Here is a 72,089-nt window from a genome sequence, read left to right on the forward strand (position 1 = left end):
AAGCACAAATTAAAAATCTTTGTGAAAAAAATATAAAATATTTTCCAACAATAAAACACAAATTAAAAATAATAGAGTTTAGGCTTCTGTGATCCATATCAAGTTAGAGAAAGATTTCGGCAAAAATCACATGGAATCTCATTTTTCGACGCGTTTCGAACCAACCAGTGTGGTTCATCGAGTCTTGACGATGAACCACACTGGTTGGTTCGAAACGCGTCGACAAATGAGATTCCATGTGATTTTCGCCGAAATCTTTCTTTAACAGATTAAAAATCCTTATGGAAAAAATATATTTCAACAAAAAAAAATATCTAAAATTATATAAAATATTAAAATATTAAACTTTACACACTTAATTTTATAAAATTATTTTTTTTTTGTAAACTGAGGCGGTATTCTATTACTGGAAAAGAGAAATTACATACAAAGGCAGGTCTCCAACCGCCCCGAAGGGAAACCAGGTGTCCATCGAAAGTTTTTAATAGCCATCCAGAAGAAGTATATTACCAATCGATCTAACCAAGCAAAAAACCCGTCTATTCCTACTACAAACAAACTGATCTTGACTGGAAGCATTACCATCTAAAAGTTCAAAAGGACTAAAGACAAAAAGCAGTATATAAAAACCTCCATGCAGCAACTACATATTCTACTGATTCATGGTATCCGGCTTGGGCTCATTTTCGATCTTGACCTCCATTCCACTCGCTTTGAACATCTGCAGCAACTTATCCATTTTCCTGTCTTGCATAAGAAGAGTTACTTGAATATTCTTCAGCTCCCTTTTGAGGGTAGGAATTCCTTGAGCCAGCTCCACCATTTCCATGGCCACTTGCTCCATGGCCTTGGCTAATAATCTCTTCATGCCCCAATATACATGTAATGACTACTTGTATAAGGACATTCTCCCTCTTGTGTGCCCCGGGTCAGGGAGATATGTTTCCCAATCTTCCATTTCAGGCTCAGAGAGTTCCTGCATAGCATCTTCCTCTATTTGGTCAATAATTCGTCTGATATTCGGGTTTGTTTCCTGTACATATGCTTCCTCTGCCTCCTGCAATTTTTTCCGCATATCCTTTTTCCCTCTTTTCCTGCCTTTGACCTCACTAGCTGAACCTTCCTCATAGTCGAATCTTGGAGCTCTACTGCCGCGATCGCCACATGCTCTAGGCCTCCCCCGACCCCTCTGTTTACCACGACCCCTCCTTCCTCTGCTTCGCCCGCGCCTACGCCCCATTTCCTCTTCATATTCTTCCGAACTCTCGTCCTTATCTCCCCTGTCTCCGATTTCCTTACCACACTGCTTCCACTTACCAACCTTACCACCCGATGTCGGGCGCTGCTCCTCCTCAGCCATATAATCGCGTATATCAAATTCTTCCTCTGAATCCTCTGAAACATCAAGGTAAATCTTCTGCAATGTTTCCTCAACAACGCTCTTCCCTTTCTTATCTAAATTCACCCCCTGGCTTCGCGTTCGCCTGCCTTCTTCCCTCTCTGTATTTCCTGTCATATTTCTTGGCAGCAAAATCGTAACTCTCCCCCTCGCCTTGCTTCTATCCACTCCCAACTTTGTCCTCGTCTCCACGCGACTGTTTACAAATAGTAAACTTTGTGCTCTCCCCCTCACTTTATTGCTATACTCCCCCAGATTAGTCTTTATCTGAAGTCGAATGTATGAAAACATCAATATAACCCTACTTGGCCACCTTTCCTCCTTGAGAATTCGTTGTTGCCGATCCTCATTAATACACGTCGCATTATCTGTAACATGATGTGAGACGTACACTGACCATCTGACGCTTCCACCTCTCCTCCTCGGAACCTTACCCTCTTTCCTTCTTGGGATAATCATTCCTCCCATGGTTCGATTATACTCGCCGTCCATGATTTTAATTTTGTATACCCACGTCTTCATACATCCTGAGCGAACATTAATTACCCTGTCTTTTCCCCTCCTATCCATAATGTGGAGGCAGCTAAGCAAGCCTTTCATGCGCCATCGCTTCATCATTATCCTGCCTTAATATGGATTGTAAATCATTCCACCGCGACTCCTCCTGAACTGATAACCAACTGCCATCCAGTACTCTGTTCGGCGCTCCACTTCCCCAATTGGCTAATAAATCGGCAGCTCTATTACCCTGCCTCAAAACATGATTTATCGTTATGTAATCGATCGTCCTCATCAACCCTTCTATGTCCTGTATAATCCCTGCTGTCCGCCAGCTCTTCACCACATGATCCCAGCTTTTGCCACCCCTCAATTTCCGTAACATCTCGATCGTGAGCTGGGAATCACCTTCAATTTCAAGGTTCCGATAGCCATTTCTTAATGCAATTCAAAGACCATTATAAACTGCCCATAATTTCGCTTCGTTGTTCGTCATGACTCCTCCCCCTTCAGCATATGTCCAGCGTGTAATCCTTCTACTGTCTCTAAAGATACCGCCCCATCCTGCCTGCCCAGGGTTACCCTTCGATGCCCCATCAAAGTTCAATCTGATCCGACTTTCACCTGGGAATCTAAAGTGATTTGGGCTGGTCATGCGATAATTATTTCTCCTATCTGTACTGGGATATATCATCGTAAAGTCAATACTTAATTTAGAGACTATTCGTTGTTCTTCCGAGTTTAATTTCCAATCATCCTCACTCCAGACTTCAGACAAAACCGTTTCCTTGATCGATCTGCAAACTTCGTCCCAAATTCTTGACTCTTGGCTTCATTTGTCTTTAAAGATTCTTCGATTTCACTCTTTCCACACCTCCCAGATTACAAAACCAACTGCTAAATTCCATAACCTCCTGACAACTTTACTTTGAAAATTCCCCGTTCCCCATAGAAGCAGGGTATTCCTAAGGCTATATGGATCCCTGTTGGATTTCCCAAAGAGTACCCGAAGCTCTTCCCACAGACTCTGAGTATATATACAACGATTCAGTAGGTGTTCCTGAGTTTCTATCTCTTTACTACACAGGTAACACCTTGATGGTCCACTCAATCCTCGTTTCTGAATATTGTCCCAAGTCAGTATCCGTCCCCTGCACACCAACCATTCAAGATATGTTACTTTAGGCCACCATTTTCCATCCCAAATCTTTTTCCAATCCGTTGGTTCATCCTCTCTTTCCTCTCTCGTTGCCCAGTAGTATGCTTCTTTAACTGTAAACATCCCCTGCGTTGCTTTACCCCATCTAAGGATATCATTACCTTCTCTAATCTTCATTTTCCTCGAGTCGATTTCTCTAACATACAGTTGCTCAGACTCCAGACTTATACTATTATCCCATTCCTGCGGTCTTTTCCATACTCTCCAAATATCAGTTGGTTCTGCTCTTCTCCAATAATCGCTGACATATTCCATTCCTGCTCTTTGAGCTTTTTCTTTGATTTCTTGCAGAGGTTGGTTTCTGTCCAGCTTATCACGCTGTTGCCATCCTTCCTCCCAAAACCTCGCTGAACTCCCTTCTCGGATTTCCCAAAAGGCTAGGTCCCTAACTAGATCCTTATTATTTCTTGCTAAATCCCATATTTGTGATCCTCGGGGAGTTTCTGCTATTCTTAGACGCCCTTCAATTGAACGCGGCATATCATATTTTTTATTCCATATCCTTTTCCACACATCAGTTCCACCCTGTACCCATCTCCACCATAATTTCGCCCCTAAAACCCTATTTACGATTTCCAGATCTCTTACTCCAAGACCTCCTTCCTCTTTCCTCTTGATTACATTCTTCCATGAAACCAAAGTCCATTTTTTCTGTTGCTTAGGGCCCCCCCAAAGAAATTTACCCAATATTTCTCTCAATTTAGAGAAAATACCTTTGGGAGCAGCCATAATGGACAGATGATATATGGGGATGGATAATAATACCGATTTTAAAAGAATAACTCGACTAGCTAGATTCAACAATCTGAACGACCAACTAGCTAATCTTTTCCTGATCTTTTCCAATAAGCTTTGCCAATTCTTTATTCGGTTTGAGTTTATATCCAGCTGAATGCCCAAATATTTTGTAGGTAATGCTCCCTGTCTAAAGCCTAATACTCTGGTTAAATGAGCCTTAACAACTTCAGGTGAATTAAATATAAAAGTACAAGATTTATCATTATTAACCGCCATACCTGAAGCGTTCATGAAAACTTCTAAGACATGTTTGAAACTTCTTACCTCTCTAAGTGACGCTTCTCCAAACAACATCAAATCATCTACAAACTGTTGATGTGTGATGATTAGATTATTTCCCCACAATCTAATGCCTTTGATTCTTCTTTCACTGACTTCTTTCTTAATTTTTCGACTTAATCCTTCCATAGCCAGTATAAATAAGAAGGGAGAAATTGGGTCTCCCTGCCTAATGCCCCTGGATGCATTAAACGTATCTGTAGGAATCCCATTAACCAAAATTGAGAAGTTCGGAGTCGAGATCATACTAATTATCCATGCTATCCACCTGTTCTCAAATCCAAAAGCTTCTAACACCGCTCTTAGATAGCTCCAGTTCAATCGATCATAGGCCTTGGACAAATCTAACTTCATAAGCATCCCTTTCTTTTTTCTCACCTTTAAAGAATGTATCACTTCCTGAGATACCACTATACCATCCAAGATTTGCCGACCTTCCACAAACCCAGTCTGTTCATGCGCAATTAAATTGGGTAGGAGAGGTTTCAACCTTTTCGCAATCAGGGTGGATATAATCTTATAAATAACATTACACAAGGCTATAGGTCTAAAGCCCTGTGGTTCTTCTGATGTATTACTTTTAGGAATCAGGGTGAAAAAGGTTGAATTAATACCTGGCCAGATTCGCTGTCTTATTCGTGATTCCTCCACTACCTCCATTATCTCTCTACCTATAAAATGCCAACTTGCCTGGAAGAATTCCACAGTATAACCATCCGGACCTGGAGCCTTATTCTTTCCCATATTCATCACTACTTCTTCGACCTCTTCCAAGGTTACTGCCCGCATTAGTGCTTTGTTTTGATCCTCTGTTACTAATCTTGGTATCTCCCGGCAGATATTATTAATGGCTTCCCCTCTATCCCTTTGATCTTCCGTTAGCACCCCCTTAAAGTAATCAACTAAAGTCTTTTCGATATCTGCCTGTTCTATCACTCTTTCTCCTTCCGCATTCTTAATTGAAAAAATCCTATTCCTCTGCCTATGTTGGATCATCGCTTGGTGAAAGAATTTTGTATTTCGTTCACCTTCCCTTAACCACCGTACCCTTGATTTTTGTCTCCACAAAATCTCCTCTTGTTTTCTTCTCTCCTCCAGCTGACTAATAATACGCCCTTCCACCCTACTCTTCTCCTCGTCCCTACCCTCCAATATTATTTTTTGCTGTAGGTCCTCCATTTCGCCATCTAATTTCAGCTTTGCCTCCATAATATTCCCAAATTCTTTCCTGTTCCATTCTTTGATTCTTTGTTTTAGCTCCTTAAGCTTCAATTGTAGAGTATGCATTTTCCCTCTGCCCCTGCTATTGCATTGATTCCACCAGTCTTCCAATTTCTTTATAAATTGTGGATCTCTAAGCCAAAATGATTCAAATCGAAAAGGTTTCTTCCCTTTGACCTGCTTGATGTCAATGTCTAACCGAATGGGCCAGTGATCAGACCCAAGGCTAGGTAGAATTTTAGCTTCAATGAACACATCACGGTTCAAAATTTGCTCCGAGAGTAGAAATCTATCCAGTCTGGAGGCTATTTGATGCTGTCCTCCCCGCCGATTGTTCCAGGTATGTACACCATTCACTGTATGTATATCAACTAATCTCAGGTCCCTGATCATATCGTTGAACTCCTCCATATTCTGATCCTCCCTCCTTATTCCCCCTCTCTTCTCTCCTAGATGCCTGATCATATTAAAATCCCCTCCCATCATCCATGGTATATTTGGGATTAAACTTCTTATAGTGTGGATGTGCTTCAAGAAATATTTTCGTTCGCAATGATTATGAGGTCCATATACCCTGGTGAACAAAATTCGTTCCCCCATCCCTACTAATCGAAACAGTCCTGAAAGTAATCTAGGTAAAGTAAACCAGTGTTCAAAACTTATCTCTTCGGGGTTCCACAAAATAGCCAATCCCCATGCTGTCCCTATTGCATATATGGCCATAACCTCATATCCTAATTTCAATTTCGTTACCGTGTCTGTCATCTGTTGGCTTTCCATTTTCGTTTCCTGAATTACCATAATACTTGGCTTGTCTTTCCTTATTCTTTCCTTCAGATATCTCTGCTTCCCTTGACTATTAAGTCCCCTAATATTCCAACTAAGAACAATCATTTATAACTTTTTAGGAGTTTGGAGAAATACCTCTGACAGAGGTATCACCCTTCCTGAGTTTACAAGAGTCTCTCCCACTGCTTGGATTGATTCATTTAACGTTCTTCTCCCTTTTTTCCTCCCACTCTTACCCTGACTATCACCTTCGATACTTTGGGAGTCCTGATTATCGTGATTAGACCTATTGTCTACAGATCCTGCCTTCTTCTCCTTATAACGTTGAAAGGTTTCCTTATACAACTGTTTCTCTTTTTCTGGAATGAATCTTTCATCCAATTTTTTCCAATCAGTGAGTAACTTCTTCATAATTTTCTCTTCCTCTGTTCCCACTTCTTTAACAATTTCCTTTCCCTTTATTGATTGCTCTGTAATAATATCAACTCGTACTCCCTCCTCCCCTTCCGGCTCTCTACTTGGGCTTCTACTTTTCCTCTTTCCATCCTTAATAATTTCCATTGGAGCTATCACACTGAACTCCTTTTCCGTTTCCATTAGATTCTTTTCATTACTCTCTTTATCCTGTTTTCCACCTTCAGACTCTTCTTCTTGCACTTGAAGGAAATTGAACTTATTTTGACTTTCTAGTGATGAATTCCCTTCCTTAGAAGACATTTTAGAAGCCCCAAGATTTGGTTTCCTTCTCCGCTGTACCTCTTTGAATTCAGGTGCTTCTCCTTCCATCCCTGCTTGCATCCCACTATCCTCCTTCTTGTCCTTTTCTACTTCCACTACTTGAATTTGTGGACAATCCCTTGCTAGATGACCATAGATATGACAACGTCTACACCGAAACGGTATATGTTCGTAATCAATAGGTTGCTGCCAAATTTCATCCTGATATTCAAGCTCAATAGATTCTGGTAAAGGGTCTGAGATATTCATGTATACACAAATCCGTGCGTAAGAATTATATTTGCCCCTTTTCGTGGATTCAGCCACCTTCACAAAAGTACCAATTGAATTGCCAATTCCTTCCAATATTTCAGGATCCCAAAATTCATCCGGTAGCCCAAATAATCGAACCCATATCGGGGCTGCCATAATTTTCTCTTCATCAGGGTTGTATCGATCTTCCCAATATCGTGTAAACAGCCCCGCATTATTCATAAAGTGTGGTCCCTCCTCAAAAACCTTTTCCTTATCCTCTAAGTTTGCGAAAATGACTGTAAAAAATCCCTTAGCACCCAGTTTGAGATCGATATGACCTCTTGGTTTCCATCGCTGCTGAATCCATCGGGTGAGGTCCCTTTCAGATGGCCAATACCCTATAAACTTATAGATTAACGCATGATCTCGCATGTAACAACGGTAATTTTCCAGCTTATTATTGGGAATCACATACCTGGGCTTTTTCTGAGCCCGGGGAAGGCCTTTGTTCACCAGTCGTGCCTGCCATTGGTTCCCCATTACTGGTATTTCCGTCGCCCTTCCGTTCCCACTATCACTTCCAGAGCTACCTGCCATTATATTCCTATAGGAGGGGATCTCTCCCCTCCCCTACCGTTCGTCCATTACACCCCGCAGACCTTCAGAAACCCTATTCTCAGACAATGTTGTACGGAAAATTACCTGTTCAGTTTTACCACCGTAAATTACTGACTTTACTCTGCTTCGTTCCGCTCACTCACCACGGCGTTGCTCCATTAACCCTTGTGCTAGATTGCTCCGTAAACCCTTGTGCAATATTACTCCGTAACCCTCGGTGGCCCATAGTATTACATGCCATAATTTTATAAGATTAAAGTGTATAGTATTATTAATTTTATAAAATTATTAATACTATACACTTTAATTTTATAAAATACAAATTTTATACCCTTTAATCTTATACAAATTCTTATCTCATGCAATTTCAAAAAAAATATGTAAACTTTTATGCACTTCAAAATATATTAATGATGTGCGGTCTAAACGGAAGAAAACAAATTGAATCATTCTAACATCCTTAGCCTTTATGTAAAATGGATTCATTTGAAACCTAGAGCTCTTCACGGAAACGTTTATAGTAAAAATTTGATGTGGGAATCTCGTGCGGATTATTTAAATTAGCTTAACAAGTAATTGATGCAGCGAAGCGTAATTGTATCTTTTCGAAATTCCGCGTGCACCTTTGGTTTATGGTTCCAGGTGTACATCTTTAATGAAGTGAAGTTGCACTGATTATTTAAATCCGGCAATTAAACAATTAAACCTATGTTTAATTAAAACTATTAGACTAGACCTCTTGCACGACTCCCAAATGAATTAAACTCTAATACAAACTTTATCATGTCCGAATTCTAAATTAAATCTCATGCATTTTCTGGAGCTATCGAATCTCGTCCCTTCATAATGAATGACTGATCGATCCAGAATTCAAGTGGATTAAATCACAATTCATAAAATATCGCGTCCGAAATCGGGATTAAATTGTGTGCATGTTCCGATGCAATTGTCGTCGAATCTGACCCTTTCAAACAGACGGTCACGATCAACTGAGCTATTAACTCAGTTTTATAAAATATCGCGTTCGTTTTTGGAATTAAGCTCCACACTTGTTGGCACGCGATGACCATCAGACCTGACAGATCTGATCGATCGGACGATTCAGATCTTCTTCTGGTTTCTTTGCGAATTTGTCAGGTTTCTTCGTTCCGCCAAGTTTACTTAGTCCTTGTCCGCTAAGTTTAGTCTGTCTCTAAACTATATTTTTGTGACCTTGAAGCATATCCAGACTATTAATGGTTCCCAATATACTTGCGGTCCAATTCTAAGGAGAAATATGGTGCAATAAGGTTTTAGTCTTCCACAGTGAATTTCCCAGAGTATTCCAATACTTCAAGCTCATTATACCAAAGAAAACCGAGCTTAAATTAACTTCAATTATTTCTAAGGGAGCATAGAACCATCTAGGGTTTGACCATCTGTGCGCATAAACTAGAGAGGTATAAAAAGATACCAAATTTTACATTCAATCCTTCAATAATTTGGAAATCTACATAAACACACATACAGGCTTTTCTTGACAAACTTTGCCAAATTTTAATTTATAACACAAGAAACTTACACAATTCACAGGCCTGATACGCAATCAAACGACCTTCATCATATCCCTCTTACATTCACCTTTACTCTCTAACCTCTAGCTCTCTCTAACCTTTAATTATTCAAAAGATCACAATTTATACAAATACGGATTCATGAATGAATTTAGTTTAGATCTAGCAATCTCTCACTTTCTCCTAAAGTATTTCTTTATCTCCACTCTAATCCCAAATTAATAATTTAAATCCCTCAAATCCTCACTCTTCCTAGGATTACTCAACTGTCTGTAAGATCTCTACATTCACGACATATTCTCCATAAATAAATTTACAATTAAAATTTCCTCAAACTCAACTAAACATAGGAAAATAAATAAAATGATTAAGGGAACCCACTCCCTTTAATAAATGTGAAATAAGACTCATGGGTCTTATAAGCTTTGACGGATGCTCCTGCATGAGACTCCCTGAGTTGAAATAACTCATGGAATCCTATTCATGAGTAACCCAACTCCTCCTCTTGAAAACTTCATCAGATTTCATCTTCCAACTGGTTGTCTGACTTATTTCAATTGTAGGTTCATTTATTGCCATCTCTCTTCCTCCTAGATGCCAAACCTTACTTTGTAACTTGCCATCTCTTTCATCATGCTACTGCTCGATTTTTTCTACCACTGTTTCTTTAGTCCTTCCAGGTTTCCAAATCTTATGTTGATGTTGTACTCTCTCTTTGCTGATGCAAATTTCTTTTGTTAATTTCCCTTCTTTACTGGTTCACTTCTTCATTGACTTCTTCATCCACAATTTCTCGATTTTCTCTTTACACCTTGCAACCTTTCTGAAACACATGGACCTTAGTTGAACTCCTCTATCAACCAATTGTTGTTCATTCTCTTTTGACACAGAAATTATGAAATTTCTATCCAATTTTACTTCACTTCTTTCATTTATGGCCTGTTGGTTACACTTTACAGCGTCCCCTTCATTGCTATGAAAGAAAATCGTTTTCTCGAATAACTTTTCCAGCAAATTAAATCTTCCTTCATATTCAATAAGCACGTCATTTACATATGGCTCTTCTTTCCTGTATAAAACATAATTTCCATCACAATTGTCAGATTTAAAATTACTATGCTTTCCATTCTCTACAGATAATTTTGTCATCAAGTCTTTATGCTGATTTTCTACAAAATTTATGAAACTGTCAGCAAATTTTATTTCAGCACTTTCCTCTGCATTACACAATGTTCATTGTTCTGATACAAGATTATCATTCAACAATTCAATAGCTACAATTTCTTGGAGCATATCATTATGAAGTATCCTTTCATCTTCTGTACTTATACCATTGCAACAAAATGATGTTGTTTCATATTCATATATAACAAAAACAAAACTCTATTTTTCTAAAGCTTCTTCATGGTTTACAGACTCATCAATTTCAAAATCACAGATTTCCTCAACTTTTGTGTCTGTCAACATCATCATACATTCTTTCACATTTTCCATAATAATTCTATCTTGATTCTCTACTGAAGATGCTTCATTCTGGTTACAAACGCTCATTCGCCTGTCTCCAGCTTCTTGAATTATGACAAATTCCCTGTCAATTCCATTATTCTCAAAGTTATTAAGTACATGCTCAAAATACTTTTCTAATCAGACACTTCTTCCGGTAATCTCACTTCTTCATTAGTATGCATAAGCACACTGTCCAATTGTTGTTCATTACTTGTCAAACTTGAAAACATACACAACATATCAGTTTCCAAAATATAAGGCTCTTCATTTGTAGCCTCAGTGTTGAGATCTTCATGCCTCTCTGAACTATTTTGATAGTTCACCAAGTTATTGAGAAATTCTTCCTCAACATCTCCAATTTCTTTTTCATCAAAGAATACTTCTTGGACAACAACTCCTTGACTATGCTTGGAAACTTCATCATAGGTTTGTAGAATACCTTTCTGTTCTACACAATTATCTCCATTACTTATTTTATCCAAGTAAGACAATAATGTATTTCTCTCTTCTATTATAAGACTTTGATCCTTCAAAGTTCTCCTTGACTTAACTTTTTGAGCTAAGTTCTTTGTGTCAGCTTCTCTTCTCTTCACTTCACAAATATGCAATGTATTTATTTCCTTTTCTCTGTCCATTTTCCATTGGATTTTTGTCCATGTTAATATTCTTTCAAACATGATCCAATAAGTTTTTAATAAGAGAAGACACAATCATTCACTTATACCTTCTAATTTTCTCCACCAATTGAAGTCATGAAATTATTTATGAATCTCCTTTTGTGTTTTTCTTCTCTCTGCCTCTTTCACTTTTTCATGCACAAGCTCAAATTCATTAAGTTTCATACCTGCAAATTTTCATTCACACAAATAATTAATTCCAAAAATATGAGACTCCCTTATCTGTGAAGATGCTACCAGTACATTTCTCTTATGTTGATCTGTATAGATCATCTCTTCATCACTGTCTCCTTCCCCAAGGAGAGGTCCTTTATCTGGCTCACGAATGGATCCTATTCTTTCATTCTTAACTATTCAGAGCATTAATTTCTCAGCAAATAATTCCTTGAAAAGCCACTTAACTCTTTTTCCCACATAAAATCTTTGTTTCCATTCTTCTCTTATTCATTTTTGTATCATCTTCTCCAAATGACTAAGTTCTTTCTTTATCTCAGCCACCTCTATGTCAATTTCTTCCTGACTCATTCCTTTGATTCCAACTGCTTTGGCACTCTTTTCTCTTTGTTGTAACTTTCCTTTGTACCCCTGTTATGACTAACAATAGTCAAATTCATTGTTTCCTTTGGTGAACTTTCCTTGTTCACTGGTGAGTTGCAACTATCCCTTCTCTCTTTTGTAACAAGTCTATTAGTTGTTACCCATACCAAATCATCCTTTTGGTATCCTTTCTTTTCCAGGTTCTCTGCACTAGAACCCTTTCTTCTCCTTGAGTACTCCGACTCAACTTCCAAAGATGTTGGATGCTGCATCTTCAATTGTTCACTTCCCTTTACCTTCAGTAGTTTCATTTCACTGTTGGGTACTACCACCTTTTATTCATTTGAGAGTTCTTCTTGCTTCATCTTCTTTAACATAACTCATGTGATACGATGCTGCTATAGCTCATTCTATCTTTCAACAATTTTACTGCTTCCCTTGGTCTGCATAATCGTACCTCAAGGTTCATCAAGTATCCTTCCAAACCTGTCAATTTTCTTCAAAGATATCTTAAAACTAATTCCCACCATATTGTTCATAATGAACACTTCAGTTTTTAAGATCCATTAAGATTCTATCTGAACTTCAACAATATTTATAAAATTCATGACAAACACTACAAATTTCTTCTGACAATGTTTTTGTAAGCAAATCTTGTCTTGCTTCAACAAATTTCAAATTTCAATCCTTGTACAGGTTGTTCTTTCAGATCTATGGAATCCAATCTTCAGTCTAACTGTTCCTTCAACCATCAATATCATTGTCTTTAACAATACTTAAACAATCTTCATTCATTCTTCAATTTCCCACAAAATTCTTCAAATCATTTAAATGAGTTCACTGCTACAACAAACCACTCTTCTATTTGAATTTAAATTCAAAACCACTAATTCAATCAACTTACATTTAAACATTACTAAGCACTAAATTCAAATATGGAAATTTCAACTCCCTATAAGGAAAACATCTTCTCCTCTGAAATTTCACTCCCATGTTGTTCTTCAGACATTCAAAAGAAGTCTCTTTAAAAATCATCAAAATAAATATTCTTACTAGACCTTCACTAGAGGATTCATTGTTTCCCCATTCTGATCTCAATATCCTTTGTGCTCTAATTTTGCTTTAATTATTCTAACATGCTAGTATCTAAAATGTATTTCTGGTCATTCCAAAGAATTTTTTGGCTCTGATACCACTTTGATGCAACGAAACTGTATATTTTCAAAATGCCGCGTGGACCTGTGGGTTATGGGCCCATGTATACATCTTTAATGAAGTGAAGTTGCACCAATTATTCAAATCCAACAATTAAACAATTAAACCCCTATTTAATTAAAACTATTAGACCTAACCTCTTGCACGGATCCCAAATGAATTAAACTCTAGTTCAAACCTTATCATGTCCGAATTCTAAATTAAATCTCGTGCATTTTCCGAAGCGATATCCATCTGATCTCGTCCCATCATAATGAATGACTTTGATCAATACGGAACTCAACTGGATTAAATCAAAATTCATAAAATATCGTGTTGGAAATCAGGATTAAACTGTGTGCATGTTCCGGCGCAATTATCGTCGGATCTGACCCTTTCAAACAGATAGTCATGATTAATTGATCTATTAACTCAGTTTTATAAAATATCGCGTCCGTTTTTTGAATTAACCTCCACACTTGTTGGCACGCGATGACCGTCAGATCTAATGGATCTGATCGATTAGATGATTCAGATCTTCTTCTCATTTCTTTGCGAATTCATCAGGTTTCTTCATTACTTCAATTTTATTTAGTCTTTGTCCGCTAAGTTTAGTCTGCCTATAAACTATATTTCTGTGACCTTGAAACATATCCAGACTATTAACAGTTCTCAATATACTTGCGGTCTAATTCTAACGAAAAATATGGTGCAGGAAGGTTTTAGTCTTACACAATTAATTGCCCAGAGTATTCCAATACTTCAAGCTCATTATACCAAAGAAAACTGATCTTTCAACTTGTAAATCAAATAACTTCAATTGTTTCGTGGGGAACATAGAACCATCAGGGGTTTGACCATCCATGTGCATAAACTAGAGAGGTAGAGAAAGATACCAAATTTTACATTCAATCCTCAATAATTCGGAAATCTACGTAAACACACATACAGGCTTTTTCTTGACAAACTCTGCCAAATTTTAATTTATAATAACACAAGAAACTTACAGAATTCACAGACCTGATATGCAATCAAACGACCTTCATCATATACCTCTTACATACACCTCTACCTCTCTCTAACCTTTAGTTATTCAAAAGATCACCACTTATACAAATACAGATTCATGAAACAATTGAGTTCAAATCTAGCAATCTCTCACTTTCTCCTAAAGTATTTCTTCAGCTCCACTCTTTTCTCAAACAAAATCCCAAATTATTCATTTAAATCCCTTAATTCCTCACTCTTCCTAGGATTACTCAACTATCTCTAAGATCTCTACATTCACGACATATTCTCCACAAATACATTTACAATTAAAATTTCCTCAAACTCAACTAAACTTAGGAAAATAAATAAAATGATTAAAGGAACTCACTCCCTTTAGTAAATGTGAAATAAGACTCATGGGTCTTATAAGCTTTCACAGATGCTCCTGCACCAATAACTCTACTAACAAATAACTAATATGTTCTATATCATTATTTTATAGTAAGAAATATATCAAATTCACTGAAATGATTTGATAAAGTAAATGAAATGATCAGATAAAGTAAATACAATTCTAGTGGAATATTCTATCCTATTAAATATGATTGATGTATCAATTATTTAAATTGATTAGTTTATTTGTTTAATTTATTATTATTATTTTTGTTTGTTAATTTGTTTAAGTTTTTTAAAGATTTTATTGTGACTCAAGAATTTGTGATTTAGGGATATCTAAATTGTTAAAATCATATCTAATTTGTTAAAATCACTCACAAATTTTACCTACGGCTTTGGCCGCAGTAACCCTTAACATGATTGGATTTCTGTCCACAAAATTTGGAACTCATGACCTTCACATCAAAGAATGACTTAATAACACACCTCATCATTGTCTATTCTATCCTTAGTAAAAAATCTATTACATATATTAAACTTATTAGTAATATATAAATTATTTATCAATATATTATATTAAATTAAATTTAAACTTTATAATTTTATTTTTAATTTACTATATATCAAATAACACTGTACACATTATTTTAATATATATAGTTAACAAAATAAACACATTTATTTAAAAAATTTGTATATAAATATATTAAAATTATAAAGTTAAATGGTAACATTATATTTATTAAAAGTTAAAAATATATTTATCAATTTGATAACGCATTGTAAAATAGTTATATGAAATTAAAAGTATTTAATTATTTATTGACATTTTATGAATATTTCGAAAATAACCAAACTCACTAATTGAAAAAAAAAAAATTCAATTCATAAATTCATTTTATATATAAATTAAAAAGAAAAAACAAACACAAGGTCCATGGATTGACATAAAATGCATATATGTTTACCTACACGAACGTGAATTAGTACTCAAAAGTCTTCAAGTATCTTAAAATCTAAATTTATTGTGGACTTCTCCATTAATACAATAACGAATGTCTATCCAAGAATCTTGAAAAAAAGAAACAAAACATCGCTTAATTAAACCACAGTCATGAAGTGTTCACTATTCTCTAATTTGATAGACACTTTTCTCTAATTTAGTACGATTTTTCTAGAATTTAGTACAAATTTACTCTAACATATAGAGAATTTCGTTACACATCCGCTACATTATTTTATTAGTTAATTTGAAGTCGTATCTAATTAGCTATTTATTTGAATATTTTTTAAATATATTGTTAGCTATTTATTTGAATATTTTTTAAATATACTGAAATATTTAATTAGCTTTTTTAATAATATTATCATGTTAATTAATTAAAGGAATTGTTATTTTAGCTATTTATTTGATTTTTTTTAAATATATTGAAATATTTAATTAGTTTTTTTAATAATATTATCATGTTAATTAATTAAAGCAATTTTTATTTTGTTATTTAATTGATTATTATTATAATTATTTTCAAATTATTAATATAATGATTAATGGATTGATTATTATTATAATTATTTTTAAATTCCTAGTATATTGATTAATGGATGATATATATATATGAGATTTAAATATAAAAGATATTTTCTAATTTAAATTAAAAATAAATATAACAAATTTATGAAATTGGATTTATATTTTTTTGTTTATATTGATAAGGTTTAATCTAAATAGAAATTATTGCACTATTAAATATGATGTAAATTGTGAGATTCAAGGTTTGAATTTTTTGAGTACTTTTGATGCAAGAGGATATATGACTTTACAGTGGAAAGAAATGTTGTAGCATTTTTTTGTTTTCATAAGATATAATATTTGAAAACATGTTAAGTTAGGATATGGACATAACAATAGTGAATACAATGTTTTTGAAAAAATATCTTGATGATGATGTCCATATCAAAGAAAATGTTAGGTTAGATGTCCTAAAAAATCAAGACAAAAAGAAAATGTTAGGTTAGAAAGAAAAGAAAACAAATAAACTCTGAAAGTGAGCAAGTCTAAATGCCTCTACTATTTTTCACAAAATAATGGTTGTGTGCAGCTTGTCATAAATGCCACAACCCATGACAGTTAAATAATTTAATCTTGACTGCTTCATGCTTTAAATTTGATGTTATAGTTAGAGAATAAAGATTTGGCCAAACTGTTTAATCTTGGCAGATCAGTAGTTAGGTAGATAATAATAAGGTGCTCATCAATTTAATCAGAGCCCTTGGATGTTATAAGGTTAGAATTAGATAGTTTGCTTTTGTAAAATAAACAGAAAGGAAAAAGGGTTTGCTAGCTTAAATGCACCCATTAAGAGAAGAAAAAAAGATAGGATAAGCAAAGGGTAAGTAGAAGAAAGGTTGCAGAAGTTTGATGATTCATTGGACAAATGTACATTTATCATGTTTTACCATATGTTTCTATGTCCATGATGCAATTACACAAAGCAAATGAAGGTCTACAAGATCAATTAACTAACTTCTCATTCATTCCCATTCATCCCTATATTCACTAATATACAATTCATATTCATTCATTTTCCATAAAAAAACCCCTTTTCCTAAGGTTAAAATCCTTTTTGCCTAGGAAAAGTGAAAACCCCATGTTAAATCCCCTTTTACCCAAAAAACCACAAAAATATGTTTACCCTAAGTATTGATGCATATATGAAAAGCAAATAACTCATAAAAATCATTATACTTAGTATATTTCCCTTTTCTGAGTATATTTCCCCTCTCCGCGTATATTTCCCATTTCCGCTCATATTTGATATTAACTCTAGCCTATATTATTAAACCACTAAAAATCCCTTTCCTCTATATTATTAATTCCCTTTATTAAATAACCCGAAACCTTTAGTTTTATTATAAAACTATGTATTTCCATAACATATCGCATATTGGCGGACTGCAAGCTTTTTAACTGCAGACACTCTCCTCCGATTGCGATATGTGATGCGCGACGGACCCGACGCAATATATATCATAGTTCAACGCCATATTGCATCCGCCTCCATCGCAACTCTTGGCTAAAAGCATTACCCTCCGCCATTGCAATCCTCGATTGCGATGGGAACTCGGACCTGACGCAAATATATTTCATGTTTGATTTCCATATCGCGTTCGGCCCTTATCACATTCCTTTGCGATGTGCCTTTCCTTTGGTAAAACTCCGATTGCGATATGCGATGAACCTAGACCCGATGACATTTAACCGCCAGAATTCATATTTTTTCAAGTCCATCATATTGTGTTTTACAAAGGTTTTCTTTGTTAAACTGTTTTTATGTTTTAAACGAAGAATCAACCTAAACCTTTATTTAAACATAAAACTTCATTAATCTCAGTATTTAACCCATAATAAAGTGCCATACCGCCATAATAGCTCCGTACTGCTCCTACACTCCATGACCGTCTGATCCAATGCATTCAAATCCAACGACCCTCAACAATTTTGGGTTGGCTCTCTATACGAGCATTACCCGCCTAAAAAGAGGTATTCCATAGACCTCCCCTTGCTATGTGTCAGGCTCGGACTATTTCGGGTGACCCCTCCCAAAACCGCCCGCGCCTCATAAAGCGGTGTGATGGAAACCAAAACCACCTCCCGCATAACGACAAAATGACCACTATTCACTTTTCCCCATATTTCAAAAAGAAAGCCGTTTTTCAGTTTAAATGCAAAAATCAACATTTTGCCTTTGTTTCACCTGTTTTCACAGTAAGCCCTCCATAAGCTGTTGCGACCAATAAAACCATCATTTTACCTTTTGATATGCTCTGGACTCCTTCTAATATACTTTCAAGCTCAATAAAGCCATTGACGACCTTCTCTGTGATCTATGTTTTTCTTAACAGTTTCTGTGTTCTACGGGTAAAGACTCCTGTTCCAGGCTTACAAAGAACAAGCCTGCATACATTTTGAAGACAAATATGAAGATCATACTAAAACATCCTTACCATGTAACATAAAATCTAAAGCGAGTTACTATTGAAAAACACAGTAAAAACCTGAAATGCACAGTAAAGGTAAAAATAACACAATAAAGGTTACTTAGCAGGGTCAAAGGAGATTCACAGAGTTTAAAGAGTATCAGATGAAAGATCAAATGAAGAAATCAACCAGCGTAAAAGATACAAACAATTTACCATCTTAAAGGGCAAAATATCAACCAACAAAGCCAGCACAACCTGAATAAAAGGGACATCAAGAAGTAGTTCAACAGTTGCCCCTACTTGTATGAAGATCTTTCCTTTCCTAGAATAAACCTTAAACAGTTTTAGCATATTTTCTTAGTTTTATTATTGTATAGATAACTCTCTTTTCAAGTTATTATGGGTTCGAAGTTCAAGGTTCATAGTTCACTTTTTGTTAAGTTGTGACTGTTTATTCTACTTTGAACCTGGAATCCACCTTTGGAGGAAGCTTTTGTAGACACTTGATGTACTCAGTCTTTTTTGAACCTTAATAGAAAGAAGAGGATTCTGAATTTGGTTTTACACAGTTTTTGTTATCTTGTAAGTTTTTCCAGTTATCAATCATTATGTTTTTCTTCATATGCTTATGACTTATAGAGATATCTAGGTAGGAATAATTGTGTCTCAATTATTCCTATAAGCTCTTGAAGTGATCATATATTAAGAGAATGGATTAATGAACTGTCTTTTTAGCTAATCCCCTCTAATCAATAAGTCATCAGAATCTTATGTAAGCTTAAGTATACTACCTTTAACATTTGGAATGTAGTTTAGAAGGTTTTCATACTTATGATTGTTCTGTTTTACAGTCTGAAACTGTGATAATCATATTATTTTATGTCTTCTTCTCACCACTATTTTGATCTATATGATTGTGTAAAGCTTTATAGAATTCCTTTGCTGAGATATTAATATAACCCAAAGGATTAAGTATTTCAATTATGCATCTGTCTTCATTCATTGGTCTTCTAAAACTAAAGTCAGAAACCCAACAATTATTTTAGATGCTCTGGCATTGGTAGCTAACCTACTACTATCTCAGAGGTACAACATGAGACTGGCGCCGTTGCCGGGGATTTGAATTTCTTTTAAGTTTACCTTGGGACAATGATATTCATTCATTATTTTCCTTTAAAGGTGATTAAAGGATTTAGAAATGTCAAAATCATTCACCTAGGCAACTCCACACTACCAAGTTGGCACCTTTTAAACATACTAGATCTCGTTAAGAAACTGACATAGATAGTTCTTTGTCAGATCCTAAAAGGCTTCTGAGAAAAGCCAGTTCTAAAAGGGGACACCAACCATCTTCTTCTTCTTCTTCAGTCCTACAGTATGAATAATTAGAATCATTTGACCCCTATAGTAGTATCCCATTTGTTCCTGATTACTCCCATTTATCACCTAGGGTTGCTGAATTTATAGATAAAGGAGTTGATTTTAAGTCAGCCTAACTTATTCATTTATTAGAATCTCATCCAACACCCACACTACCACTAGGATCACCTAAAACTAAATCTGATTTGGGTGTTAATCTACCAGAATATAAACCCACAGATTTGATATCCCCTACCACCTATCATTTTCCTTCCATTTTTAACTGACCCAAAGCTTCTTCTTTTAAACAATCTCAGCAGACCTTCTCTATATATTCCAATCCCCTTTTTGAAACAAAAGAAGGTATTCCTTTATAGGTCCCAAAGTTAGTTCTTAAGACTCCTTTGAAGTCTTTTAAGAGATTTCCTCCTCCTTCACCTCAGATTAGTTCATCAACCTCTGAATCACCATCTTCTTCCTCTACTTCTTTTTCATCCTCTACATCCACAAAAACACCTCATACTCCACCTGGACAACTTCATATACCTCAAGCACCTCATACACCACCTGCTTTCATGGCTTTCCGACCTATTGTACATGCTAGATATGCCCCCTTAGTCTTACCTAATAACCTTGATGCATTCCCAGATGGATACTTAAAATACCTTCCCAAGTACAATGGAGAAACTGGTCCCTCAGCTGAATACCATCTTCAAGCTTTCCTAGACTTTGCAGACAACATGAATATTGAACAAGAAAACATTTATATGAGATTATTTGTACAATCACTTGAAGGAAATGTGAGGATTTGGTTTAGACAGTTACCAGCAGCTTCCATTAGAAATTGGGAAGAGCTTACAAACATATTTAAAAATCAACGGGGTGTGAAAAATGATCCTCTTTACTTCCTTATAGAATTTGAAGAGCTTAAAAGGAACTTCGGTGAACCAGTATCAGACTTTATCAAAAGATTCAATAAACTCTATCACAAAATGCCTGCTGATTGTAAGCCCCCTGTAGCAGTAGCTAAGTCTAGATTTTCTAAAGCTTTTGATGATGACTTTGTTGTTATGCTATGAGAGAGAACTTCAAGAACTCTTGAAGATATGCAAACAAATGCTATAGAAGTAGAAGCAAATAGGGTAGCCTCAACTTCTTTAAAACTTAAGGAAGAAAAGGCCCAAAGAAAACTCAAATCTGTTCAAGAAGCCTCTAGTTCCTCTAAGACTAAATCAGAAGACTCAAAAATAGATGAAATAACATCTCTTCATAGAAACCTATCAAATAGGATTTCAAAGATCGATACCCAACCTAGGACAATACAACAAACAGTTACTAGACCCCAAAACCAAAATCAAGGTTAGTATAAAAGAAATTCACCACTACAAATTCTTCAGAGACCTAGCAATGATCAACAAGTTCCTACTCCTCTATTTATAGATGACCAACAACCTAATGATAATACTATGACAATTACAGAAGATATTAATAGTATGGATTCTTCTTCCAATCAAGAAACCATCATTCCTCTCTCACAACAAAATCAGGTTCAAGAAGATCGGGAAGCTTCACAGGTCTCTAAATATCATGCTTTCTATGAATTTTTAATTGCAGAGTTAAACAAGAGATATGAACTTAGGCCTAGGCCTGGTCCTGGGAGACCTCCAAAGGAAACTCCAATAATTGAACCACGTACCAAAACTATTGAAGCTCAAACAACTCTTATTCAGCCCTTAGATCAGTCAATTAATACTACCCAAACTAGTAAAAACATCTTGACTACATTTAATGTTGAAAATGAATTAGAGAGGGTTAAGATCCCAATTCCATTGTCAGAAATTTCTAAAAACCTTGGTTACAAAAGCCAAGTCACAAAATGGATACAAAATACCTCGGTTGATGCTGAAGGTGATGTCATAAGTCTGTAAGATGAAAAATCAGCAGTAGTTTTTGGCCCTAGTTTAGACATGATAGGTGAGATAATGCCTCCTTTCTATGTAACTCTTAAAACAAATGATTCCATGTTGTATAATTATATGCTTGATTCAGGACCATCACACAACCTTATGCCAAAAATCTATCATGGATCATTTGAAACTCGACATAACTAAATCCTACCATGATCTGTACACCTTTGATTCTAAAAGGGTGCCCTGTTTGGGATTGATTAAGGATCTAGTGGTTACCCTTGCCCAAATTGCAGTGAAAAGTGTAGTACTTGATATTGTTGTCATAGATATCCCTCCCAAGTTTGGAATGCTCCTTTCTAGGTCTTGTTGTGCCAAATTAGGGGGAACTCTATAGATGGATATGTCATATGCTACTATTCCTACTTATGGAGGAGAGAAATTAAGATTATATAGAGAGGTAAGATTTGTACATACTGTTTGTAAGACTGAACAGCCAAGGAACCATCCAATTTATGCAATAGATCAAGACTTTGGTTCTTTTCAACTTACTTCAAACCAACATAAAACTCAAGTCAAAATTGAAGAGGTAGTTGAAAGTCCTGAACCAAATCAAACTAATATTTTGAAGCTATTCTTTGATGGCACTTGCACGAAAGATGGGGCAACAGCTGGAGTAGTTTTAATTTCACCTAAAAAAGAAAATATAACCCAATCATGTAAATTAGATTTTGAAGTTACTAATAATGTGGCTGACTATGAAGCTTTCCTTTTAGGATTGAAATTAGCCAAAAGCTTAAAAGTTCAAAACTTTAGTGTCTTTACTGATTCAGAACTTATTGTTAAGCAAGTAAGGAATGCTTGCCATACCAAACACCCTAGACTTAAGTCCTACCAAAATGAAGTATGGGATTCAGTTGAAAACTTCTGTGATGCTTTTAATTTGACTCATATTCCCAGAGATCAGAATATTCATTCAGATGCCTTAGTTGTCTCTACTAGCTCTTTCAAACTTCTTGATCATACTGATGTACTCTATTAGATACAAGTCAAATATAGGCCATCTATCCCAGATAATCTAAACATTGGCAAATATTCGAAGATGATGAACATTTGAAATCATTTTTGCAGTAATAGATGATTTTTCATTTCTACAAATTGATGAACATAGAACTGAAATAAATGAAAATAAAAATGGAAATGAGACTTCAGATTTTAAAACCCAAATTGCTAATCATGATTATTCAATTATCTAATAATTTATTCCAAAAGGACTCATTCCTTTAGAAACATTGTTTGATCAAAATGATGTCCTTCGAAACCCTCAGTCCATTTCTTCAGAAGATCACATAGAAGAGATTAACATTGGAACTAATGAAGATATCGAAAACATCAAAATATGTGCATCTCTAGACCCTGAGATCAAAGCTCAATGTCTTAAGTTACTACAAAAGTATAAGGATGTTTTTGCTTGGACTTATGCTGATCTAAAGACCTATGATACTTCATTAATACAACATAAGATTCCTTTGAAGCCAGAAGCAAAACCTTATCAACAGAAACTTAGAAGGATAAATCTAGCCCTTCTACCAATTGTAGAAAGGGAGATTAAGAAAATGGTAGATGCTCAGATCATCCTCCCTCTTAGATATTCTAATTGGGATGCAAATCTAGTTCCTGTTAGAAAGAAAAATGGAGATATAAGACTTTGTGTGGATTTTAGAAATTTGAACAAAGCATCATTAAAGGATAATTATCCTTTTCCCAAAATGGATCAGTTACTTCAAATTGTTTCAGGAGCACAAATACTTTCTATGCTTAATGATTTTTCAGTTTACAATTAGGTGAATGTTGATACAACAGATAGAGAGAAGACAACCTCTACTACACCCTGGGGTACATTCATGTATGCTAGGATGCCATTTGGCTTAACCAATGCTAGAGAAACATTTCAGAGAGCTATGGAAACAGCTTTCATGGGTGAGGTAAATAAATTTGTGGTTATTTATCTTTATGACATAACTGTTTTTTCTAAATCTAATCAGAAACATCTAACACACTTGATGAAGGTTTTTGACAAGTCTAGAAAATTTGGAATATCATTGAACCCTAAGAAGTCCTTGTTTGTTGTCAAAGAAGGAAAACTGTTGGGCCACATAATTTCAAAGGAGGGAGTAGTAATTGACCCCAAATGAGTATCTTCCATTGAAACATTGACCTTACCTAGAAACAAGTAGGAGATTCAAGATTTTCTAGGGAAGATTAATTTTCTAAGGAGCTTTATTCCAAATTATGCAGAGATTGTAAGAGACATAACTCACATGCTCCGAAAGGACCATGAAGTCAAATGGACTCCCTCTTCTAGGCATGCATTTGAACAAATAAAAAGGGCTATCTCTGAAGCTCCCACCTTAGCTAGCCCTAATTATACTAAGCCATTTAGTATTCTCTCTTTTGCCTCTAAAACAACCCTTGCTGCCATTCTATTACAGAAAAATGAATATTCCCATGACCAACGCATAGCCTTTTTCACCAAGGTTATGAGAGATGTTGAGCTAATGTATGCCATCATTGAGAAGCAAGCCTATGCCCTCATTCAAGCCCTGAAGTCATTCAAAATGTATGTCTTACATTCACCTATTACTGCTTATGTCCTGACCCAACGAGACATTGATGGAAAAAGAGGTAGATGGATCACTCAAATTCTGGAGTTTGATCTAATTATCAAGACTACCAAACTAGTAAAAGGTCAAGGATTAGCCAAGCTTCTAGCTGAATCCAACTGCAAAGTACTTGGAATCAATTCTGTTTTAGAAATACAAGGGAAGAATACACAAGAACCTTCTGTCCTTGTAGAAGGGGAGAATCCACAAGAACCTTCCCTTCATCCTAAAGGGGAGAATCCACAAGAACTTCTACCTTCAGAGCAGATCAGTCCTATACACATTGATGAAAATTGGTATCAAGATATTGTAAATTTCTTGATCCATTTTGAGTGTCCAACATCATTCTCAAAAACCCAGTGTAAAACCCTTAACTTAAAATCAGTCAAGTACTGCATTATAAATGCAAATTTATACTGCAAAGATCCACTGAATATTTTGTTATTATGTTTAACAAAATCAGAAACTGAAGGAATCATTGATCAGTTTCATACAGGATTTTGTGGGGGACATTATGCTTGGAAAGCAACAACATAGAAGATTCTTAGGGGAGGATTTTATTGGCCCACATTGTTCTTACAAATAGGGGCAAAGGTCAAAGGTTGTTTTCCTTATCAAATGTTTGCTGGTAAACAAAAACTAGCAAGTCTTCCACTCGTTCCATCAATAGTTTCAACACCTTTTTCTCAATGGGGATTAGATTTTGTTGGAGAGATTCACCCCACTTCAAGTAATCAGCATAGATGGATCCTCATTGCAACATACTACTTTACTAAATGGGTGGAAGCAATTCCAGTCAAAAATGCTACTGATTCAGTAGTAATTAAGTTTATTGAGGATAATATCTTATCTAGATTTGGTTGCCCAACTCAAATTGTCACTGATAATGCAACAACTTTTTCTAGTGTTAAAATGATTGACTTTTGCCAGAAATATCAGATTCTATTACATCATTCAACTCCATACTACCCTCAAGGTAATGGCCTTGTAGAGTCATCAAACAAAAGTCTGGTAAAGGTAATAAAAAAGACTCTAGCTGATCATAAGAAGAGCTGGGATTCACATTTGATTTATGCAGTATGGGCAAACAGAATTACTCCAAAGAGATCAACTGGAAAATCTCCATTTCAATTAGTCTATGTGAAAGATGTAATCTTCCCTACCAATTTGGCCTTCCCTGTTTTAAAATTCCTACATGATTCAATAGATGAACTTGATGATTTTTCAAGAAGGATAAATTAGATTATTGAACTGAATGAAAACAGAGATGAAGTTCAACTCAAATTGAAGAAATATCAGAATTAGATGAAGGCCTTGTTTGACAGAAGAGCCAGGGAAAGGTACTTTAAGGAAGGTTATCTAGTTCTAAGATGGGATGCTAGGAGAGAAGAGAAATGAAAGCATGGAAAATTTGACAATCTATGGTTTGGACCTTTAGCAATTGTTGAAGTAAAGTGTAAAAACACTTTTGTGCTGCAGAATCTTGAGGGGCTATATTCCACTTATCCTGTAAATGGAAGGTTTCTCAAACACTACATTCAATACTAAGAAGTTGAAATAGTTTTCAGTGTAAATACTCCAGTTTTCTTTTACCTTTCAATATGTCAGTGTGATTTTTCTTACAACAAGGATTCCATAGCCCAAGGAGAAGGCACATGGATATGCAGGTTCTCTGCATTCTACAGGAGAAAGCAGTTCCTAGATGGAGCCAATGTTGTAGAATTTTTTGGTTTTGATAAGATAGAATATTTGAAAAAATGTTAAGTTAAGATATGGACATAAAAATAGTGAATAAAATGTTTTTGAAAAAATATCTTGATGATGATGTCCCTATCAAAGAAAATGTTAGGTTAGATGTCCTAAAAAATCGAGAGGAAAAGAAAATGTTAGGTTAGAAAGAAAAGAAAACAAATAAACTCTGAAAGTGAGCAAGTCTAAATGCCACTACTATTTTTCACAAAATAATGGTTGTGTGCAGCTTGTCATAAATGCCACAACCCATGACAGTCAAATAATTTAAGCTTGACTACTTCATGCTTTAAATTTGATGTTATAGTTAGAGAATAAAGATCTAGCCAAACTGTTTAATCTTGGCAGATCAGTAGTTAGGTAGAGAATAATAAGGTGCTCATCAGTTTAATTTGAACCATTGGATGTTATAAGGTTAGAATTAGATAGTTTGCTTTTGTAAAATAAAAAGAAAGGAAAAGGGTTTTCTAGCTTAAATGCACCCATTAAGTGAAGAAAAAAGGATAGGATAAGCAAAGGGTAAGTAGAAGAAAGGTTACAGAATTTTGATGATTCATTGGACAAATGTACATTTATCATGTTTTACCATATGTTTCTATGTCCATGATGCAATTACACAAAGCAAATGAAGGTCTACATGATCAATTAATTAACTTCCAATTCATCCCCATTCATCCCTATATTCACTAATATACAGTTTATATTCATTCATTTTCCATAAAAAAACCCCTTTTCCGAAGGTTAAAATCCTTTTTGCCTAGGAAAGTGAAAACGCCATGTTAAATCCCCTTTTACCCAAAAAGCCACAAAAATATGTTTACCCTAAGTATTGATGGATATATGAAAAGAAAATAACTCATAAAAAGCATTATACTTAGTATATTTCCCCTTTCCGCGTATATTTCCCCTTTCCGCTCATATTTCATATTAACTCTAACCTATAGTATTAAACCCATAAAATTCCCTTTCCCGTATATTATTAATTCCCTTTATTAAATAACCCAAAACCTTTAGTTTTATTATAAAACTATGTATTTCCATAACATATCGCATATTAGCAGACCACAAGCTTTTTAATTACATACACTCTCCTCTGATTGCGATATGCGATGCGCGACGGACCTGACGCAATATATATCATAATTCAATGCCATATTGCATCTACCTCCATCGCAAGTCCCGGCTAAAAGAATTACCCTCCGCCATTGCGATCTCCGATTGCGATGGGAACCTAGACCCGAAGCAAATATATTTCATGGTTTATTTCCATATCGCGTCCAGCCCTTATCACATTCCTTTGCGATGGGCCTTTCCTTTGCTAAAACTCTGATTGCGATATGCGATGAGCTCGAACCCAATGACATTTATCAACCAGAATCCATATTTTTTCAAGTCTGCCATATTTTGTTTTACAAAGGTTTTCTTTTTTAAACTATTTTTATGTTTTAAACAAAGAATCAACCTTAACCTTTGTTTAAACATAAAACCCTGCTAATCTCAGTCTTTAACCCATAATAAAGCGTCATACCGCCATAATAACTCCGTACTGCTCCTTCGCTCTACGACCGTTCGATCCAATGCATTCGTATCCAACAACCCTCGACAATTTCAGGTTGGCTCTCTATATAAGCATTACCCGCTTAGAAAGCAGTATTCCACAAACCTCCCCTTCCTACGTGTCAGGCTCAGATTATTTCGGGTGACCCCTCCCAAAACCACCCATGCCTCATAAAGCAGTGCGATGGAAACCAAAACCACCTCCCACATAAGGACAAAATGACCATTGTTCACTTCGCCCCATATTTCAAAAAGAAAGTTGTTTTTCAGTTTAAATGCAAAAATCACCATTTTGCCTTTGTTTCGCCTGTTTTCATAGTAAACCCTCCATAAGCCACTGTGACCAATAAAACCATCATTTTACCTTCCGATAAGCTCTAGACTCCTTCCAATATCATTTCAAGCTCAATGAAGCCATTGACGACCTTTTGTGTCACCTATGTTTTTCTTAACAATTTATGTGTTTTGGAGGTAAAGACTCCTATTCCTGGCTTACAAAGAAAAAGATTGCATACATTTTGAAGACAAATATGAAGATCATAATAAAACATCTTTACCATGTAACATAAAATATAAAGCGATTTACTATTGAAAAACATAGTGAAAACCTGAAATGCACAGTAAAGGTAAAAATAACACAGTAAAGTTTACTTAGCAGGGTCAAAGGAGATTCACAGAGTTTAAAGAGTATCAGATGAAATATCAAATGAAGAAACCAACCAGCATAAAGGATACAAACAATTTAGCATCTTAAAGGGAAAAATATCAACCAACAAAGCCAACACAACCTGAATAAAAGGGACAGCAAGAAGCAGTTCAATAGCTGCCCCTATCTTCTTGTATGAAGATATTTCCTTTCCTAGAATAAATCTTAAACAATTTTAGGATATTTTCTTAGTTTTATTATTGTATAAATAACTCTCTTTTCAAGTTATTATGGATTCGAAGTTCAAGGTTCATGGTTCATTGCTTGTTAATTTGTGACTGTTTATTCTACTTTGAACCTGGAAGCCACCTTTGAAGGAAGCTTTTGTAGACACTTGATGTACTCAGTCTTTCTGGAACCTTAATACAAAGCAGAGGATTCTGAATTTGGTTTTACACAGTTTGTGTTATCTTGTAAGTTTTTCTAGTTATCAATCATTATGTTTTTCTTCATATGCTTATGACTTATAGAGATATCTAGGTAGGAATAATTGTGTCTCAATTTATTCCTATAAGCTCCTGAAGTGATCATCTATTAAGAGAATGGATTAATGAACTGTCTTTTTAGCTAATCCCCTCTAATAAATAAATCATCAGCATCTTATGTAAGATTAAGTATACAACCTTTAACCTTTGGAATGTAGTTTAGAAGGTTTTCATACTTATGATTGTTCTGTTTTACAGTCTGGAAACTGTGATAATCATATTATTTTATGTCTTCTTCTCACCACTATTTCGATCTATATCACTGTGTAAAGATTTATAACAGCGCTTTGTTGTGATATTAATATAACCCAAAGGATTAAGTATTTCAATTCTATGTCTGTCTTCATTCATTGGTCTTCCAAAACTAAAATCCAAAACCCCAAAACAATTATTTTAGATGCTCTGGCATTGGTAGCTAACCTACTACTATCTCAGAGGTACAACAAGAAACATGTCTTCAAAGGAGGAAAAGTACGGTCAGGTGGTCAATGAAATAGGGTGCAAAGTTTCCTCCTCATGCTGGTTGGATTCCCTTTCAAACTATGTGTCTGCAGGCGGGAAAGCGTAGTTTCCCTCTCAGATCGGAGTCGCTTTCAACCCAGTTAGGAGGGTTTCCGTTTTCCAATTTGGTGGGAAATATTTCATTTTCATGGTTAAATGTTAAAGTGGGTAGCCGATGAGGGAAATATAGGTTAGCTCATGGCTTTTACTCAATGATTTTCCATTATACTAAAGGCTAGACGTTAGGGACTGGCCTAGGGTTTTCAATATGGAGGAAATAACATATTAATTGAATGATTCGGTAGAATCTGTGTCATCTGACAATATCCTCCACATAAATTGGTGGCTTTAGATGAGGAAGGGACATCTGGCTCTTAGGATGTTAACATGATGGAGGATTCAACACCTGGCTTCTCGGAAGGTGGGTTTTTTTCACTCTTCCAATTTCAAAAGTTGGTTTGTTGGTTTAGCATATTTGAACTCTTTCTCATCACAAGCTCATGAAGAATTTTTTCCTATGGAAGGTGTCTCTGGAGGTTACGACAAAGGTTTTGTTAGCCATGCTCAGGGTTATCATAGGGTGTTTTTTCACCAACAACATGATTTTTGAATGTTCCCATTGACCCTCTTTTGGATGTTGTATCTAGTGGTTCCTTTCTTGAGGTGGTTGGTTTATAAAACTCATAGGATTTTTCTAATAATCTTCAATGGTTAGGGTTTTGGTGCTCAGAAGGGGGTCTATCAGCGGGTGATGAAATCGTAGTTTCCTATTTTTTGGATGGTTTTGCCTTTGTTTCAGTGGTCAAAATTGGCAGGTCCTCTAGAGGACTGCCTGGCTTTCAAGTATCCTTAATTCCTCTAAGGTGCAGGTTGGGGGCCCGTCCTCTCACAAAAAAGGTGTTTGGAAGGATACCCATGACAAAATTAAGTTCTCTAATGGTGTAGCCCTTAAGGAGGACATAAACCCTAATGCTTTGGTGGATAAGTTTAATGCTCAAAATTAAAAGTCCTTGTATTGGCTCAAAAATAGCACCAAAGAGATTATCTAGTTGCCCTGAATCCAATGCAACATTTTTAACTCAAAACCAACATTATATGCTCCTGATATCATGTTCTGATTGATTTGGAAAACAACTAAAAAATTTAAAATATGGTTGCAGGGATTCCTAGTCAACAATCCCTAAGCTGATTGTGCAATGATCGTATAGAGTGATTAGACTTCCTATCATCGAATGGTATGGTGACAAGTGTCACATTTTCATTCGTTGGTCATTCCCTCGTGTATGGTGTGATTTCATTTGTTAAATTATTGACCAATGAGGGAGAGCCACATGGGAAAATCAGTGGTAGCCACGTGGCCTCCTATTACCTGGAAAATTTTTTCATATGGCCAGAGCAAGCCTCTACAAGATTCGAACTTGAGACCTCTATGGTGGCAGTGCAGTGCTCCACCATTGTGCAACAGATGGTCCTTGAAAACCATCGTGTGGAATTCATATATAAATTTTCATAACGCGCCATTTTGGGGGAGGGTCCCCAGCTAAGCCCTAGCCCCTAGCCACCCCATCACCCACAGAACCACAGGTGAGGGGGTTAAGGGGCTAGCCCTTAGCCTGACCCATGGCCACAACCTTGAAGCTAACACACATTCAAGCCAACACAAAATATTGAAGGCTTGTGGGAAGGGGCTAACCCTAAGAGCTAGCCCTGGGTCACATCACCTTCCACAGAACTAGGAGCATCCTATTGCAGAGGGGGCTAGACCTAAGCCCATATGGAAGTCATAAAAGTAGGGGCATAAGTGCAGAGGGGGAAAACCCATCATGTACCATCCCCAGGTCACCACGTGGCCATGCAACCAAGAGCATGCGCCAAGAGGAGGGTTAAGACTAGTGGCATAGAGGCGCCAACATATCAACCCTAAACTTGATCATCTGTGTGCCACATGAACAAGATTTTCATATTTTCACTCGTTGGGCTAGATTGTAGGCCACAATTATGTGTGAGTTCTGGGTTTGGGATGCTCTAGCTAGGTTTAGGTTGAATTGGAAGATCATTAGCTGGAGAATTGAGGAAAAATTAGAAACGACATAACTTACTCAATGTTTGGTCAAATGAGGTGTAGAAAGAACCAAAAGGGGGTTTTTGACAGTGCTAGATCCATTGGTGACATCAGTTGTGTTTTTTGAGATTTGGAAAGCCATGTAAACACACTTTGGAGAACTTAATGAAAGACGCCCTACATTGGAAGCTAGACCAGGAGATGTAGCCCAAGAGAGGCATGAACACCCTTATCATGTTTTCTGTTATGTGTTTCAGATATGCTTATTTTGTCTCCGTTTGGCTGTAAATTGTGGTTTTATTCACTTGTTTTATGTGTTTAGTAAATTAATCCTCTACCCAAAACACATATAATTTTCACTTGCAAATTGTAAACATATCTGCAAGATTACATATTTAGATCATTTTTGTATTAGAGCCACATGTTATTATGAAGGTTTTTTTTGTTTGCAAGTGTTTTTCTAATGCTTACAAGGTTGAAGCTCAAAAGAGGAGAAGGAGAACTTGTGGCGCCAAGATCTCAAAATTTTTCAAGGAGAACTTTACATTACTAATTATCAAACATGAAGATGTTGAGTAATGTAAATCCTTTCAAGGATATGATTCAAGCTTGAAATCTTATTTTATTGAGGTTTCTAATTCATGTGATAATATGTTTCAAGAGTCTAACGAGTTGGCTCCTAAAAGAGGTAAACAAAATGAAGAGAATTTGCAGCGAGATGCATCATTGTTAAACATTGGTGTGAACAAAATATGAGTGTTAAATCATGCAAGGGTCAAAAAGGAAATGCAAAAGCTATTTGACAAAGAGGACATTGGTCCCAAAACATCTTCTTGTGGGTTTCATAATTTTTTTACTTTGAAGAAGGATGGTGCATGACGATGGCGATCACATTTGGTAAAGAGTCAAGTGAAGTGCAAGGCTAGACATGTTAAGCATCATCAAGATGATAATCTTCAAGGTGAATGGAACTTTAAATTGTTTAAGTTTACATTGATTGAAGGGCAATGAGGGAATGTGCATATTCCTTGAAAGGTTATTTTATGTTCTGCATATCTTGAAAAATTGTAGAAAGATGTCATCTTTGACAAAAAGTCCAGGAATGCAAAATTAGGGAAAGTGGTGTGCTTTCATGAAAATCTCAAAGCAAAAATTTCAAGCAAATTTCAGTGGATTGACATTGGAAAGGTGAAAGAGATGTACCGTGATCTATTTCTTAAATGATAAAGAGTTTTTGGAGGTCCAAAAGCTCTTAGTCAAAAGGAATGATCTAATGGATCAGTTTAATGCCCAAACTTCAAAGTCATCAGATTGGCTCGAAACCAGAACCATAGTGACGATCTGGTCACCTTGAATTGAACACAACTCGTTTAACTCAAAACTGATATTAGATTCTCTCGATATTGTGTTCTGATCGATTTGGAAAACAACTTAAAATTTTATAATGTGGTTGCAAGGATTCCCAAATAGCAGAAAATATGATGAGTGGGCAATGATTGTATAGGGTAACTTGCCCTCCTATTTTCCAATGTTATGGTGAAATGTGTCACATTTTGATTCATTGATGATTGGCTCATGTATGGTGTGATTTCATTGGTTGAATGGTTGACCAATGAGGGAGAGCCACATGGGCCCATTAGTGGTAGCCACGTGGCCTACTCTTACCTAGAATTTTTTTTCATATGGCCAGATGGGGCCTATACAAGGTTCAAACTTGAGACCTACTTGTTGGCAGTGTAGTACTATACCACTCCACCACTAGTGGTTCTTGTAAACCATATTGCCGAATTCATATAAAAAGTTTCATAATGTGCCATTTGGGGGAGGGGATCAGGCTAATCTCTAGCCCCTGGCCACCCCAGTGTCTGCGAGACCATAGGTGGGGGACCCAAGGGGCTAAGCCATAGCCCGACCCACCACCACAACCCTGAAGCTAACACACAGTCGAGCCAAAACTAAAGCTTGAAGCCTTGCAAAAAGGGGTTATCCCTAAGAGCGAGCCCCCGACCACATGACACTCCATAGAACCAGGGGCACAATATTGTAAAGGTGGCTAGCCCCAAGGTAATATGGAAGCCATAATACTAGGAGCGCAGGCGTGGAGGGGGTTAGCCCCTGGGGGACTAGCCCCAGGTCACAAGGTGGCCATGCGACCAAGAATGTGTGCCAAGCAGAGGGCTAAAACAGTTGGCACATAGGCCCTAGAATCTTGGCCCTAAACTTGATAATATGTGTGCCACATGACCAATATTTTCAAAATTGGGGGCTTAATTGGTAGACTAACCATACTACAATTTTGCCCGTTGGGCAGGATTGTGATCCAGAATTATGTGTCGATTCCGAGTTTAGGGCATTCAATCCAGGTTTAGGCTGAATGGGAGGATGATTAGCTCGAGAATCAAGCAAAATTTATAAACATGAATAACTTACTCAATTTTTGGCCAAATGAGGTGCATAAAAAACCAAAATGTAGGTTTTTGATACAGTTGGATCCATTGTAGACATTAGTTCTATTGTTTGGGATTTTTAAAGCCATGTAAACACACCTTTTAGCACTTAATGAAAGAGGCCTTGTATTGGAAGCTAGACCAAGAGATTTAGCCCAATGGAGGGTTGAACTCCTTTATCATGTTTTGTGATATGTGTTTTAGATATGCTTATTGTGTCTCTGTTTGGCTATAAATTGTGTTTAAATAAACTTGTTTTATGAGTTTAGTAAATTGATCCTCTACCCAAAGCACATATAATTTTCAATTTCACATTGTAAAAAAGTCTTCAAGTTTACATATTCACATCATTTTGGTATTAAATCCATAGGTTATTGTGAATGTTTTATTTGTTTGCAAGTGTTTTTCTGATGCTTACAAGGTTGAAGCTCAAAAGAGGAGAAGGAGAAATTGTGGATCCAAGATCTCAAATTTTTTCAAGGAGAACAAACACACCTCAAGCTTCAATAGTCATGTCACATGAAGAAGGTCCTGAAGGGATGCTTGAAGATGAAATAACTTTGAAAAAAAGAATTAATTGAGATATCTGAGATGGTTAATGTTATTTATGAAGAGATAAATGCAAGGTTGTATGGAGGGAGCTCAAAACATCCAAAAGGAGATGGAGGAAAAGGAGACAAACCTCTAAAAGGAAGTGGAGGGAATGGTGAGAAACTACCACCTTCAACTCCGTCATCCTCATCCTCATCTTCAACTTATTCTACCCTTTCACAAATATCTCCAAATTATGCAAGGTGTCATGGTAAAATGCTTTTCCTTAAGCTTGCTATTAAGTTTGAATTTCCTATGTACAATGGGGACGTATATGCTGAGAAATTAGATAATTGGATTCGTTGGATTGAAGTGTATTGTAGGATACAAAGAATCAAAGATGATGAGACCAGAATTCATCTTGCTTCTCTTAGATTGGAAGGTGAAACACTTATTTGGTAGGAATAAAAAACTCAAGAGGACATGAGGAAACATGGTAAGGTTTTATCCGCTTGGAATGATTTTTTTTGTTGCAATAAGAAGGTAGTTTTATCCATTGTCATATATGCAGAAAGATATTATGGATTGGGAAAACTTTAGGCATGCTAAAGGGAAAAATGTGTAATCTTATAGTCAAGAATTTAGGAAAAGAGCTTTGATTTTGGGTATAGATTTTTCCTCTCGAGATATTTTTCTCAAATACATTGGAGGATTGCATAGTTAATTGAGACATACCATTCTCATGTTTAACCCTACATAACTAGATGAAGTTTGTGTTTAGACAACTCATTTAGAGGAAAGAGGGAAAAATGTTTCTAAAGAAACTTGAGAGAGTTCCTTTGGGTTTGGATAAAAAAGAAAGGGTAAGCTGAAAGGAAAAGGAAAGAAGAATGATTCCATCAAGATGGAGAAAGAAAAAATTACATGCAAAAATTGTTTCGAAGAAGACCATGATGAAGACCATTGTTGGAAACTTCATCCTGAGATGAGACCCAAAAGGTTTAAAAACAAGGAGAAAGAAAAGATTGTTGCAACTACACAACAACATTTAGGTTTAGATTCTGGAGATGAAACAAAGATTGCAACTATGGGTTTTAATGGTAAGGACATTGCGAGCAATATTTCTTCAAATTTTCTCAATGATACTCGATATGAAAAAACAAGAATAAGGTTTTCCCACATTAGAGTCATTTCAAAACATACTAGGATAGATACACTATTTGAGAGTGGTTCACAAGTAAATATTATCTCAGAATACAATGGCAAGATATTGAATTTAAATACCATTCCTCATCCTAAACCTTATTTGTTAGTTTGGGTATGTGATAATGCAAAATTTCATGTGACAAATAAATGCATACTTAGATTTGCAATCACTGCAAAATCTCTTGATGAGGTTGAACTTGATGTAGTTCCACTTGATATATGTGGTATTGTTTTGGGAAGCCCACATATATATGATAGGAGAGATATTTTTCATCGCCATGAGAACAAATATCATTTGTTCAAGAATGGGATTGAGTACGTTCTTAGAGCACATAGAAATAAGTTCAATGCATCTCTTATAAATGCGGGACAAATGAAGATGATTGTTAATGCTAGTCAAAACATTGTATTGTTAAGGATCAAACATAAAGATGTTGAGGAATCTAAAGCCTTTCAAGGATATGAATCAAGTTTGAGATATGCTTTTATTGAGGTTTCTAATTCATGTGATAAGATGTTTCAAGAGACTAACAAGTTGCCTCCTAAAATAGGTAAACAAAATGAAGGTAATTTGCAGCAGGATTTGTAACACCCTCCCCCCACATCTACTTAAGAAGCTGGTCAGTCGGCATAAAAATGTGACGGGAGGCCACTATGATATGATTTTACCTCCTAATTAATGTTAAGGAAGTGAAACCGACATAAACACACCATACAGACATTCAACATCAGCTTCAGGACCCTCATGAACCAATCCAACACTTCAAACAACTTGCCCTTGGGTCCCACTGAAATTTTGGACAACTTAAGCCTTAGTTGCTCTCATGCTATAGGCATGAAAACATCCAAAAACCCAAATTCACTCTCAAATGATTTCCTGGCAATGTCTAGAGACAAAATTTATCAGTCTTATGCCAGCATCCCTAGTATTTGAGCCACTTTTTCAGGCCCAGAGCCCAGGTCACTACTCAGAATTTCATGACATCTTCAGAACAGTAATAAAACATGGAAATGATAGTAATAAAGAAAAATCTGGAATGAAACCTTGAATGGACCCCTGCAAGCCATGACAGGAATTTCTTCAAACATGTCACGAATATATAAACTACAGTGTAAATGAAAATTCAGAGCATAGGGGTCTCATACTTACTTGAGATTCGCTAAGAACCATTGATGCCTCAACACATCAACTTACATTCCATCCATTGGGTCATAGATACATTGATCATTCAATTACAATTAAAAACATGGTGAAATCCATATATAGTTGTTGTCATAAAACACATACATAACTAGCATAATGGCAACAAAAATACAAATGAAAATACAACCACGTAGACCACATATGATCGATCAAAATTCTCATAGAAATACAAAGAGAAATAACCTTTCATTAATGATGTGAAATCCAAACCCTAGATGGGACTTCCACATTCCACCCAACCATAGAATGGTTGAGCCAAATATATTTTCAGCCATTCACCTTCGTGCCATATTCCAAGCATGAATGTGGGGTCTCCTAGAACACATCAATCAAAAAACATCCAGGGATTCTAAAGGTCATCCACCTAAACATATCAAATAGTTATTCCACCTCCTGGTCAGCCATCACAAAACCATCATCAGATTGGTATCCATCCTAGCCATGCAGGGTTCTAGAGCATTTGTTCCGACCAAGGCTCTAGGACTAGTAACTCAACCCATAGCTTTCGTTTGGGTCCAAGGCTTTTGTCCAACCAAGGCTCCAAGATTAGTAAGTCAACCCACCAAGGGATCCAGAGCATTTGTCCAACCAAGGCTCCCTGAACTAGTACGCAACCCAAGCTAAGGAAACATGAGAACCAACCAAAAATTAATATTGAAAGTAAAACCATAATCACCATTACTATCTAGGAAATAGCAAGGCTAGGAATTCCACTGTCAATCCAGGCAATCCTCCATGCCAATAACAAATCACAACCAATAATCCACATGCATATGTCATGCATGCCAAAACTAGTGAAGAAATCATGCATGCAACTCGGTACCTACAAGAAAATCTAATGTAGTTGTTGATCTCGTCGCCTTCTTGCACTTTCATTCTCTTCCTCTACCTTCTTGCTCCAAGAATCCAAATATGTCACACACACCAAGTGTTCTCCAACAAAAAATTAAGTCTCCAAGAGTATGAAAGAGAGAGAGAATAATTAGAGAGCTTCAAAACTGAACTGACAAAAGGTTACCAACTGATCCTTTAAGCCTTTTTATGAATGAGGCCTCTCTTTTCTTCAATTTCCATTATTTTCCTTCATTTTCCTCCTCACATGCAACTTGTGACCTTTCACCTCTTTTTTCTCCTAATTTTCTTATTTTCATAAATAAATTTGGCAAAAATTCCATTTTTCCTTTCCAAAGCCTTATCCATTGCCTTTTCCAATTTCCTTAGACATAAACAATCACAAGTGATCCCCATCACTAGTATTTTTCCCAACATTTAGCTTGGAATAAGTGTCCCATCATCGGTGGTTATTATTTTTCCTTTATATACTTTTATTACATATAATTTTCACCAGGGTTGTTAGAGAACCCTCCCCCTTGAGGGAACATTGTCCTCAGTGCTGAACAACACCTATAACCACAAAACCACTATATGCAAAATATATTACTGATGGAGCTTTATAACTTAGCTCGTTGGATTATTTACAATGATCAACCTGCTGATAAGAAAACTAACATGAAACATAGTAAACATAACATCAAAGGACATGACACATATACCACTTATTGGAGCTTTATAACATAGCTCGTGGATGTATTTACATCCATATACATATGTGCATAAACCATCATCACCAAAACATATATCAAAACATATACTAAAGAATATACCAAAACACCATACCAAAACACCAAGCCAAAACTACTTTTCTTCAACCAGAAAACAAGGAAGGATACATAGTCCACATGTGATACTCCATCTCCCATCTAGATTAAACGGGCCCAAATGGCTTCCATTGCACCTTAACTTTCTCGATTTATCGGTTCAAGAGCATGAGCACCTCTTTCTGCAATATACACTAAGGCTCCGGTTGGAATTCTTGATCTAGTTCCACTTGCAATACAGACCAGTCAATCACATGATCAACAACGTTAACATACTTATTAAGCAATGATACATGGAAAACATCATGGAATTTCACTATTGGAGACAGTGAAAGTCGATAGGCTATTGGCCCAATACTCTCAATAATACTAAAGGGTCCACAAAACTGTGGTTCCAACTTGGAAGATGATCCAAACCGCAATGAGCTCTTTTTCAGTTTCATGTGCAACTACACCTGTTCTCCAACCTGGAAGTCCTTGAACAACCTGTTCCGATTTGAATAGGCCTTCTTCCTATGTTGTGTTGCGTTCATGGAAAATTTTAGGGGTGAATTTTTGCCCTTGGGCTAAATTAAGGGGTTTTATATTTTTATTGGGTGAATATTTTGTATCATAGTACATTGTTACAAATCACCTAAAATTTATTTTATAAAAAAATTAGGTATGGAGGTTAGCCCACCTCATTTTAAGGGAGAGGGTAAAAAAAGTAAATTTAACCCTTGAAATTAGGAGTTAAATCTTCCATTCGCCTTCATTTTCAAGAAAATGTATTTATGATAGTTATAAATAAAAATATAAATACAGTGGAGGTATGGTAAATAAATAAAATCTCTTTTTATACTTACTCCAAAGGTATGGTAAATAAATAAAAATAGAAATAAACTGGAGGTATGGTAAATAAATAAAACCTCTTTTTTATATTTAGTCCATAACCCTCTTTCTATTTAAGAAGGCTCAAAAACGAGGTTTCATTTAAGTGAATCTTATGGGCCAAATAACATATTTATAAAAGAGGTATGGTAAATTAATAAACATATAAATAAGCGAGAGGTATGGTAAATAAATAAAACATTTTTTTATATTTACTCCATATGTCACCTTATATTTATATTTATGAACAAGCAAGCGTGTAAATAAATAAAAATATAAATAAAGTGGAGGTATGGTAAATAAATAAAACCTCTTTTTATACTTCAAAGGTATGTTAAATAAATAAAAATATAAATAAACTATAGGTATGCTAAATAAATAAAGCCTATTTATATGTTTAGTCCATAACCCTCTTTCTATTTAAGAAGGCTCAAAAAAGAGGCTTTATTTAATTGAATCCTATGGACCAAATACCATATTTATAAAAGAGGTATGGTAAATTAATAAAAATATAAATAAACGAGAGGTATGGTAAATAAATAAAACATTTTTTATATTTACTCCATAAGCCACCTTATATTTACGAACACTCAAAAAAATGTGTTATATTTAGGTGAAGCCTATGGGCCAAATACCATGGCCCAAATTATTATTAATACCATGCAAAAAAACATTATTAACCCTAATATTCGTATTAATAAAAATAAAGATGGCACATGGTATTGACCCATGGTATTCACATGGAATGCCCCCTATTTAAACGGGGGTAATTAAACTATCATAGATCCATCTTTACTTTAGATCAAATATCGTGATATGCAAACTAACATAGAGTGAAAAAATATTTGATCCCTCTCGGGGCTTGGTTGATCAAGAGTGAAAACGGATCTTGTAATTTAATGTCACTTAAACATTTTAACTTGGTTAAAAAAAAAAAAATCAATTATTAATTTTATTAATTTTTATAAATTACTAATAGTAGTTTTTAAGCTCCAGGTTTATGATAACCCATGGTATTGACCCATGGTAATACCATGGTATTCATGTGAGCATAGACTATTTAAAGGGGAAATTCTATCAGCTTAGACCCATCTTAGTTCTGAGTCTACCAAGTGCTGGGAGGGATAAATAGATTTCATCCCTCTAAGAGTGGTAGATATGGAGTTAAGATGGATATAAGTTGGTTTTTATGATAATGAAGATATTAAATAGACTTAAGAAATTATATTGTAAAAAAAATCTTAAGGCGAATGGCTAAATCTACATTTAGTCACTTCACAAAATTTAGTAAAAAATACAAAACAATGAAATCTTAACTCTTTCCGCATCACCCTCGCAGAAGAGAGATAGTCACTTTTTTCAAACATTCTCAATATGATATCTTCATGAAAAAGTTAAGGTATTGATCTTGGATTAGTTGTTTGAAAAATATGCTGGTTTGTACAACATTTCATCTTCTCTGCTATTCTTAGTTTGTCGTAATGATCTGTAGGGGTTGGGTCACTACACCATATTGTCCTAAAAGGAAAAGATTGTGCAGCAAAAAGGAAATTAATCCACATGTTACAACGATGTTAAAAATGGTATGAAGGTAGCGAATTATGCTAATAAGAAATTTAGATTGGGAGAGACGTAATTAAATTTTATTATTTAATTGAAGATTTCCAATTAAAATAATAATAAATCTACATTTATATATTTATATATTGATTGGAAGGCTTCTAACAACAGTCACTTCTTTCCATTAGATCCCCTTCAGGCCTTTGGGATACCTACTACTTCATTATATTATATAGTTGGAGCTTGCTACTTGTTGGCGTGTTGGGATAAACAAACTTGATGTGTTTTTTTTTAATCTCGCAGTGGGAGTCTATGGAATAAGAAATAAGTATGACAGCTTGGCAAAAGTGGTAGCTTGACAAAAGTGGTAGAGAAAACATTAATCTCTCCTACCATGACAAACATGCCCACTAAAACTTGCAACATTGTTTGTAGGAAAGGAAAATTATGTTTCTTTTTTCCAAACATGTATGTTAGTATATTACAGTTTAATGAATATGTTTTATTATTATCATATATGGTTTCATACTTTAACAAAACATTCGCCAAGACTTCACAATGTTTTATTATTCAGTGAAAGATTTTCCAAGATCAGGGAAAATTTTAAGAACCCCCCCTAAATTTATAAATATAATAAATGGGCGAATCTCCATGGTATATAGGAAAAATGGAAGGAGATTTTATCAATAATATCATATGTATATATAATTTTTTGGCGAATCTCTCACCAGGCATGGCGAATATTTTACTCAATTATAAAATCTTGTAATATCTTGGCGAGTCTTTCACTAAATAATAAAACTTTGTAAAGTTCTAGTGAATCTTAGCATTGTGAACTCTTAGAGAATTTTTTAAAAAAGTATAAAACCATATATGACAAGAGCCACATGGTGGCAATATCACTGTTTTTTTTTTCACATTTCCACGACATGGAACTTGTTTATAAAATTATAAAAAATCCAACCAAGTCCCTTATAATATGCAGGTAAGCTTATAACAGAGTCTGATACCTCTACTATGCTTGTCTTCGTTCAAGTGTCATATCTGCTATACTTAACACTGTGAATCACAACTCTCTCAAAACTCAACTCTATAGTGTAATTAAAACCTTTGGAAATTGAATCTGACAACTCTATAAAAAGGATTAGTGAAATAGAAGCTTTTGTGAATGATCCCACTAACTATCACTGCTAAACAATCAATCTAGACTATGAAGTCTTCCATCTTGATCACAATCGTGCTCACGATCAAGGGAGTGCGACCACCTGGCTTGACATAATGGCCATCATAGTGTCACTTTGAATCTCCTTTCCTATGTGGATGTTTTGACAAATCAATGTGAAATCAAAGTCACTTTGAATTTTCTTTCCTGCGAGGGATCACATCCACAATTGATTAGTAAAATATAATCTACTATATATTATGTTCAAGAAACTGACTGCAATCTACAGTGGAAACGAGACCTGAATTCTTATTCTGAATTTGAATATCTTAGGACAACATAAGAGATAAAAATGCATATGGCCTTAGTAGCTAGAAAACAATCACTCCATCATTACAAGACCACCTAGATTTTGGCACTTAATCTAAATAATGGCACTAGTTGTAGTGCTTATTTGCATTAACACCATGGAAAAGCAACAACAATGTTTCAAAGCACACTTACTGGAAAAGTTGTAATGTTCCAAGAATATTTAATGATAGCATCTAAACCTCGTAGCTATGGTGGGGAAACTAGGGAACCCAAATCTTGGAAGATATCTCATACCAAATCTGAGAAAAAAATAAAAAAGGGAAGCAATGAATTGTTTACAAATCAAATACAATTCCTTTAACTAATAGTTAAATTGTGGTGATATATTTAAATATTTAGTAAGAGGGGAACTTCAAACCATGGAATATTACCTTTGTCATTACAGTCATCCCTCAGTGACTGAGATTACAAATCAATACTTATGGAAAGATTGTAAGAAATTCTATGAAATAGTAAAGCATAACCTCTATTTTCAAGCAACAAAATCAAGACATTGTTACATCTAGAGCCATAATTGATACATAATCAATGAATCAAGTCCTTGTATGGCACAGGCTTGTTTCACAACCTCTATTTTCTCAATAACAAAATCAAGACACTGTATGTGGTTATTTCCAAAAGGAAACTGCATTCTAATTTGGAAGAGGATCATATCAAAAGACATGGATTTATTCAAAGCTACAAAGCCTAATGGGTTACTGAAATAAGTTGGAATATGGGATCATGATACTTAAATTGAAAAAATATGCTTTCCTTTTAGAAACATTATAGTTATACAATGTTTTTTGAAAGCATTAGAATTTGAAATTGGGCCTTTCTATCAAGACAAATTTTCATTAATAGAATGTACTTTCCTGCCCGAAACGTTGTAGATATCCAAGAAAAACTTGAAAAGCATAAGAGAACTTAGCATAATGTACTTTCTTTCCTTCCTTAACATTATTAAAGAGTTGAGGTTCCCCAAGTCATCAGGTAACTTTCAAAGGAAATGACAGTTAGTAATAGTCCAATTCACAACTGAAGATGTGTCACAAATATGAGGGGGCATCTCCTCCAAATCACAAAAGTGCTCCAGGTTAAAATCTAGAATTATTGGAAGCTTAATGTTCGACTGGGTGTTATTGAACCCACACATTTTTCCAATCAACACTAAAAGCTTAAAGATAGCTTCTCTAAGTCCTACATGACTTTACTATGCTCTTGAAGTGGGGGCACATGCAGGCTCTCCAAGTGAATAGTCTTAAACTAAGTGAAGATAAGGCCGATAGATCATTCAGTGTGGATCTCTTTAACCCATAATTGAATACTATGTCTCTCTTGAACCCATAATTGAATACTATTAGGGCTTTCAAATTTTTCATGGAACTCAAAAATGTTGGAAGAAAGTATTTGCTTCCAGAAAAGAGTACAACTAAAGCCTCTGCTTGAGGACAATTGATGTCACACCACTAACACTTCTCCATGGAATCTGTATAGGTAAACCACAAATGTAGAATTCCATTAGAATATTGTGTTTATTGAATACACAAATGAAATCATTGCATTTCTTTAAAATATTTTTTGAAATCAAAATTACCGAAATCACATATTGATAACCTAGTGGGTGTAGGATAAAATTCACCCGTGTCATTCACATAAAGCATGAGAAATAACCTAATACTATATATAAAATCAAGAAAAAATCAAATTCATCACTTCTAGGGACCTCTTAACCACCCTGTCAATACATAAGTATGTTCCTGTTTCCAATTAGAAAAATTACCCAAATTACAATCTGTTGACTCCAGCATATGTTGGAAAGTTATAGAAGGATGACTAGTGCAATAAATCCATTCCTTTTAGCCCTGTATTTGTTTCAGTTTAAAACAGAAGTATACAAATATACTTGTCCAATGTCTATGCTTTAACCATTCACCTTAAGATGTTTTTACAATATAATTTCCTAAGTCTATTTAATATCTTCATTATCATAAAAACCAACCTATATATCCCTCTGAGCACTTGGTAGACCCAGAATTAAGATGGATCTAAGATGATAGAATTTCCCTTTAAATAGTCTATGCTCACATGAATACCATGGTATTACCATGGGTCAACACCATGGGTTATCATAAACCTGGAGCTTAAAAATTACTATTAGTAATTTATAAAAATTAATAAAATCAATAATTGATTTTTATTTTATTTTTTATTTTAACCAAGCTAAAATGTTTAACCTACATTAAATTACAACATCCATTTTTACTCTTGATCCACCAAGCTCCGAGAGGATCAAATATTTTTTCGATCTATGCTAGTTTGCATATCACGATATTTGATACCTGTCGGGGGTTAGTAGATCCAAAGTAAAGATGGATCTATGCTGGTTTAATTCCCCCATTTAAATAGGCTACATTCCAGGTGAATACCATGGGTCAATACCATGTGCCAATTTGGTTAATACCATGGGTCAATACCATGTGCCATTTTTATTTTTATTAATTGTAATATTAGGGTTAATAATGGTTTTTTGCATGGTATTAATAACAATCTAGTCCATCGTATTTGTCCCATAGTATTTTGCCCATAGGTTTCACCTAAATATAACCCATTTTTTGAGTGTTCGTAAATATAAGGTGACTTATGGTGTAAATATAAAAAAATGTTTTATTTGTTTACCATACCTGTCATTTATTTATATTTTTATTAATTTACCATATCTCTTTTACAAATATGGTATTTGGCCCATAGGATTCACTTAAATAAAACCTCTCTCTTGAGCCTTCATAAATAGAACGAGGGTTATGGACTAAATATAAAAAGAGGTTTTATTTATTTACCATACGCCTAGTTTATTTATATTTTTATTTATTTACCATACCTTTTGAGTAAGTATAAAAAGACGTTTTATTTATTTACCATACCTCCACTTTACTTATATTTTTATTTGTTTACACCCTTACATGTATATAAGGTGACTTATGGAGTAAATATAAAAAATGTTTTATTTATTTACCATACCTCTCATTTATTTATTTTTTTATTAATTTACCATACCTCTTTTATAAATATGGTATTTGGCCCATAGGATTCACTTAAATAAAACCTATTCTTGAAAATGGCCGAATGGATTCACTTAAATAAAACCTGTTCTTGAAAATGGGCGAATGGAAGGTTGTAACTCCTAATTTCAAGGGCTAAATTTACCTTTTTTACCCTCTCCTTAAAATAAGGTGGGCTATTTGAGGTGATTTGTAAAAATGTACTATGATACAAAATATTTTCCCACTAAAAATTTAAAACCCCTTAATTTCGCCAAAGGGCGAACATTCGCCCCTAAAATTATCCTTGGCTCTTACACAGGCACACGACCGGACGAGATTATATGGGCCTTCACCAAACATGGAACATATTCTCCAAAAGAGGGTTATATTAGATTAATGGAACCATTCAAACCCCAGAACATAAACCCGACTTGGAGATTACTCTGGAAGCTTAAGGCGGCCCCTCGTACCCGCTTACTGATGTGGAACATTTTGTTTGATAAGATCCCTACAGGGTCAAATCTGATGAAAAGATCTTTTCATGGCCCTTTCTGGTGTCACCTGTGTCGCAATGATGAAGAGAGTACTGAACATCTCTTCCTAAATTGCCCCACCTCTAAGGAACATTGGAATTCCATCATTACTCACTATCCAAGCTTAAAAAACTGGCATGGACACAACATTCTGGATGCCTGGAGTACATGGTGTCAAAACCAAAATGGAAAATCCAGAAACATGCCTCTTCTAGTTTGCTGGTCATTATGGATTGCTAGAAATCATTCTATTTTCAACCACAAAACTCCCCATTGGCCCACCATCTTTCTCCATACCATTGCGGATAATGATCTTCTTCCCAAGGAGGACTTCAATGCCCCTCCCCGCATCATTATACCAGAAATCATAGACAAATCAAAACCGTGGGCATACTTTGATGGCTCTGCGCAGGAGGCAGGATGTGGTGGCGGAGCCATACTCTACCTAAATGATACACATTGTTTCAAGATCCAAATAAGTTTAGGCAGGGGAACTAATAATTATGCTGAACTCTGTACTACTAAACATCTTATTCATTTTGCATTGGAAAAGCATTGCAGACATCTACAGCCGTTTGGTGATTCCAAAATCGTTTGTATTTGGTTAAATAATGCATCCCACTGCAATGCATTTTCATAGAGGCATATATTAGAAGAAGCACAAAGATTGATATCTTCTTTTGACTCCTTTGCCTATCGCCACATTTATAGGGAGAAAAATACGGGGGCAAATCACCTTTCCAAAGAGGCAGCGCTTAGACAGGGCAATGACTAGTTGATCCGGGAGGAAATATATGGGACCTTCCACCAGCATTACCACAGACCTTTTGTGGAACTTAGAGAAAATGGACTTTAAGCCCTATAATATTTTCTGATAATCTTTTATATATCATGTTTGTATTTACAACTTTTTGGTCTATATTTATGACTTTGGATATATAGTCCAGATTTTGATACTTAGTTTCTCTCTCTGCGAAGAGACAGCTTTCAATTTTGATCTTGTTCTCTCTATGTTAGAGAGCAGGCATAGACACAGTACAACAGATAACAGACTCCCTGCGTGGAGATACAACTGTTTCTTTTCTTTTTTCTGGTCAACAGTTTTTTGAACTTGACAGGCAACTCTGCCTCCATATGCATATGCCTTAGCATCTACAAAATGTAATTTCTCATATATATATTTACATATATATATATGTATATATATATATATATATATAAACTTAATAAACAAATTAATGAACTTATTAACTAATTGATTATTTAATTAATAAACTTTCATTCATATAGTAAAATAAGTTTATTTGTAGAAATTATAATGTCCCTTAATAATGATTTAGGATATATATTTAGTTTTAAATAAAATAGCTAATTCTAACAATTAACTAATTATTTAATGAATTAATTATTTATCAACCTTTCCCCCAATTCTTGGTCGAGTTAGTTGTAGTTGAGGTCAATTCCACTGTAGCTGTTTCATTTGGTCAAAAGTAGTTGTTTCTTTCTAGTCATTTGAATGACCGGCCTCTCTATTTAACTTATTGCCATGATCTGTTTCTTCATCTTGTCCTCATGATGAACCACACTTTCTTGTTCGAAACGTGTCAACAAATGAGTTTTTTTCTGATTATCGCTGAAAAACATGTCTCAAAAACTTGATATGGATCATAGAAGCCTTAATTCAATAATTAATTATTCCTAGAGAAAAAAAAGAGAATAATGATTTATCTAATTATTTCTCATGATTGGGTCAAATATGACAAGGAATATTTTTTTTTTGTGTTAAGATTGGTAGATCCATCGATTTTATGTTATATATTAGGCAAATTTACACCACAAAGTTTGACCGGGTGGCCTCAACTTGCCCCGAGGGGAAACCAAGTCTGTTGGCACCGGTCAATGTTATAAGCCATCCAAAAATAGAATTGTTTCAGTCTTTCTAGCCAAGATAGATAAGTCACGATCTCATGTCTAGATACTACATAACTGTAAAAACTAGCATATGCAACAAGAAAATTAAAAGCTAATCGCATAAACAAAACTATGCATGAGGAATCTAGTCTTTTTTCTCATCTGAGACAGAAGCAATAGGAGTAGGATCTTCAACAGTCTCCCCTGACATTCTATACAGCTCCAGAATGCAAGGGATGTGGCGGTCAATTCCATCCATACTAATGTCCTGTTTGTGCAACTGGAAGAGGATTCTCTCCATATCTTTTTTATAGTTTGGCAGGCCCTACACTTTAACCGCCATCCCCACAGAGATTTGTTCCATCGCTTTGGAAAGAAGGCTTTTCATTAAGAAATACAGATAGGTGGTATGTTTAAATTGAGTAATTATCCCATGGGTATTCCATGGATCTAGGACCAACGTCCTCCAATTGTTGAGCTCATCCTCTGATTCGCTTTCCTGCTTAATCTCTGCTTCCCAGTCTTCTATCAACTTCCAAATTCCCGCGTCTGTCCCATCTCAGTATGTCCCTGCTACCTCTTCTATGAGGTGATCTATAGGCTTACGACCCCTGCGAGCTTCCAATGTGCTCGACCCCTTGTCTGTCCAGGTTGGTGGACCTCTCCTTCCACACCCATGTACTCTCGCTGCTCGAGCCATAACTTGTGCAGTGGAGCACTGTTGACATACAAACAAAGTTAGGTTCATTAAACCTTGCTCAGCATCCCACCTGTGCCATTCTTGCATTGCCTCTCTTACATACTTCTCCGCTTGAGTGTTCGGGTAGCCCAAAGCCCGCAGATGGCCACGGGAAGCGGGTTTCAAACTTTTCTTCCACAGCTTCTCATAGTACCCCTCCCCATTGCTATGGCTCATTTTTCGATCATCCGGTTGCATCTGGAGCCAAGCCCACAGGCCCGTTCAGAGCCTGGAAGGATGCCTGCAATTGTACCCGCTTCTTTCACCCTTAGCCAGTAGATGCAAGTCATTGCTTTTCTTGCCCCTCCACCCAAATTGTCGCTCAGGGTCCCTAGCTTTGCCCTCATAGCCATGTGAGTTCCCAATTTCCAAATGGTCACTCTACATGCTATTTTCATGGTTGAATTCCCATCCCCCTTCCCTTAGCTCTTTCATGCCTCTCTCTTCAGCACCCGAGCCCCCAAGAATTGCAATACCGCTATCCCTTATTCCCTTGGCCTAAGAACCTAAGGGTAGACCCACATAACCTCTCAACCAGCATTTTCCCTCTCTGCAGCCAAGGTTTTGGTCCTATTTGGAGAGAATCGGAAAGCAGAACCAGGCCATGGCATACCCTTTCCGCCCCCAATGCATCCCATACAAAGCTAATCCCCATTGCAATGGCCGCTTGCCCCTCCCTTCCCCCTAGCAGAACCCCAGCCAAATCATGGAATCAATACAGGAGCAGGACCAAATTACATACCCAGAATCCATCTTTTGTCTGCAATCAAGGTTCCTTGCTTACCGTCACCCTTCCCCAGTTCTGAATCGCCTCTCGTCTCCATAGTTGCTCTCTCCTCTCCTACACGTTGAATGCCTTAACCTTCTCCACCACCCTTCCTTATTCCTTTCTCCACCACCTTGCCCACTCACCATCCATGCATTCATTCCAAAGGACACCACACCCCCTACCTTGAGCATGTGGGGGGTAGCGGTCGTTATGGCCTTCGTACTACCCATATCAAATCCGAGCCTCGCGTCTCTAACATCGACCCGCATCTCGATCGGGAGCTTGAATTTCCTGACTTCGACTTTCTTAGCTCTCTGTGAGGTCTTGTGCCAAAATTGCCTCCATGTTTTTAAGTGTTGTATCCGAGGGTTGAACTGGCCATTGCTTTTCCAGCCTGTCCTACTGATGGTTGCACCCCCAATTAGCCAGGAAGTCGGCCCCTTTGTTTCCATCTCTCCTGACATGTTTGACCTGTATATAGTCAAATTTGGGAATGATTTCTCCTATCTCCTGGATAAGTCTTGTAGTCCTCCAGCTCTGGCTAAGTTTATCCCACTTAGTGCCATTGTTTAATTTTTCCACTGTATTTATAACCAGGCTTGAGTCCCCTTCCACTTCTAGGTTTTTGTATCCCATTCTGACAGCTATTAGGAGGCCCTGTCGTACTGCAGCAAATGCCACGTCATTGTTACTGGAAATCCCACAACTTTCTGCATAGATGAGACGGGTGTTAGCCTGGGGGTCTCTAAAGAGGCCACCAAGACCTGCCTCTCCCAGGTTTCCTTTGGAGGCCCCATCAAAGTTAAGTTTTATGAACCCTTCTTTCAGGGGGGTAAAATGGGACCCAGAGGTCATGCCTGTGTTGCTTGTCTTCCATGCTTTGGTGTCAATCATCCCTGGGGCTAGATTTAGCTTTTGTAAGATTTGGGCTTCTTAGGGCGGCACTTGCTACTCCTCTTTGTGCCATGTTTCTGCTAGGATTTTTTCCCTTATATTCTGGACAATACCTTCCCATACTTTTTCCTGCAGAGTTGCTTTGTTCTTGAAGATTCTATGGTTTCGCTCCTTCCAGATGGCCCAGAGGGTGGATCCTAGGCCTAGGCTCCAAGCTCGATTTACTACAGGGTTGGAATAGATGTGATTCCACTATAGAATAATTGTTCCTTTGATGTTGTTTTGGTCTTTGTCCATCCTTTCAAAAACTCCTTACATTTGCCTCCACTTCTATTCCGCAAACTGGCAAGTGTTGAGGACATGTTCCATGTCTTCCTGGTTTTGGTTGCATAACCAGCAGAAGGATGGCCCCTAGAAGCCTTTTTTCTGCAACTGATACCGTCCTTTACTAACCATCTAGAGGAAGTGGGTTACCTTTCACCACCACCCACCTTTCCATATCTTTTTCCATATGATATCCCACCCTTCATGTTCTTGTCTAACTTGGATATCGTAGGCTTCGCTTATGGTGAAGGTACATTTAGTGTTGTAGACCCATCTCAAGATGTTCGGGCCTTGACATATCGTTGTCCTACTTATCCTTAGTTCTGTGTCTAGGTTTGCACATTGTTCTATTTTTGTTGCCTATTCCTAGTCATCTTTTGTCTTCCATCTCCTCCAGCTTTCCACACCATGTTCTTCCTTCCAGTAATGTTTCACCACATGCATATTACTATCCCTAGTTTGTTGGTATATTTCCCTGAGTTCCTGTCTTTCCACCATTTTTCCTCTTTGCTGCCAAGATTCCATCCAAAATCGGGTTGTTTTTCCATTGCGAACCTCCCAGAAGGCATGTTGTTGGATAAGGTGTTTGTTTCGGGCTGCCAGATTCCACACCGTAGATCCCTTGGGGGGGTCTTGATATCTTAGGATATCCTCAATTCTCACTGGCATGTTGTACTTCCGAGTCCAGATTTGTTTCCATAGATCTACTCCCCCTCCCATCCATCGCCACCATAGTTTTGCTCCCATGGTTTGGTTCAGGAGGTATGGGTCTCTGAGGCCTAGTCTGCCATCCTCTTTCTTCTTGATTAGGCCTTGCCATGACACCAGTGCCCATTTCCTAATAAGTTAGGCTCCTCCCATAGGAATTTTTAAAATATGTCTACCATTTTGGAACACGCTCCTTTTGGGGCCGCCATTCTGGATAGTTAGTATATAGGGATCGATTGGAGCACTGCTTTGAGTAGTACTATTCTGCCCGTGATGTTTAGATATCTAAAGGTCCAACAATTGAGTTTTCCTTGTAGCTTTTGAAGAATGTTTTACCAAAAATTATTTCTTAGAGGGTTATCGGAGAGAGCCATACCTAGGTATTTGGATGGAAAGCTACCAGTACTAAACCCTAGGATTCTCGCTAGATAGTTCTTAACATTTCCTTGGGTATTGAAGAAGAAAATGCAGGATTTGTCATTATTAATATTGGTTCCCGAGGCTTCCATAAAGGTGTTAAGGATGTCCCTAATGCTCCGGGCTTCCTTCAGGGTGGCTTGACAGAAGAGCATAATGTCGTCAATGAATTGCTGGTGGGTGATAGGCATGTCATTACCCCACATCCTCAGCCCTTGGAGCTAGGAATTGTGAACCTTCTGTTTTGTATACTGGCCTAGTTCATCCACTACTAAGATGAACAAGAAGGGTGAGATAGGGTTCCCTTGTCTTAGCCCCTGGGTTGGGTTGAAGGTCGATGTGGGGGTTCCATTCAGCAATATTGAGAAGACCGAGGAGGATATCATGGCTAGGATCCAGTTGATCCATCTTTGGGCAAAGCCATAGGCTTTGAGAATGCTTGATAGGTATCCCTAGCTAAGTCTATCATACGCTTTGGATAGATCTAGCTTTATCATCATGCCTAGGATCTTCTGGGACTTAAGAGAGTAGACGACCTCTTGGGATGTAATGAAGCCATCAAGGATTTGATGGCCCTCTATAAATCTAGTTTGTTCAGGAGAAATGAGACTGGCAAGAAGGGGTTTTAGGCATTTGACAACAAGTGTGGCTATAATCTTGTAGATGACATTACATAGGGAAATAGGCCTAAATCCTTGAGGGACATCAGACTTAGTAGTTTTAGGAATCAAAGAAATAAAAGTAGAGTTGACACTTGGGCATACCTTTTGATTACATCTTGATTCCTCCACAACCTCGAGGATGTCCTGCCCCATGAATGGCCAGGTGGCTTGGTAGAACTCTACAGTGAATCCATCTGGACCAGGGGCTTTGTTCTTCTACATTCCTTTGACTATCTCTTCTACTTCTTCTTTGGAGACAGCTCACATCAAGGCCATATTCTGGTCATTAGTTATCAGTTTGGGAATGTACTGCGTGATTCTTTGGGTGGCTTCCGTTCTGTTGTTAGGACTTTCCATGAGCAGATATTTGAAATGGTTAACCAGGAGGGCTTCCATTTCTTCATGTTGTACTTTGCGTTGTCCTTCCTCATCTTTTAGGGAGTAAATTTGGTTATGTTGTTGGTGATGCACCATGGCTTTATGGAAGAATCTCGTGTTTCGTTCTCCTTCCCTCAGCCACTGAACCCGAGATTTTTGTTTCCAGAGGATTTCCTCTTGTTGTCTTCTTTCCTCTATCTTGTTAATCAATAATCCTTCCTCTCGAACCAGGTCTTCCGACCTTCCTTCCTGTATCATTTTTTGTTGGACCTCCGCCATACACTTGCTGAGTTCAGTCTGATCCTTGATAATATGCCCGAACTCCTCCTTATTCCACTTCCTAAGCTTCTTCTTTAGTTCTTTTAGCTTCAATTGGAAGGTGTGCATCTTGTTCCTACCCTGTTGTACACTTTGTGTCCACCATTATTCAATTTTTTTTAGGAGACCAAGGTCTCTGAGCCAAAAAGCTTCAAACCTGAAGGGTTGGTTCTTGGGTCTGTTTAGATCCACTTCCAGGCAGATTGGCTAGTGATTCGACCCCATGCATCGAAGTATCGGTTCTTCTATGAAGATATATCTACTCATAATTTGTTCTGAGAGTACGAATCTATACAGATGACATGCTATTTGGTGAACCCCTCCTCGTCTGTTATTCCAGGTATGACTCCCATTGATTGTGGGTATATCAACAAGGCATAAATTTGTGATGGTTTCGCTAAAGGCTTCCATATCTGCATATGTTCTTCTCATTCCTCCCTTTTTTTCCCCTGGGGTCGTGATCATGTTGAAGTCCCCCCCCACTACCCATAGGTCTTCTGGTATAGATTTCTTAGGTTTACCAACTTTTGTAGGAAGGCTCCTCTTTCTCCCAGAATATGAGGTCCATAAACCCCTGAAAGCAGGACCCATTCACTGGATCCTATATTCCAAAATTTTCCTGTGAGAATTCTTGGTAGGCTTACCCAGTCTTCAAACCAAACTTCCGTCAGATTCCAGAGAATCGCTAGTCCCCCTGCACTGCCATTAGCATCCTGAGCCATGACTTGGTATTCTGGCTTGAAGTGTTCCATTATTTATTTTAGCTTTCTTTCACTGATTTTGGTTTCCTGTATTATCATAATGCTTGGCTTATCCTTTTTCAACCTCTCCTTAAGGTACCTCTGTTTGCCTCTACTGTTGAGGCCTCTAATGTTCCAGGTTGTAATAATCATTTTAACAATTTTAGCAGTTGGTGGAAGACCTCTGACAATGGCACTACTCTTCCCGAATTCACCAACAGTTCCCCGACCATTTGTATGGATTCATTCATCATTCTCCTACCTCTTTTTTTACCCCCTTTTCCTTGTATTCCCGCTTCTTGTCCTTGGTTGGCTTGGGCCCCTAAATGTTCAAGTTGGCTTATTATCGTTGAGCCCTGCTTGTCTCTATATTGTTGGAAGGTCTCCTTATAGAGTTGCTTCTGATCTTCCAGGATGAATCTTTCATCCAAATGTCGCCATTCCTGCAATAGCCGCTTCATGACTTGTTCTTCTGCACTTAGGTCTTCTTTCTGGTTGTCGATCTCCATTAGGGTTTGTTCCACCATTTGCATGTTGTCCTCCGGTCCTTGCTCTATCTCAGTCACCATTTCCTTCATTTTATTTCCCTCTATTCCTTTGTCTTTTTGGCTTTCCCTTTCTAGTGAAATGTCTCTCGTGTCCATTCCCATGTCTTTTTCCTGTAAAAATGAAAAGCAGTACTCTGGCCTTTGCTCCTTCTCTTTATGATTTGCTTTATGATTGACTGGCTGTCTTGGGTTTCTTTTCCTCTGTTGCACCTCCTTAAACCCTTCTCCATCCTCTTTCGTCATCGATTCCCCTGCCCTTCCATATGTCGAGTGGTTTTCTTTCTAGTTGAGGGGACATGCCTGGAACAAGTGGCCATATTCATGGCATCTGCAACACTGGAATGGTATGTGCTCATAATCGATCGATTGTGGCCATACTTCATCGTGGTATGCTAGATCTATGTAATTTGGGAGTGGCTCTTTTATATTCATATAGACACAAAATCTGGCGTAGGAGGTATATCTACCTTTCCTTATCGAATATGTCACTTTAACAAAGGTGCTGATGAAATTTCCAATGCCTTCTAGTATCGCTGGATCCCATAAGTCCACTGGTAAACCAAATAGTTCAACCCATATTGGGGTAGCCAGTAGTTTCTCTTGGTCAGGGTTGTAGCATTCTTCCCAATGCCTGATGAAGAGTCCAACATTGTTGAAGAAGTATGGTCCATCTTCAAAATCCTTTCTTTGTCTTCTAGATTTGAGAAGATCACTGTGAAGAAACCCTTCGCCCTCAGCTTGATATCAGTGTGGCATTTTGGCTTCCATCGTTGCTAGATCCATTTTATTAGTTCTTTCTCTGTTGGCCATGCCCCTATGAACTTGCAGATGAGGGCATGGTCCTTCATGTACCTTCAATACTCTGTTCGGGATAACGAATCTTGGTTTTTTTTGCAGCTCTTGGAAAACATTTTCCTCTCAACCTCGCTTGCCATTTGCCTCCCATAACTAGTATTACTTTACCTTTTCCCCCATTCTAACCAGCGGCGTCATGCTGGCTCGACTCTCCTACTGCAACACTCCTATAGAAGGGGATCTCTCCCACCCCCTGCCATGCCGTTCATCGCTATCTCAGTCATGGGACGCAGTCCAGTTGCAGGCCTTTGTTTTGGTTTTACTATAGTAGTTTTGTCAAGGCAGAGTCGTGGATCCCTAAAATCCTAACCTACCGCGCTCCTTGCTCTCTTTGCCATCGTCTCTAGGAACACCTCCAATATAAATATGACAAGGAATATTAGTTAAACAATGGTTTAATTAATTATTCCTAGGAGATAATTAAATAAATAATGATTTATTTAACTATTCTTCATGGGTTTAACCATAAATAACCTAACACATGTGGTTTATTAAGTAATTTCTTATAGTGAAAGCAATTTTACTATGGTAAAATTGGCCCTACATATTTTACTTTGATCCATCTAGTAGGTTATGGCTAGATAATCAATTTTTGGTGATAACACCCCATTTTTACTATGGGTAGATAATTTATTCTAAATTTTATGATAATAAGATATGTAACAATCCTATAACATAACATACAGATTTAATTTTTATTTATTTATTTATAAGTAAATATAACAAATTTTACATTTCTTAAAACAAAATCTCTACATAATAATATTAAAGCTAAAAAAAAATGCTATATCTCATTTATCATGAAATATAAAAATATGTATAACAACTATTATAGTAAATTACACAAAATATATTAATTTTTTAACTATGTCAAAGGAGTAGTATCATATCAATTCTATGAGGCTACTCAATAGGAACTCGAATAAAATACATAAATATGTTTCATCCACCAATTTCATTAATAAAAACTTTACCAAGACAAAATAAATTCTAACTATAAAATTCCTCAAAAAAATTCAAATCTACCCATGGTATTTTAAACCCATGTGCGAACTATCATGCTCGACTAATTCTATATTAAAACGCTTATTCATGTTTATATTCCAAAACTTGTTCCCGATATATATTTTATGGTTTTACCAAAAACCACGTGTCCTATTCAATTGATGATTGGCCTTCAAAACAACCAACATTAAAAAAAAATTGGTCTGCATGTTAATCATACTTTTTATTTGCTAAAATCTATAATTTTTAAGTGTTTTTTTTTTTAAATTAATGAATCATGGAAAATTTTAAGGATAGAAAATTACCTTGAACTTTAAAAACATTGACAAATCTCACGAGTCCCTAATATGTAAACTATAAAATGTTCATTGATATATTTGTAAAATTATTCGAATTTATAATGATTTTATATATAGTCTCTATATAAGGTTGGCAATTTTTAAAGTAAAATATTTTTATATTGTAAAGTTTGGGCGAATCATTTTTAGAAAAAAATGAAATTAGCGAACCTTTTTTTGGGCAAAAATCATGGAAAGTTAGCCCAATTACGAATATTAGCCCCTAAAATTTTCCATGTTAATGATATTCCTTTAGACTTTTAAATTATCTTATTTATTTATCTTTATCTACTATAGATACTTTTCCTATTTAATTTTGCTACTTATTTGTTAACCTTTCCCACCCTCTTGTATAGCTACTATATTTTATTCTCCTTTTCTTTTCTTAATACTATCTTTTATTGTATTTCTCTCTATCTTTTATTTAACCTTATTATTTATTTTTATATTTCTTTATCTATTTTTTTATTTTCTTTTTTTTATTACTTTCATTATTTTTGCCATATCTTATATTTCTCCTACTTTATTTTCACTAGGCATTATTTTAGCAGATACTTTATTCTCTTGTTGCTATACATAGATTTACTTAACGATTTTAAGTTTTTTTTGCTTCATAGAGATATTTGTGGAAAGTGAATGTTAGAGTTATATATTTTACTTGTTTCCTTTTTAGTTTCACATGATTAATTAAGGTACAAATAATGAATAAAGACCTTGGAAATAGATATAAATTCTAAAGGTCTCGTCACTCATTTCTATTTAGCCTTAAAATGGCACCCGTAGGGAGTATTATTTGTGTTTTTCAAGGCCATGCTAGGACAATCCATATGGAATAAGTAATAAGCAAATATTTGTAGCCAGAGATAGAGTCATGCTCCATGGCATGATTTTTGGTTGGTTACTAGTCTTACCACCTACAGAGGACTTCATTTCTGATACATTATTTTGTGGTCATCTTAAAACCATTATTACGGAGCACTTTTACTAGCATAAGACTTTATCTTCTACCTAGATTTGGAATTGCTCCAAGAACTTCTTTGAGCTTTAGTTCTAGAGTTAGTGGTCAGTGCTAAACCACCACCGGTACAGACCTCAAGTTCACCCATTTGGTTTATGGTCTTCCTTAGACCACCTTTTAACAGAGCTCATTTATTTCCTACCATGAATTTTTCATTTTATCTCTTTTCTTGGACTCATATACAACCCTTCAGATGAAGGGGGAGAATGTTGGACACCTAATCTGCCAGGGTTATGAAAAACAATTACCAACAATTTAAGAAACCTTGGAAGTTGAATCCAATGGTTTCAATGTTGTATTTATATGTTCAATATTATTATTGAAATTTGAACACATCTTCCAACAATGGTATTAGTGGAATGTTATATCTGATTTTTCCTAATCCGTTAGGGTTATGGAAAATAGTTACGAACAGTCTAAGAAACCTTGGACGTTTAATCCAATGGTTTCAATGTTGTGTTTATATGTACAATATTCTTAACACTTTCATTCTTGATGGAAGTGCCCCATTATCAATGCCTTCATGACGACCTTCAAGGTGAAGTAGCATAATTAAATATATTCTAACAATCCTTCTCAATTAGTACAATGAACCAAATGCAATACAAATATTAAATATTCCAAAATTTTCAAGTATGATACATAGACAATTTGTTGATCCATACCTTAACAATTAATTCTATTATATTGCAATTTCCATAGATTAGGTTTCATTCTCCATGGTTTGAATCCATTCTCTTCTTTCCCATTGAAAATATCTTTTTTGGCACATCGATATCTATGGTTCTTAGAGAGGAAGTTTGTATACCCCTCAAACACCTCCTTTCCTAAACTTCTAGAATGACGAGATTTCATCTTAGGACTAGAAATTGGATGTGAAAATTTACCCTTTGTTTGAAGACTTACAAGAGATGGATTAAATTATATACCAATTATTTTAAGTATGTTATCTAAAAACGATGCATGACATGAGCTTTAAAAAATTAAACTCTATTAAAGTGCAGTGTAACATTAAATTAAACTCTATTAAAGTACAGTGTAACATTATAACATACCACAAAAATGTGTTAGTATTGAGGAATCACAAATTGTCCATACAAGCATTGCATGGAATTGAAATTTTCTTTGTGCATTTACTAGTCTAGAGATATAATGCATAGTGATGCGCCTCCATAACTCTAGTAACGCATTGATAAGAGGATGTATATATACATTCATATCTTTGACTTGGTATTTACCTCATCAATTGAGCGTACAATACATAATTACTACATATATGGGTAAATAAAACATATCAAACATCTAAGACATATTTATGAAACAAGAAACACAAATCATGTGTTACCATGTTGAAAATAATTATTCTAAACAAATACCTAGAACAATCATGGCCAACATTATGTTTTGCCTCTTTATTAACATCCATGGATGAATGTTATTGTTGATAACATAAATAGGCCACAGTGAGTAAGTAGATTTGAGCACTCCAAATGGATTGATGTTGTCAGCTACTAATGAAAGCCTAAAATTACAAGGTTTATCTTTAAAATCTGGTCATTTATCCTCTATATTCTTAAATGCATATCCTTTTGTAAGCATTTGAAGAACACCATGCTTAATTCTATTTTTTTCATGGTAATCCATAAATTGTACTATTCTTTTACACCTAAACATTCATCGAAAACGTGGAATTATGGGAATATAATGAAGAACCGTGTGATGCACATTTTTTGTTGCTTGATCGGTTAGATATCTACTAATTTGATGTTTCAAGAATTCTTCTTTCAATGCATGTTCTCCATAATACATAATATGATCACTAGGACATGCATGAATAAATTGATACTCCATTCCAATATCTTTCATAATGGAATGTAAATCTCGATATGTGTGAGGTAAAACATTTGACGATGGTAACAGAAGTTCACCTAAGAATCTACAACATAATTAAAAAATCAGTACTACTTAATGTAAATAAAATTAATCATACCATTTACGATGTTGGATGTCACTAACATGTAAGGGGATCTCCTTGATGTTAGGTTCCACTTAGACCATGGAAATTTTGGTGTAGGAGTCCCATCTAGTTGTATGGTCTGGATGGCATTGCAAAGGTTTCAAATATGTGCCATCATTACAAAACGTATACAAGAGGTTGCAACACCTCTTTGGGGCAACAAGTATGTAATATTTATGTGACACCAATGTAAGGTGCATAGGGAACTTCCACTGTTGGTAAAGGAAAATGAGCCTCTGGTTAGGAAAATAATATTACTATCCTAAGGGAAACTAGGGAGCAAAGAGAAAGGTTTGTTGATTACTTGCAAAGTAGTTCACATGATAAACAACAATCATGAAAACATAACAACACTTATTCAACAATATTCATATCTTAGCAACGAAATAATTCATTAGACATAGTATGAAATTAAACCAACATATATCACAAACATAACAAGCGTAGTCCTACTACATCCATGATACATGTATGAAGAAGTGTTGGCTCATAGAGCTTCTAATTATAAATGAAATATCCGAGGTACATTGTTACATAGATGAAACACTAGATCCAACAGTCGAGAATGAAGCTACAAATTGCTTCTACAAAGAATGATCTATCTTGTATGCACTACAGGAGAAGCCAAGGAAAGAATTACAGAATCCAAGCCCTTTGCTTGAGTTATGAGGGGTTATTTATAAGAAATGACAATGAATTTTTAGCTTCCTCATGAATTTTCAACTCCTATGAACTATGGGATTTTATACGACTTTTCATATTCTATACATGACTTTTTACATTCCATATGTGTCTTTTCACATTCCAAATGTGTCCCTTGGACTTCATTACATACAACTTATTAGAAAAGACTAATTACATAGAAGATAATGGCTATATGAGAAAAAAATGTTAATGGGACAAAGTATTATCAAATTGACAAGTAATTTTCTTCCTCATGGAGTTCATTAGTGATGTATGTGTGTCGTGCTATGAACTCCATGGAGATTATTTTGATAAGGAAATTCATTGCATATCACATATTCACCTATAATGCTTCTATTAATATGGTCTTGGAGCTTGATTTTAAATTACTCCATAGCCATGACAGTTTCATGTGGCCTTGGACAGGTGTAGTGTCATATTGTATAATAATATCTTTGGAGGTCTCCAGGCCTTCTTGTTCTGATGCTTCATTGATTTGTTCTATGTACTTCTTGATCTCCTTGAAGATGACTTCCCTGCCTCGAATTTCTACAACTGATCCTATTGAAGGCATCCCATGTTTCTATGCTAGAGACTAGAAACCATTGAGCATTCAACTATAAATGACAATAGTGTTAGTCACTTATTCTCCAAGAGAGTTGTAATTTTGATGGTGGAGTCTTAGTTGTACTCAGTCCATTTTAGTGGCAATATTGTCCTTCCTAACCAACTGTTGCGGAACATTCGTAAATTTGGAAGCCCATTCCTGGAGTTGATCAACCACTCTACTTGCCACTTTGAGGAGCTTCAAGACTTCTTGTGATATCTTCTCAATGCTAATCAGAGGAGCCACTACTTGTTGTAGAAGTATAATTTCATCATATTATCTTCGATTAGTCCTAGTTCCTCCTACATGGCTGACTTCCATTATGCTATATTAAAGCTTTGTGAATATAATCATTGATTTTCGATAGGAAGGTGTTCTTCCCGTTTCTTTACTACAACTAACTCTTTCCTTAATCGTGCATTCTCATTCAACAAATATTTTGAGTTTCCCTGTGATGTTGTAGAAAAAGCAACAATTTCTACCATAATTCCCTTTGGATTCCTTCTAGTATTGGCACTTATCACCTTTTCTATAGATATTGAGATTATATTTTGAGGATCATTTGGGAAGTATCCTTACCTTTGCTGCATGATCTTATTCTTGACTTGATCAATGTGACATTGCACACATCCATGACTTTGTCTTCAGGTGAACGTGTGATTCCCATTTCATCATATGGTATATGAACACCTGTGAGAGGATGTTCTTCCACAGAACCTACTTCATCATCTATGGGTTGGATGGCATCATTTTGCTTCCTCTTCTACTCTTCTTCTAATTTTCTCCTTTTCTGGTAAACTCAAATAGACCTTGTATTCAAATAATTGGATCTCCATTTTTTGTTGCTTTCTTCTATCACCTAAAACATGATCACATAGCCATTTCTAACTAGGAGGATCGAAATACACCATGTAGGATTAATTATACAATAGTAAAATCACTTGCACCACAGGAAATAATTTAGTAAACCAATTTTACCAAATTATTTCTATTTATAATTAGAAAAACCATAAGAATAATTGAATAAATAATTATTTATTTAATTTTCTCTAGAAATAATTATTAAATAATTATTTGATAATTATTTCTTAACACATTTGACTAAATCACCTTGGAATAATTAAATAAATCACTATTTATTTATTATTCCTTATTCTTATTTTTGGAATAATTGTTAAACCATTATTTAATAATTATTTCAAATTCACACTTTTCTTAATCCTCACAAAGTGATTAATAAATCATTTTATTTGTTAATTACTTCAACCATTTTCTAAATAAAGATATTTGACCATTTTGAATATCTTTTCCCTCTCCAAAAAATATAATAAAGTATTCCTAATGATTAGATTTTGATTTGGTCAATAATATTTTATTATTTTCCAATTCCTAATTTATCTCAATACTTTGTTATAAATAAGATGATTTTCCATTCATTCTTCACCATGATCATTATCATTGTCACCATTATCATCTCATGAAAATTGAGCTCCCACTTGATTTCCATCTTGCTTTTGGGTTTTTATACATTCTGAGAGAGAAGAACAAGATTGTTGAAGCACAAAGACATTAAAGGACCCATCCCATCACTACAAGAAAAAAGGTCATTGGTGAGGGTCATGCCTGTGACGGACCTTTAAGATCCGTCACCAATGTCGCATATGGTGACGGTCTTTAAAAAATCGTTGTTGTAAGTGTATATAGTGATGGTCATTTAAGGTTTGTCACCAAAGCCATTTTCAATGACACTTTTGGTGAGGGTCGTTAAAGGCTCGTCACTAATTATCTCTTTGGTGACACTTTTGGTGAGGGTCGTTAAAGGCCCATCACTAATTCTCTCTTTGGTGACACTTCTAGTGACGATCTTTTATTGACCATCACCAATGATCTTTTTGGTTACTTTTGGTGATGGTCAATAAATGTTCATCATCATTGATCATTCCAATGAGTTTTTGATGACGCTTCATGCCTATGACGGACCTTTAAGGTCCATCGCCGCATATGGTGTCGGTCTTTAAAAAATTGTTGTTGTAAGTGTATATAGTGATGGTCCTTTAAGGTTTGTCACCAAAGCCATTTTTAGTGACACTTTTGTTGAGGGTCGTTAATGGCCCGTCACTAAATCTCTCTTTGGTGACACTTTGGTGAGGGTCGTTAAAGGCCCATCACTAATTCTCTCTTTGGTGACACTTCTAGTGACGATATTTTATTGACCCTCACCAATGCTCTTTTTGGTTACCTTTGGTGATGGTAAAAAATATTCGTCATCATTGATCATTCCAATGAGTTTGTGATGATGCTATGTACCTGTTACTATATTTTTTGTTAAAATATAATGATTTAAGACCATTGTTGTGGATTCTTTTTCATTATGTGTCCAAGGTCATAGTGGTTATAATAGTCAGTAAAGTTGTTAAGAAGTAATTAGTGTGTATCATTTCCCTCAAGTCATAAGAATATAGTCTTCCTATGAGTCAGCACTTGATTCATCTCTATCAGGTTTATTATCTCGAAAATTTCCTTTAAATAAAGTTCCACTAGTGTGTGTAGGAACTATATTATTTAATACATAGTCAAGCTCTATCAATTCTATTAATGAGAGAGACCTAGCACTCCTCAGCACTCATGGCATGCCTTAGCATGCTTTGGAATAGTACACTAACATTCATTGGCACCTCGTATGTCTTGGAACATCTTTGTACCTAGAACATCTTGCCATGAGTAGGACGCCCCAGCACATGTTGGCATGCGATAGCATAACATAGAACTCCCCTATCATGTGTTGGCATTCCCTATAGTCCCTAGCATTCCTTGGAACTCTTTGGCATAATATTGCATTGACAAACATTAGCACTTGGCACATATTGGCACTTGGCATGTATTGGAACATATTATTAGTATGCCTAACATGCCCCTTTTAAAAAATATAAAGTCCGGACTTATTAACCCTCTTATGTGTTCATTTCCTTGCATTTTGGCTTAGTTATTCCTTTTGTTGCCTTGAAACTCCTTGATGCATATTGGCATACTCTGGCACCCTGCACATCCTAGCATATCTTAGCACCTAGCTTTCCTTGGCACTATTTGGCACATGTTAGCACACCCTAGAACTACCTAGCACACTCTAGAACTTCTTGAAATTCACTGATATTCTCTCGCATGCCTTACCTATGCTTAGCATACCTTATCACTCCCTCCTTGGCATGAAATCTAGCATTGTTTGACACTCCCTGACACACCCTCATATTCATTCACTTCCATGCATTTTGACCTAGTGCTCCCTTGTGTTATCCTAGTACTCCCTAACACTCCTTAGCATACATTGGCACTCTCTAACACACCTTAGCACTCTTAAGTGAAGAATGAAAATTGTAACCAATGTTACCAGACTCGGAATAGACAATAAATCGGCGAGACAAAAGAGCTAAGAGTTTTAAGGATTAGGGAAAAATCGGCAAAAAATCGAGAAAAAATGAGTGAATTCAATAAATAAAAATATACACATATATTGAATTAAAAAAAAAACATTTTTCATTGATATTCAGTAAAGCCATGTCCAAACAATTCATAATATCAATAGATTTCCAAAATACCATGAATGAATAACCATATCATATATGTTATGAGTCCAAACATGATCCAAAGTACTGAGTCATGACTCCTAACTAGTGACTACATAGAACTAGAAGCAACTGCTTCTAAAATTTCACAAACAACTGCATACTAATTAGAAAAAAATTAGTAACTAAGAGTCTAAGACTCTTAAGAGTGAGAACTAGAAGTGATTCCTCCCACTCCTTTTCTTGCTTAACTCTCAAAGTTCTTCAAGTCATGTAGGCTTAAAAGAGGAGTCTCCTCTAATTGGACCCAATCTGCTGCATTTGTAGTTTGCAAATCTATCTCTTCAAGGTCTACTCGTGAATGATCCAAACCTAGCATTATCATGAGAAATTGAATTATGAATTTAAGTTTGACTTTGAACTCTAAAATTTAAACTTTAAATTGCAAATTAGACTATGAAACCTTCAAATTCAAGCTCTCACCTAGTATTTTCTTGTTGCGAAGTTGTTGATTGTAATGGAAAAATACAAGGTCATATAAGTTATTTTTTGTCAATCGGTTGCACTTCTTAGAATGTATTTTCTTAAACATGCTCCAGTTTCACTCACAACCTGAATCACTGCATGCTTTGTTTAAGATTAGAATGGTGAATCTCTTCAATCTGGCGTATCACTACGAAAGTTTTTCCACCAAATACCTAGCAAGTGGAAATGGTTTGTGAGTAGACGTACTAAATACTAAATAGTAAAAACTTCAAAAAACAAAAAAAGTTAATAAAACATTTAACATACAAAATAAATTTTAAACAAATTTAATGAATTGATGAAGCCTTCAAGCCTCAAAGGGTACTTGGCAACATCTTAGACCTTTCTCGTATAACACTGGTATAGCCAAATAATTTAACTAGTGCTCTATAATCCTATAGTTGGGAAAATATGCGACTTTGAAATTCTGGATCATGGAATCACCTTTCCATGCATGTCATAAGTCCTTTGTGAACCTCCCCATCCTCATTAAATTTTCTCTTATCATAAAAATATTGTGGGTTTAAGAAGTACCTAGCAGCATGTAAGGGGGAATGCAACTTCCTACCCCAACGTGCATCAATAATGTCCCAAAGAGGCATATACTTTTCATCCTCATCCCCATATCTTCTTTTGATATCCTCCTTTGCAAGATCCATCTCCTCATAAATGTAACCCATAGCGGGTTTGTCACTATCAACCATCCTGAAATTTCAAGCTTTCAAATTTAAATAAATATGAAACGTTGAAAATAAAAAGAAGCTTGAAATGAAATTTAAAACATAAAAAAGTTAAAAGACTTGAAGTACCTAAGAACTCTAACAAGGGACTCCATCACAGAAATAATCTCTTCGGCATCTTTCTAGAAACCATCGTTAAACACAAGTGCAACAACTTCAATGCCTTCCAGGGTCTTGGAATATTTAGATGCCATCCACTCAGTTCCCAAGAACATCTTCTTCATATTTATCTTTTGCTCAACCACAAACTGCAAAGATATGAAATTTGTTGCAAATCTAGTCACTACAGGTCGAACAATTTATTTACCTTCAATGAATTTTCTGATGGTGTTTAGGACAATAGTGTGGTTGTATAGGTATCTGGTTATGGATTTTTCCTTCTCCACAACCTCATGTATCCAATGAAGCTTACCAATGTCCTCAAGCATTAAATCTATGCAATGGGAAACACAATAGGTCCAAAAAATAGTGGGGTGCCTAATCTCAAAAATTCTACCAGTAGCCATATAATTAGCTGCATTTTCGGTGACAATTTGTACAACATGTTCTTCTCCCACTTCCTGAATGAATTCGTCCATCATTTCATAAATAAGTTGTGTATTCTTAACCTTGTCTGAGGCATCCACTGATTTGAGAAATATTGTACCTACTGGAAAAGATACAAGGAGATTTATTAAAGTTCTATTCCTTTGATATGTCCATCCATCACCCATGATGGTGCATCCTCTTTCTACCCATGATGAATGAAACTCAGATAGCACAAGCAAGACACCTTCAACACTTTCTAATAGCAAATTTTTCCTAATGCTCTGTTGGGTCCCTATAATACTAGTGATTACCCCATTACTATTGTAGTTATACCCCTTATTTATATTGTTGTGCCCCTATTACCCCCATATTATTATTTCTGTGCCCTGTAGAATCCCTCTATTGTTATTTTTGTGGCTTTATATTATTATTGTTAGGTCGGCTGGATTATATTGTGACTCCTTAGACTCCTATATATAGAAAGGAGGTTTTGTCATTTGAATCATCCAAGAATTATTCATTTATGTAATGTAAAGGAGGTTGCCCCCTCGAAGAGGCTGAATTCTAAGGCGTTGATCTATAATTTCTATCTTTTCTTGAGTTGGTTGCATAACATTTGGTATTAGAGCTTTGGATTCTAGGGTTTCGCTGCTCCAAACAGGTCATCGTGGCATTTTCTCTATAACTTTTTTCTGTGATGTTTCAGAAGTCACAAAAAAAACCCATTTGAGAAGAAATCACGCTGAACCTTGGATCCGAATTTCAGAGATTTTCGCGCAATATTTGCGGAGATATGATCTGAGGAATTTGGTCTTTTTGCAGACTCCTGAATTACATTCAAAACAGGTGACCTGGGGAAAATCATCATAACTTTCTCTCTGGGGATCAGATTGAAATTTCGTAAGAAGGTACAGAAAGAGGACAGAATGCAGTTTCTTTTATATCTTTTTTAGAATCAAATATAAAAAATTTTACACGTGGCACTTCATACAAGTTCGCTCTTCTGGAAAGGTCTATAATCAGGTTATCTTGGGAGATTGTGCATAACTCATTCTTGGAGAATCCAATTTGGATCAGACTGTTGGAATTGGAAAGAGGACGTAGAGGGCTACCAGAGGTTGCAATTTCAGAACTGGATGATCCAAAATTACAGAGATACATCAGATTCAATATCAGGCTTCTACAAAGTGAAAAAAGGTGTGTAGTTTTTTTAAAATTTTTGTGTAAGCTTGGTTTGAAGGAATTCAAAGGGCATAGTAAAGCATTATTATCGGTAACTGATGCCCCGAGGAAAGAAAATGCAAACACCTAGTAAGGAACCTGAAAGCTCTAGCATGACTCATGAAGAAGAGGAAGAAATGCTACATGATATATCAAAATTACAAGAACAAGTGCAACAAATGTCACGCTCACAAAAGCTAACAGTTGCTAACATAACTGGTGTGGAATCTAAGATAAATGGCATGGAATCTAAGATAAAGGGCATGGAAGCTAAGATGGATGATTTGAAGACAGATTTGAAGACAGGCATGGCAGATTTGAAGACAGATTTGACAATTTTTCTACAAGAAATACATGGTAATGGTGAAAAGGTTGTAACGGAAACTCATGATGTGAACCAAAGAAATGTTAATCATGATTCCATAGACTCTAATGTTCGATCGAAGACCCACCATATTCCAAAAATCGATATGAGGAAGTTTGATGGCAAGGATCCCGCCACATGGATATTACAGATGGAGCAGTTCTTCGATCTCAATAATGTGCAAAACGCACAAAAGGTACGTATGGCAACTGTATATTTGGAACCAAATTAGTTTGTATGGTATCAATGGCTTTTCTCTCATAAACAATTTATCACTTGGGCAATTTTTACGAAAGAATTGATAGCACATTATGAGGATACAAAAAGCAACACTTTTTTTAGCCAATTGATAAGTCTCAAACAAAAGGGTTCAATAATGGAGCACATTGAGGAGTTCCAAAAATTGAACATAAGGGTAAAAGATATTCCAGAGGAGCATAGGATTGATGTGTTCATAGGGTTTTAAAAGGATAATATCCAACATGATGTTCGCCTTTGGGAACCTGATTCATTAGAGAAGGCATTCAGGTTAGCAAGAAAAATGGAAAGCAAAATTATGGCAACAAGGAAGCATACCACTCACAACTATAAAGACGGAAGTGTTGTTGCCCCTAGTCTTCCACAACCTATAAGGTTGACACCACAACAATTGGAAGAAAAAAGAGCAAAAGGGCTTTGTTACAGTTGTGATAGCAAATACACTAAAGGTCATAAGTGTGCTGAGAAGAAATTATTCTACATAGATTGTGAAGAGGAAGAAGAAAAGGAGCAAGAAAGGTCAAAAGAAGAGGATATACTTCAAGAACAAAGCCTAGATGAAGAAAAAATAAATCCGACCATATCTTGTAATGCATTGGCGGGAATTACCACTCCTCAAACCATCAAGATAGAAGGACAAATCAAGAAGAAAAAGGTAATAGTGTTGATTGATTCAGGAAGCACCCACAATTTTATTCATTGTAGGGTAGCAAAAGAATTGAATTGCTTCCTATATCCAGCACCAGAGTGTCAAGTGATGATTGCAAATGGAGGAACAATAAATTTCTCTGGAAAGTGCCATAATATCAAGCTATCCATGGGAGAATATGTATTGACTAGCCCAATGCTTTCCATTCCAATGGGAGGTGCTGATGTTGTACTAGGAGTCCAATGGCTACAATCCTTGGGTACAATAGCTTTTAATTTTCAAGAACTTTTCATCAAATTTTCTACGGAAGGAAAGGAAGTTGAATTAAGGGGTATTGCAGGGAAACCAGGAAAGATAATCAGCTCTAATGGTATGACAAAGCTTCTAAAAAAGGAGCAAAGAGGTGTAATTGCACAATTATGTTCGCTAGATGTTTCCACAAGGAATCATCTATTTCTCCAGATCTCCAAAAAGTCCTGGACAATCATTCCAAGGTATTTGAGACTCCCAAAGGTCTCCCACCTATGCGTGATCATGATCATGCTATTCATCTGATTCCAGGAAGTGTTCCTCCAAACATCAGGCCGTACAGATATCCCTATGTCCAAAAAAGTGAAATTGAACGTATGGTTGCAGAAATGCTAGAGGCTGGTATAATTCAACCAAGTCAAAGTTCTTTCTCTGCTCCAGTAGTATTGGTGCACAAGAAGGATGGATCATGGCGCATGTGTCCAGATTATAGGGAGCTCAACAAGCTCACTATTAAAGATAAGTTCCCCATTCCTGTCATTGATGAATTACTGGATGAATTGCATGGATCAATTTACTTCACCAAGTTGGATCTTCGTTCGGGATATCATCAAATCAGAATGAAGATTGAAGACATTCCGAAAACGGCATTTAGAACTCATGAGGGTCATTATGAATTTTTGGTCATGCCTTTTGGCCTTACCAATGCACCTTCAACATTTCAAGGTTTGATGAATTCAATTTTCAAACCATTCCTTAGAAAATTTGTGTTAGTATTTTTTGATGATATACTAATCTACAACAAGTCTTGGAAGGATCATGTTGAACATGTTGACAGGGTGCTACAACTATTGGAGGAGAAACAATTATATGCAAAAAGATCCAAATGTTTCTTTGGAGTCCAGGAGGTGGAATATCTGGGTCATATTGTATCTCATGAAGGAGTTAAGGTAGACCCTAGCAAAATTAAAGCCATTAAGGAATGGAAAATCCCCACATCCATAAAGCATCTGCGAGGATTTCTTGGGTTGACAGGGTATTATCGCAAGTTTGTTAAGAATTATGGGAGAATAACAGCACCTCTAACAACATTATTGAAGAAAGATGCATTTTCATGGACTTGGAAGCAACAAAGGCCTTTGAACATCTTAAAGAGCCAATGTGCCAAGCACTGGTCTTAGCTACACCGGACTTCACAAAAACCTTTATTGTGGAATGTGATGCTTCAGGAAATGGAATTGGTGCTGTTCTAATGCAAGATGAAAGACCCATTGCTTTTGAAAGTCGTCCAATCAAGGGAAAGTTTTTAAGCAAAGCTATTTATGAGAAGGAAATGTTGGCAATACTCCATGCACTTAAGAAATGGCGACCCTACCTAATGGGAAGACACTTCAAGGTAAAAACGGATCATGATAGCCTTAAATACTTTTTAGAACAAAGATTATCCTCTGAAGAGCAACAAAAGTGGGTCACAAAGATGTTGGGTTATGACTTTGAAATCATCTACAAAAAAGGGAAGCAAAATGTGGTGGCAGATGCACTCTCAAGAAAGGATGAGGATGTGGAAGCATTGTTGTGTGCCATTTCTATTATCCAACCAGATTGGATAAACGAAGCAAGGGAGGAATGGAAGAATGACGAAGAAGTGTGGGCACTTATTCGAAAGCTACAACAAGATTCCAGTACATCTGATACATTTAGCTGGAAAAATGATTCGTTATGGTACAAAGATCGCTTATACCTCTGTAAGAATTCCCAGCTAAAACAAAAGATTCTTATGGAATTGCACACTTCTCCCTTAGGAGGGCACTCAGGATTTTTAAAAACTTACCACAGGGTTAAGAAGGAATTTTTTTGGGATGGCCTTAAATCAGATATTCAAAAGTTTGTGGCGGAATGTTTGGTTTGCCAACAAAATAAAGTTGAAACAATTAAGACACCGGGTCTATTACAACCTTTATCCATTCCAAGCCAACGTTGGGAGGAGGTTTCAATGGATTTTATCACAGGTTTACCCAAGTCTGAGGGAAAGAGTGTCATCATGGTGGTAGTTGACAGACTTACCAAGTATGCACACTTTTGTGCATTATCACATCCATTTAAAGCCAGTACAGTTTCTACTGCATTTATGGAAACAATTCAAAAGCTACATGGAAACCCAAAGATTATTGTAAGTGACAGAGATCCCATTTTCACTGGAAATTTTTGGACAAATTATTTTCTTGTCTTGGTACTCAGTTAGCTCATAGCTCATCTTATCATCCTCAATCTGATGGGCAAACTGAGATAGTAAACAAATGTTTGGAAGGATATCTTCGTTGCTTTGTATCTGATAAACAGACACAATGGGTCAAATGGTTGCCTCTGGCTGAATGGTGGTATAACACTTCCTTCCATACAGCAACAAAAATGACCCCATTTATGGCACTTTATGGGTATCAACCACCATCCATCACATCATATTTAAGAGAAAATTCTAAGGTTCAGGCAGTGGAACATCACATCGAACATCAACAACAAGTCCTCCAACTCTTAAAGGATAACCTCGTGTTGGCACAAAATAGAATGAAACAACAGGCAGATCAACATCGCAGTGAAAGAAGTTTTGATGTAGGTGATTGGGTATTCCTACGGCTACAACCATATAAGCAAATGTCCCTAAAGCAAGCTAAGAAGGATAATAAATTATCACCAAAGTATTATGGTCCGTACAAGGTGTTGCAAAAGATTGGTACTATGGCATACAAATTGGAGCTTCCTGCAGCTTCTCGATTGCACCCAGTTTTCCATGTTTCATGTTTAAAGAAGGTTATAGGCGACAAGCTCCCAATTCAAACAATATTGCCAGAACTTGACGAGGAAGGAAAAATTATATTGGAAC

This window comes from Pinus tabuliformis, chromosome 1_2 (assembly GCF_031772625.1).
Source record: "Pinus tabuliformis cultivar Carrire ecotype Pingquan chromosome 1_2, CPIR1, whole genome shotgun sequence".
Classification (NCBI taxonomy): domain Eukaryota; kingdom Viridiplantae; phylum Streptophyta; class Pinopsida; order Pinales; family Pinaceae; genus Pinus; species Pinus tabuliformis.